The 69,054-nt window shown below is 43.3% G+C and overlaps 9 protein-coding genes, 1 long non-coding RNA gene and 1 pseudogene across 16 annotated transcripts in view; 4 read left to right on the plus strand and 7 right to left on the minus strand.

Annotated features, from left to right (window-relative positions):
• Nucleotides 1-504: 504 nt before the first annotated feature.
• On the minus strand, nt 505-7,012 carry LOC136351232 (uncharacterized). The gene is made up of 5 exons (XM_066303984.1): nt 5,224-7,012; nt 3,907-4,110; nt 2,016-2,200; nt 1,547-1,774; nt 505-510 (listed from the first exon to the last, which is right to left on the minus strand). The coding sequence occupies exons 1-5, from the start codon at nt 6,641-6,643 to the stop codon at nt 505-507; spliced, it is 2,043 nt and encodes a 680-aa protein (XP_066160081.1). The 5' UTR covers nt 6,644-7,012.
• On the minus strand, nt 6,952-7,908 carry LOC4347143 (uncharacterized). Of its 3 annotated transcripts, none has more exons than XM_026020204.2 (3): nt 7,699-7,908; nt 7,380-7,608; nt 6,952-7,260 (listed from the first exon to the last, which is right to left on the minus strand). In XM_026020204.2, the coding sequence occupies exons 1-2, from the start codon at nt 7,727-7,729 to the stop codon at nt 7,409-7,411; spliced, it is 231 nt and encodes a 76-aa protein (XP_025875989.1). In that variant the 5' UTR covers nt 7,730-7,908; the 3' UTR covers nt 6,952-7,260; nt 7,380-7,408. The 3 variants fall into 3 exon arrangements, with proteins under 3 accessions (XP_025875989.1, XP_025875988.1, XP_025875985.2); XM_026020203.2 differs by having other exon boundaries at nt 7,413-7,608; nt 7,699-7,850; XM_026020200.2 differs by having other exon boundaries at nt 7,374-7,608; nt 7,699-7,850.
• Nucleotides 7,909-9,540: 1,632 nt separating this feature from the next.
• Nucleotides 9,541-10,203, minus strand: LOC136351788 (uncharacterized; annotated as a pseudogene).
• Nucleotides 10,204-11,306: 1,103 nt separating this feature from the next.
• LOC4347144 (E3 ubiquitin-protein ligase RSL1) lies at nt 11,307-17,558 on the minus strand. The gene is made up of 2 exons (XM_015795925.3): nt 16,714-17,558; nt 11,307-11,647 (listed from the first exon to the last, which is right to left on the minus strand). Exons 1-2 carry the CDS (start codon nt 17,442-17,444, stop codon nt 11,488-11,490), a joined length of 891 nt encoding a protein of 296 aa, XP_015651411.1. The 5' UTR covers nt 17,445-17,558; the 3' UTR covers nt 11,307-11,487.
• A 491-nt stretch (nt 17,559-18,049) lies between these two features.
• On the minus strand, nt 18,050-25,498 carry LOC107277883 (uncharacterized). The gene is made up of 5 exons (XM_015755716.3): nt 25,263-25,498; nt 21,834-23,791; nt 20,294-20,393; nt 18,877-18,954; nt 18,050-18,670 (listed from the first exon to the last, which is right to left on the minus strand). Exons 2-5 carry the CDS (start codon nt 23,696-23,698, stop codon nt 18,050-18,052), a joined length of 2,664 nt encoding a protein of 887 aa, XP_015611202.2. The 5' UTR covers nt 23,699-23,791; nt 25,263-25,498.
• A 3,405-nt stretch (nt 25,499-28,903) lies between these two features.
• On the plus strand, nt 28,904-30,300 carry LOC107277473 (uncharacterized). The gene is made up of 3 exons (XM_026020536.2): nt 28,904-29,577; nt 29,864-29,944; nt 30,023-30,300. The coding sequence occupies exons 1-3, from the start codon at nt 28,966-28,968 to the stop codon at nt 30,125-30,127; spliced, it is 798 nt and encodes a 265-aa protein (XP_025876321.1). The 5' UTR covers nt 28,904-28,965; the 3' UTR covers nt 30,128-30,300.
• A 6,063-nt stretch (nt 30,301-36,363) lies between these two features.
• LOC107278858 (probable carboxylesterase 12) lies at nt 36,364-37,819 on the plus strand. The gene has a single exon (XM_026020249.2). It carries the CDS (start codon nt 36,415-36,417, stop codon nt 37,660-37,662), a length of 1,248 nt encoding a protein of 415 aa, XP_025876034.1. The 5' UTR covers nt 36,364-36,414; the 3' UTR covers nt 37,663-37,819.
• Nucleotides 37,820-39,529: 1,710 nt separating this feature from the next.
• LOC107275342 (probable carboxylesterase 2) lies at nt 39,530-42,230 on the plus strand. The gene is made up of 2 exons (XM_015755718.3): nt 39,530-39,707; nt 41,006-42,230. Exons 1-2 carry the CDS (start codon nt 39,530-39,532, stop codon nt 42,181-42,183), a joined length of 1,356 nt encoding a protein of 451 aa, XP_015611204.2. The 3' UTR covers nt 42,184-42,230.
• A 13,851-nt stretch (nt 42,231-56,081) lies between these two features.
• Nucleotides 56,082-62,113, minus strand: LOC4347145 (uncharacterized). 5 transcript variants are annotated; one of them, XM_066304132.1, is made up of 8 exons: nt 61,810-62,113; nt 61,325-61,380; nt 61,104-61,209; nt 58,950-59,051; nt 58,295-58,707; nt 57,234-57,462; nt 56,898-57,124; nt 56,082-56,807 (listed from the first exon to the last, which is right to left on the minus strand). In XM_066304132.1, the coding sequence occupies exons 4-7, from the start codon at nt 58,956-58,958 to the stop codon at nt 56,903-56,905; spliced, it is 873 nt and encodes a 290-aa protein (XP_066160229.1). In that variant the 5' UTR covers nt 58,959-59,051; nt 61,104-61,209; nt 61,325-61,380; nt 61,810-62,113; the 3' UTR covers nt 56,082-56,807; nt 56,898-56,902. The 5 variants fall into 5 exon arrangements, with proteins under 5 accessions (XP_066160229.1, XP_066160228.1, XP_066160230.1 ...); XM_066304131.1 differs by having other exon boundaries at nt 61,320-61,380; XM_066304133.1 differs by having other exon boundaries at nt 61,073-61,209; nt 61,320-61,380.
• A 2,886-nt stretch (nt 62,114-64,999) lies between these two features.
• LOC112936446 (uncharacterized) lies at nt 65,000-65,924 on the plus strand. The gene is made up of 2 exons (XR_003238647.2): nt 65,000-65,275; nt 65,560-65,924. It is a non-coding gene; the product is annotated as an uncharacterized lncRNA (long non-coding RNA).
• LOC4347147 (uncharacterized) overlaps nt 65,605-69,054 on the minus strand; it is a 6,634-nt gene continuing 3,184 nt past the window's right edge. The window contains exons 7-11 of the mRNA XM_015757195.3: nt 68,706-68,832; nt 67,123-67,215; nt 66,476-66,541; nt 66,306-66,400; nt 65,605-66,235 (exon numbers count right to left, since the gene is read on the minus strand). Coding sequence (XP_015612681.1) covers nt 66,220-66,235; nt 66,306-66,400; nt 66,476-66,541; nt 67,123-67,215; nt 68,706-68,832 — 397 coding nt within the window. The 3' untranslated portion in view covers nt 65,605-66,219. The remainder of the gene's footprint in view (nt 66,236-66,305; nt 66,401-66,475; nt 66,542-67,122; nt 67,216-68,705; nt 68,833-69,054) is intronic.

Below are 69,054 nucleotides of genomic sequence, written 5' to 3' on the forward strand. Positions count from 1 at the left end.
GTCAAAGTAGTTTAACTTGTAATATGAAACGGAGAGAGTATATACCATAGTTTCAAGTTCTATTTTTATGGCTATAACAGGTTGCATTAAACAAAATATAAATGCAGTGATGTCCAAAACCACAAGCATAGTTTCTAATTCTTAAATAAAAATAAAACATGCAAATATTCTGTTTAGTTCTCTGATTGAAATCACAAGACTACAACCAAGTTTGATCACTGTTTCATAAGATATGCAAAGCAAACGTCTATTTAGCTGCTTAGCTTTGACTTGGGCTTTTGGAAGGCGCAACGAGATGGAGAATCACACCGGAGCTGAATAGATCACGTCGCTTACGCCGTGGTCGTACGACAGTCGGACGCCGTAGTCGTGTGTGTAGCATTTTCCTACTCCTATATATCTCCAACCTAACAGCATGATGTGTGTGTATATATATATATATGTATATATATATATATATATACATATATATATACATATATATATATATACATATATATATATCTATACCTGATAAGGATAACAAAAGCCTTGATATTATCAATCATTCACTGTTATAAACATTCAACCGGTTTAAAATTTTCACATCCTAAAATGACAGGGAGGTGTATATCCCTTCCAATGGGGAGAAAAGCTCTTGAAAATAATGCATTGTCTTATATATGGTTGAAATATAGTGATAAACTATTCAATCTCATCGTGGGATTACCTCAACAATAAAATTTAAAAAAGAGTTATTATGTGGAATCTGTAGATGCCTATTGGTTGAAATATAGTGATAAACTATTCGATCTCCTCGTAGGATTACATCAGAATAAAGTTTAAAGAATATTATTATTGTGTAGAATTTGTAGATGCCGGTCGACTAACCACCGTTCACTCTTTTTTGTCTTATCTCTCTCCTCAATGGTGACATGGCCACAAATACTCCTACATAGTGAGCTATATAAGTCAACTTGGAATAAGTGCACTTGAGGTCCCTTAACTTATCAACGAATCCGATTTTCGTCCTTCAACCGAAAAACCAGATACAATGGTCCCTCAACTATCAAAACCGGTGCAAAACAGGTCCCTCAGTGGTTTTGATGGTGGTTTTGGCTGATGTGGCGCCTACGTGGCCGGTTTGACTTGGTCCTCATCTTACGTGGCGGTGACATGGCATTGGAAGCAAAATATAAAAATAAAAACAAAATGTGGGGCCCACATGTCAGTTAGACCAAAGAAAAAAGAGTGGGACCCACCATCATCTCTATCCACGGACGAGTGGACGATGGGAGAGGGAGCGACCGACGCCTCCTCTCTCCCCACCCAGCATCTTTCCTCGCCGGCCGGCGAGCGTGCGCGGAGAGGGAAAAAGGCGTTGGCCAGCGAGGGGGGCGAAGACGGCCGCTGGCCGCCCGTCCTTTGCGCGCGGATCAGCTCGCCCTGAATGATCCTCCGCTGCAGCATCTTGCCGCCGTGCGGCCAGTCGAAGGAGTTGACGGCGTTCAGCATTGCCGCATCGACGTGGCTGTCCATGTTGAAGCTGATCGGCGTCCGGTGAGACCTTCTCGAAGCACACGTAGCAGGTCACGCTACTTCCGGGGCACGGTGGCGGCGGCGCCATGGCCGTGCCGCCGCTGCTGTTCTTCTCCTCCGCCTGCTGCTGCTGGATCACGATGCCGGCCTCCTTGAGCATGCGGTCTCGGCCCTCCCTGAGCATGTGGTCTAGGATGGATTCCATCTTCCAGCGGTGTTGGATGAGGGCGCGAGCCTTTATGTAGAGCAGTGTTAACTACCCCCAAGAACAGAGGAAGAATCGCCCAAACAGAACAACGATACACACACACAGATGGATTTCACCAACCCGACAGGGTTGATGCCGCCGCCGCCTTCGCCGCCTAGTTCATCCTCAACTCATCCAAATGAATACAGAGTTAGTTTTAAGATGCTCTCTCTCTCACACGCAACTATCGACAGCCTGGACATGGTGCTCATATGGCCCATTCCGGCCCACTCACTCTAGGATTACATACTCGGTGCCTAACAGGTCTTCCTTCCTTAGTCTGCTTAACCTCCTTGGTCTTGACAGTGTTCTGTAGCTCATCCGGTATAGCTGTGCTGCTGACAACCCCCTCTCCTTGAGAAGTGGCTTGACCCCAAGCCAAGGCATTAGGAAAACGCTGACACAACTCAACTTGATCCTCCCAAGTTTCCTGTCCTGCAACATTTCTAGACCACCGAATTAAAACTTGAGCTTTCACAGAGTTACCTTTCCTGATCTGACGAGAAGCCAAGATAACCACTGAAACTTTAAGGTCAGAACATGCAGGCAAACACGGTTGAACAGAATGCCTGAACCCAACAGCATGCTTAAGCTGTGAAACATGAAAAACAGGGTGAATGGAGCTCTCTGCAGGAAGAGACAACTTATAAGCCACCTTGCCCACCCGATGTAAAACTTGAAAAGGACCAAAATAACGGAATGATAGTTTATGATTTGCTCTTTTTGCCACAGAGGACTGAATATAAGGTTGCAATTTCAAGTAGACCCAATCTCCATCAGAAAATTCTCTGAAACTGCGCTTTTTGTCTGCATACAGCTTCATTTGTTGCTGGGCACGATTCAGGTGTTGTTTCAGTAACTGAGTCATCACCTTACGTTCATTTAACCACTCATGCAAATCAGGTACTGAGCAGGCATCATCCCTTATACCAAAATGACCAGGAGGATAGCCATAGAGAGCTTCAAATGGAGACTGAAGAATGGCAGAATGGTAAGAAGTGTTAAACCAAAATTCTGCTAAATACAACCAAGAACTCCATTTATGAGGAACAGCATGAACAAAACATCGCAGATATATTTCCAAACATTGGTTCACACGCTCAGTTTGTCCGTCTGTCTAGGGGTGATAAGCGGTGCTTAGTTGCAATTGTGTGCTGGATCTCAAAAACAACTGCTCCCAAAAGTGGCTAGTAAAAATCTTGTCGCGGTCTGAAATGATGAACTTAGGTAACCCATGTAACTTGTAAACATTGACCATAAAAGATTGAGCCACATCAATAGCAGAAAAAGGATGGGACAATGGAAGGAAATGAGAGTACTTGGAAAACTTGTCAACCACCACTAAAATACAGTTGAATTGACCAGACTTAGGCAAACCTTCAATAAAGTCCATGGTGATAATCTGCCATGCACCATCAGGGACAGGAAGGGGCTGAAGAAGACCAGGGTATTTAGAGCGATCTGGTTTGGCCTGCATGCAAATACCACATGTCTTGACAGTAGTATGAATCTGTTTCTTCATCTTGGGCCAAGCAAAAAGAGACTTGATTTTACTATAAGTAACAGGAAAACCAGAGTGCCCCCCCAAAGGACTACTGTGCAACGCAGAGATAATCTTATCCTGCACAGATGGATTGTTACCTATCCAGACTTTGCCTTTAAAGCGAAGGACACCATTACACAAAGAAAAATTGGGCCGAGACTCAGCATTAAGAGTCAAGTCAGTCAAAAGTTGAGTAGAAAAGGCATCTTGAAGATAACCATCAGAAACCTCCTGAAGCCATACAGGACTGCAACTGGAAACCACATGTAGTTCAGATAACTCTTCAAGAAAGTGCATCAGCTGCAGCATTACTGGATCCCTTCCTGTAGCAAATCTTAAACTGAAGGCCCAACAACTTAGTAAAAGCTTTGTGTTGCCAAGGGGTGTGCAGCCTTTGTTCATTCAAGTGCATTAAACTATGGTGATCAGTTAAAATGACAAACTCTTGCTGCTGCAGGTAAGATCTCCAATGGTCCACAGCTAATAAAATAGCCAAATACTCCTTTTCATAAGTGGAAAGACCCTTAGTTTTAACCCCCCAAGGCCTTACTAAGAAAGGCAATCGGATGACCATGCTGAGATAACACAACACCAATACCTTCATCACTAGCATCAGTCTCAACAGTGAAAGGCAAAGAAAAATCAGGAAGAGATAACACAGGAGCAGATACCAAAGCTTGCTTAAGAGCCTTGAAAGCCTGATCAGCCTCCACAGACCAGACAAAAGGAACATCCTTCTTTAACAGGTTGGTCAAAGGCCTGCAAAGGATCCCAAATTGCTTGACAAACTTCCTATAATAACCTGCCAAACCCAAAAATCCCCTGAGCTTTTTGACAGATTTTGGAACTGCCTAATTAACCACTTCCTCAATCTTAGCAGGATCAGTAGTGACTCCTTGATCACTGATAATATGACCTAAATATGACAATTGATGTTGAGCAAAAGAACATTTAGACAATTTAACTTTCCACTGATGCTTAGTCAACAACTGCAGAACTTGTCGAAGATGGTGGACATGAGAAACTAAATCAGGGCTGCATACAAGTATATCATCAAAAAACACAAGAGCAAACTTCCTTAACACAGGAGCCAAAGTATCATTCATGGCGCCTTGAAATGTTGCAGGAGCTCCAGTAAGGCCAAAAGACATAACACGATATTCATAATGTCCAGAGTGAGTTTGAAAAGCAGTTTTGTGCTCCTCACCCTCCACCAATCTGATCTGGTGATAACTAGCCCTAAGGTCCAGCTTGGAAAAAACTTTGGATCCAGACAATTCATCCAATAGTTCATCTATAACAGGCATAGGAAATTTACCCTTCACAGTGATGGAGTTCAACTGTCTATAATCAATGCACAAGCGCCAGGTACCATCCTTCTTCTTAACTAACAATGCTGGGGAAGAAAATGCACTATTGCTGGGTTGAATGACCCCTGACAACAACATTTCCTTAACCTGCTTCTCTATTTCATCTTTCTGTGCAGGGTTATGACGATAAGGTTTGAGGAAGACAGGTTTAGCATCTGATTTCAGTGGAATGGAATGGTCACAAGCTCTCTTAGGTGGCAGGCCTTGAGGATCATCAAATAGGGCAGAAAATTCAGTAAGAAGAGATTGAATTTCAGGAGGAATGTGACCTAACTTGGCAGTGGAAACTTCCTGAAGATGAAGAACATGCATGATGGATCCCAACTTAAACATGCCTTGCAATTGATCACCACTGATACAAGAACAATGAGTAGTTTGAGACTGAATTCCCTTAATGGTCACCAAGGAATCTGCTCTAGCGAATTCCATGCACTTAGCAGCCCAATCAATGTTCATAGATCCCAAAGTGACTAACCAATCCATCCCTAATATAATATCATAGCAACCCAAAGGCAACACCTTAAAGTCAGTTTTAAAAATTTGACCCTGAGTCCACCAGTCACAACCAGGAATATACTGAGAGCATGATATCACACCACCATCAGCAACTTTAACTGAAACAACATGCTGTAAACATTGGATACCCTGAAGTTTTTGTGCCACAGTAATATCAATGAAGGAATGAGAACTACCAGAATCGACTAACATGAGTAATTCATACCCCTGTACCCAGCCATTTAACCGAAAAGAAGTCAAGGATTCAGTACCAGTAACAGCCTGATAAGAAATAGCCATAAAAACTGGTTCTACAGGTTCAGATACAGTATCGACGGACTCATGGTTTAACTGATCGTCCTGCAACGCAGCTAAAAGTTCCTGAACAACATGTAACTGAACCGAGGAGCCACACTTATGCTCTCTGCTCCAATGCTCACCACACGTGAAACAAAGGCCTTTAGCACGCTTGTAGGATTTCAAGGCAGAAAACTTATCAGAGCGAGACTGTGAGAATTCAGACTGTTTCCTATCCTCCAACACAGAACCTTGAGGATGGTTGGACACAGGAGAAACAGGTGCAGGTTGGCGAGCAAAATTTTTAGACAACAAAATCGGCTCAGGTTTCCTGTACACAGCAGGGTGACTTCCTTCTAGTATTTCCTCTTGCAAAAAAGCCAACGAACACGCTGTATCCAAATCTTGAGGTTTCTGCATCAAAACTCCAGATCTAATGTCTTTCCTCAGTCCTTCCACGAACTTGGTAACAAAATAATTCAGAGGCAAAGAACTATCATAAGCCAACAACTGATGCATAATACCATCGAATTTCTCCACATAATCAGAAACTGAAGAATCCTGAACAATGTGAAACCACTGCCGAATCAAGACCTTCTGCCTATCCTTAGTGAAACGAAGACAAACTTGATCAAAGAACTCTTGCCAAGTAACCCCGACCAGTTTGGAACGCACCGATTGTAACCAAAAAGCAGCGTTGCCAGTAAAATTCAGTCCAGCCACACACACCCAATTCTTAGGATGAACACCATAAACCTCAAAGTACTCCTCGCAATTACTCTTCCAGAGCTGACGACTATCACCATTGAATTGCGGACAAGACATAGGTGGAACATTACCCCCAATTCCCGAAGCACCCAAAAGAGCAGAGGCAAACGCAGACTGTTCCAGAGCAGAGGGGAGCGAAGTAAATTGGGGCGGAGTTTGCATACCATCGGGCGAACCCGGAGAAGAAGGGGAAGGACGAGGTGGCTGCTGCACCAAGGACTGGAGTTTGTCGACTTGATCTTGGAGTCCCACCACCGAAACGTGCAAATCATCCACGCGCTTCTCCACCACCGGCATTCGGGATTCCACCGCCACTTTGAGAGCCAAAAACTCAGATCGGCTCTTCTCTTCCGACAGCTCCCGATGCTTCTCACTCTCCTCCCGTTTCTTCTCCACCTCCTCCATCTTCCTCAACAAGAGATCGAGCTTACTTTCCTAATCCATGATCTTGGCCGCTTGCTTGGTCACGTAGCGAGGCTTGTCGTAGCACGCCGTGATTGACGAACTCGCTCGAGATCTCGCCGACCTAGTTGAGGGAGCCGAAGCTTTTGCGGAATATAGTTGCCGAAGCAACAAATTCCCACCTCACCCAGGAATTACAGCAAAATCAAGAGGAGGAAAAAATTTCGGCAAGGCTCTGATACCAATTTGTTAACTACCCCCAAGGACAGAGGAAGAATCGCCCAAACAGAACAACGATACACACACACAGATGGATTTCACCAACCCGACAGGGTTGATGCCGCCGCCGCCTTCGCCGCCTAGTTCATCCTCAACTCATCCAAATGAATACAGAGTTAGTTTTAAGATGCTTTCTCTCTCACACGCAACTATCGACAGCCTGGACATGGTGCTCATATGGCCCATTCCGGCCCACTCACTCTAGGATTACATACTCGGTGCCTAACAGGTCTTCCTTCCTTAGTCTGCTTAACCTCCTTGGTCTTGACAGTGTTCTGTAGCTCATCCGGTACAACTGTGTTGCTGACAAGCAGGTTCATCACGATGGACAAGTCTTGTTGCTGTGTACATATATACAAGGGGTAGAGCATGTCAAGAAACACAATGTAATTTGTTACCGGTACTAATTGCTGTAGCACAAGCTGCATAGAACAATGTCAGGCAAATTATAAACCTCAACTTTGAGCAATGTCAGTCAGGTGGAGTGAATCACATTAGTACTGGTTCAGCGTCGGAGGAGTTGACGGCGTTCAGCGTCGCCGCGTCGACGCGGCTGTCCATGTTGAAGCTGATCGGCACCACCTCGTCGTCGACGTAGTACGTGTTCCGCAGTGACGCAAGCAGCCGCCGCAGCGACTTGGCGCGGTTCTGCGTGATGGTGTTCACCGAGATCCGCATCCTGTTCCAGTCTGCGTGAAATCCATAGATTGGTTAGAGCTTTGATGTAGTTTTTGGTTGCAACAATGGCGGATGAGAGCTTTGAGGTAGAATAAGCTTACTGGGCAGCGAGGTGGGGCTGAGGGTGGCCATCCAGAGAACCTTGGAGATGGAGTTGCTGACTTCGATGTTGGCTCAGCCCAGGAACACTCTCACACTCACGAACACAAACGCCGGTGAGGGAGACGATGAACAATGGATTTTACAGCGACGAACGCCGCGGAGCCGATCGCTCCTGTATCTTGGCTTTATTCCTCACTGAACCTTGCAAAGAAACAACGAAGGAGTACAGGGGCCTCTTATAGACCGGTGACACACCGGGAGCTAGCCTCCATGCCGGCCATTGCGCCACGTTCCGCAGAACCCGCTCGACGTCGCCGTGAGCCACACGCTCGCCCGGACGACGCGGCTTCCTCCGCAAGAACCGACGCCACGCACACCACGCACTCCCACGACTCGATCAACACTGCAACGGCCATGCAAACAACCATGCAGCAGCCATGCACTCGCGATCACGACTCAATCAAACTAACAGAACGCACACGACGCACACATGCAGCAGCACGACACACACACACACTGACTCAACCACGCCAGGAATACACCATGACGTGTTTATTTCCAACATTCGACACCAAGCTCAAGGCCAACGGCGCCGACCTCCCGGACTACTTCGTCCTCACCCTCCTCACTGTCATCCACGCCATCCTCCCGCAGCCCTCCGACTCCTGCAACCCTAGCTCTGCGTCGCAGCCCGCCGAAGAGTATTGCGCAGCGGCCAGCGGCCAGCGGCAGTCTCCGCCCCCCTCGCCGGCCAACGCCTTTTTCCCTCTCCGTGCGCGCTCGCCGGCCAGCAACGAAGGATGCCGGGAGGGAGAGAGAGGAGGCGCCGGTCGCTCCCTCTCCCGTCGTCCACTCGTCCGTGGATAGAGAGGATGGTGGGTCCCACTCTTTTTTCTTTTGTCTAACTGACTTGTGGGCCCCACATTTTGTTTTTATTTTCTATTTTTATATTTTTCTTCCAATGTCACGTCACCGCCACGTAGGACGAGGACCAAGTCAAACCAGCCACGTAGGCGTCACATCAGCCAAAACCACCATCAAAACCGCTGAGGGACCTTTTTTGCACCGGTTTTGATAGTTGAAGGACCCATTATATCTGGTTTTACGGTTGAAGGACGAAAATCGGATTCGTTGACAAGTTAAGGGACCTTTAGTGAACTTATTCCAGTCAACTTTGTATATGCCATTAGCCCATTATACTCTAACCATGACGGTACGTGGGCTGCTTTTTTGGTAGGCCGTAGGCTTAAGAAAACTTTTTGGTGGGCCTAGCAGAACTGTCTAGGCCGGACAGCCCAACACAATGTCATGGCATGCGCGACCCACAAAAAGTGAAACAGGAAACCCAAACTGTTTCTTTTGCCTTGTAGATACAATTCCCACCTACAAGAACAGTGCTGTCACTCCGTTGAAATGAAAATTTTCACTCTACGTCCCTCGTCTAAGAGCCGAATTTCAATCTGATCATTCAACAGTAAAACTAAGTGCAACACATCATTATGTTGCAAAACCGGTGTAAGTGAGGTTTCAAGCCAATATTGAGTCCAATTTAGACTAACGTGATACCTATATGGCTTATTTGATTTGGTTTTCATCCTACGTGTTATTGACGTGACACCTACCTATATCACTTAAAGCAAAAAAAAAATAAAGTAAATAATTAAAACAATTATATAGGGCCCATTGACAGCAAAAAATTAAAATAAATAATTAAAACAATTATATAGGGCCCACTGACAGCAAAAATTTAAAATAAATAATGAAAACAATTTATATAGGGCCCACATGTCAGTGGGTGCCTATTAAAAATATACAAGTAATAAACCTACATGTCACTCACCTGGATTATAAGTTGTCGATCGAACACTCGAACTCAAGAATTTTTTTTTTCAAGAAAAGCTGTATATAGATGTGTTACATGCGAGTGCAATTTTGCGTTCCAAAGTGCATAAACAAGTTTGGAGGTTTGACTATCAGTCAGGGACTACCGCCGGCGTCGAGCAGCTCGCCGCAGTCCGGGTTGGGACAGCTAGCGCGCGAAGGCGCCTGAGCCGCTGACCGACGGCGAGCTCGCAGAGCGCGACGCCACCACGCGTACGTCGAAGCCGCCGATGTAGAGGTAGAGCAGGTTAATTCTTAAAGTCCTCCGGGGTGCACGACGGCGTCGCAGTCGCAGTGGAAGTCCGGGAAAGGGCAGCGCAGCGCACGGGCACCTCTCCTCCTCCGCCGCGACGCGGGGCCTCGCTCGCGACGTGGCTGACGACGACGCAGGCGATGCAGAGCTCGCGTACGTGCGCGCACCCGTCGGACACGCGGCGGCCGTCGTACAGAAGTACAGCAGCCTCGGCTCGTCGCAGATCTCTCGCAGTGGAGCCACCCGATGTCGTCGTCGCTGATCGAGCGGCGGCACGTGGCGGGACGCCTCCCTGGCCGATCGATTACGCCGACGGCATGCAGGCCTCGAGGAACTCCTGGTTGGGCTCCAGCGCCGCCTCGGCCGCCATGTTTCTGTCGAATGCTTGCTTTTGCTTCTGCGAGGAATGAACACGTTTCAGCTACTTTGTTCATGGGAAACTGTTTGATGCTCACAACTGACAAATTGTTTATGTAACCGTTGGCAGATCCAGCTAGGACCTGAGAAGGTTCCGTGACATCACTAAAGAAATGTGCTGAAATTATTTTGCATGTACATGTACATCTTCAAAAATCCATCTTTCCCAAGATATTAGTATTTTTTGACTTCAATACAGTCTTCGAGATGCTATACATTAACCAATAATATCTATAAAAGTAAGATGTTTTAAATAAAAAAATATTGCATACTATGATAGTTTGTTCAATGAAAATATAGTAACATCAAATTTACGTGATCGATCTTTTTTATTTTTTTCCTATTAGCAGTCAATTTTAAAAATGTTTGACTTAGTACTATTCTAAAAAATACTTATATTTTTATATTTTAGGACGGATGAAGTAACCAATAGCAATATTAGAAATTTAACAAGCTTAGAAATTAATGTACCCTTTAATATAAAAAAGAAATATACTATAGGTATCTAATTAAGACTGCGTTCGTTCTTGAGCTGAACATCTGAGATGGAAATTGGAGCAAGCAATTAACATATGATTAATTAATTAATTATTACTATAAATTTGAAAAATAAATTTATTTGATTTTTAGTAACTTTTATATGATTCTTTTATGAAATATATTGTTTAGCAGTTCGGGAATTATGCTAATTAAGAATGAGATATTACCTTAAGCCTAGATGCCGGAACAAAAACAACCTAAGTGTGTGTTAAAGGCGTGCACTTATATGGATGCGCATGCTAATAATAGTGCACACACATATTTTCCATGTAATAAAATTAGGATTCACCCAAAAAAACACATTATATTCGCAGCCTGCGCTAACCTGCAGGGAGCCATATATAAAATTTCGTTTTTTTTTTATCAAAAGTGGGCAATCTGTAAGAAATCGTTAGCTCAGCCTATCGTGGGCTGAAGTACTAACAGAGAGTAACAGGCTACTGGGCTCATCCCCTTGTCCTTAACCAAGTTTCTACCGGTTCTCTCGCCCAAAAGACAATATCAACGCGCCTCAGCTTTGTCCAATCATACTCACTAGTCGCCATATACAGATGAAAAAAAAATGTTCCAAATATTGGTCGATGAGAAATCGCGACATATCATTATCGTTTCCGTCAAGAACAAGAACTCCGCATATACAAATGGAGTAATGGAAACAGGTTGAATCGAATGATCGCCGACTCGCTACAGAACATTACTAGCAATGATTCCCCAGATTAAGCGGACGGTCTGAGCAAGTAAGGTCGATGAATCCGTCTTCCTCCTCCGATTGTGAAGATTTGCGAGGAGTACACTTGCATGAATACATTCTCGGATTAAAGGATGAACCGCAGTCGTAGCAAAACACAGTGCCACATCTGCAAACAAAATTTATCACATGAATGTAAGAAATTTCATGCCGACTTAGGAAGCACCAGTGATGTGGTGGTAAAGTCGTGGGTGTATGACTCTACCCACCAGAGTTCAAATTAATGCTGGTGCTCACAAATATTACGCATATATATGTGAACTTTCTAAAAAACTTTAGTGAGATCATGTATGTGCTCCTGGTTTCTATTTCTTAGAGCATGTGTTAGGAGACGTATTCGCGGAGATGTGAGTGTTGTGTTGCGTGTGTAGTGTTGTGTGTGCGTGTAAGTTTGCCGTGTAATCGTAAAAAAATCAAAGCATAATTCCATAACTACGGGTCTACGGCTCTATTTGAATAGCTGAAAGTGGTTTGATGGATCATTTATTTTTTTTCTACAGTTATTTCAAAGCATAAACAAATGAATTATAACTACTGCAAAATTGAAAGTAGCTTTATAAAAGCATTCAAGATGTCACACCCCAATCCGGCACCGCCGTACAACAGCACCTGACAGGAGCGTGTCGTAGGAAAAACGGCGTGAACCGCTTCCTACGAAACCGCGATCTCAGTACCAGTCCCAGGACATAGCGCTGGTACCCACGGTGACAAATATGAATCATTGCAATCCTTATAATAAATAGAGGACTTATTTACCTTAACTTAGGTTGCATTTTAGAACAGCCCGAGAATGCAACCGACGACACGAACGAGGAAACACCAACAGCAGCAGCAGCAGCGGAACCAACGGACTAACACCCAACACCACAGGCGACGGCTGGGAACTAGGACGAAACCCTATTCTTCATTTCACTTCATCTTCATTTCAAGGTGTAGGAACTATATATATATTTATATAGAGCAAGGGTGAGTACTTTCGTACTCAGCAAGTCACGAGAATTTAGGTGTTTGATGCAAGCTTGGAAGAGAGGCAAGGTTGTTTTGCAAATCCTTTGTTTTGAAATCATTTTGAAATTACTAAGTGGTTTACTTCTTTCTAAGTTTGGGCCGAAAAGAGACTTGTGTCTTGATTCGACTTTAAGAGATGTTTTTCAATAACTCAATTGGTAATGTACCGACCCCCGGGTCAGATCATTACTTCTCGGCTCCCAGAGCCATTTCACTTGATTAAGCGGCTCCCAGAGCCTTTTCATTTTCTCGGACTCCCAGAGTCCAACTGCCCAGCAGCACAACAATCCGCTTCAACTCGGGAAGCCTAGTCTATGATGCCCGTAGACATCCCGAATCACACAGATTCGTTTCTTGACCACTCAGGTCATCCATCTGCCACATAGGCTGATTCTGGTAACGATTCCCAAACCACAACAACTTTTCACAAAGCACAGGCAAACAAATCTACGCTACAGGAAACACCTCACATCCGCCCATGACCGTGGGTACGGCTGTTCGAACAGTTAGTTAACCTCTGCAGAGGGGGTACACTTTACCCACACGACATTACTAACCCGGATCACCCAGTCCGTGAGATCAGCCATGTCGGGAGACCCTAAGGTTTTCATGACAAGGCATTTCGAAAGCCGACACAGGGTTGCCATATGCCAACGAGAGGGGTCCCAGACCGACAACAGGTTAGGTCCCAGACCATATTGTGCCAGGAAGCCCGAGGGTTCTACCTGACACCAGCCCGTTGAATCCACATGTCTCATGGCATCATGGCTCCTCCGATTAGCTAATTACTCAGCCAGGGGCGTCCCATTGCACCCGTGTGGTCGCACTTATTATATGCTCGGATGAATTTCCCACAGGAATCGGTCCTTATATGCGAATACAGGACAGTACCACATAGGCACAACCCCCGCATCGCGAGTTTTCACAATCTATTTTGTTTTCAAACACACCGATGCCATATGTCGGGTTTTCAAGGCTCTCAAACACACCGATACAAACAATGGTGTATGTGGAATAGTTGGTATATGTGCTCAGAGAGCACGGATACCGAAGTACCACAAAGGTGGAACGACAAGGAATCAGGGTAGTACAACCTACAAAAATTAGTGCGACTACTGGGTAGGTCTGTCGGTTTGGCACGCAAACCGAGGCCAAGCAAGTTAAGTGTGTGATTCTACTAATGCAAGTTGCAAACAAAATAATAATGATTTTCCAATTATAGGAGCAATTGGTCAAAGGGTGATTTGTCTTGCTCAAGGTCTTCACGAAGCTTCACGTATCTTCGAGAAAACCCACGATCGATGAAAATCCGGTGACCGCAACTATACGCAAACAATCAAAAACCTAAACAAAAGACCAAGAAAAAATATCCTATTTAGACTAAATAATAGTACCATTAGATAGATCACAATTTTACAGAATTACTGGAAGTGGAACGGGGTCAATCGGATGAGCGGTTGAGAAGATATGGATTTTCGAAGTTTATTGGATTTTCTAATCAAAGGAAAAACGATTTAATAATTTATTAAACCCTTTTTGGAAAGAAATTAAAGGAGGGATATGATTTAGACTTCCTCGGGTGGCTCGGGTGCGACTCGAGAGGACAGGCACGACTCGGCCGAACTAATGGGCCGGCCGGCCCGGAGAGGCGGCCCAAGGGGGCGCGGGGAGAGTGAGGGAGAGGGAGGGCCGGTGGGCCGAGTCCACCTTGCGGGGTCCCGAGTGGGGCCCGCTTGTCAGTGGCGCGGCTCACCGTGGAAGCGGTGCATGCGGCGCGCGCTAGGGTTCGGGTAGGAGTGGCGCACGGATTGGTGCACCGGGTGGACCGAAGGATGGCAGGCCCACGCGCAGCCGTTAGGCTCTCCGTGGACCGCGCGCACTGAGAGAGAGAGGAGGGAGCGGACCCGCCTTGACTCGGTCTTCACCGAGGTGGCGCTGACGTGGCGCCTCCGTGGCATGCCACGCAGGCCGGCGAGAGGAGGAAGAAAGAGGCCGGCCGAGATGGACGGCGGGCGGCGGGGGTCTCACCGGAGCATGGCGCGACGGTCTTCGGCCAAGGGGGAGCACACCGGAGTGAAGAGGGGCACGAGAGGAGGCGAGCCAGTGGCTCGGATTCGCCGGAGGAAGATCGACGACGGCGGATTGCGGCGACGCACGCCGGCGGTGAGAAAAAAGGGGGAAACGGCGGAGGGGCGACAAGGATTCAACTCAAGGTGGTGGGAGTATCTCTGGGAGTCGGGGATTCTGTTTCCGGCGCCGGATAGGGTGGAGGAGCACCGAGGAGGGCTAGCGTCGACGGCGGCCTCTAGGAGCTGACGGTAATGGCGGCGAGGCCATGCCAGGCGACGGCATTGCTATGGAATGGTTTGGGGAGGCCCTAGGGAGTTCAAGGACGGTGTTGGCTAGGGTGGTCGACGAGCTGGGGCCCGACGACGGCGCGCGACTGTGTGCCGCGGCTGAAAAAGCGCAACGGCGAGGCGCGCGGCGCATTGTGCGGCAGGAGGAGGAATACGGTGGGGAGCTCACCGGTGAGGGAGGAGCGGTGTTGGCGACGCGGAGGGAGTCGCGGCGAGGTGGTCGCGACGGCGGGGCGGCGCGGAACCGAGAGGGCGCGGCCGAGAAAAGGAGGGAGGCAGCGAGGCCGAAAGGATGATGAGTGTGTGCACACGCTCTTGGCCACGGCAGTGCGGCACCGAGCTTGACGAGGCCGACGCCGAGGCTCACGCGGCCATTGGCACAACGCGGCAGCGAGGAGGCAGTCGCGGAGGGGCGGGGGCGAGCAGCTGGCGGCCGGCAACAATGGCGCGGGTGGTTCGAGCGAGGTGAAGACGAAACGAGAGGGGAGGGCGCGGGCTTTATAGGCGAGGAGGAGAGGTCGGTTTGGAGGAGGGAAACCGACATTGGCGGTCAAGGGAGCTCGGTTGGTGTTCACGGGCGGCAGCGGCGGTTTCGTTGGCAGTGCGAAAGCGGCGACGGTGTGGATGTGTTGGGCGGCGAAGGCGGTGGATCGAGCGGCGGAAATTGAACCGCGAGCGCGGGCTGGCGCGGCTTGGCGTGGTCAAAGTGGGGGCGGCGAACTGGCGCGCGGCGTCAGCGGCGTTCTGCCTCCGCGCGCAATGGCATGGGCGTGAGAGAGAGGTCGAGTCTGAGAGGGAAAAAGGGGAAAAGAGGGAGAAAAAGGGGAGGCTTGTCCATGCCGTTCTGGGAGGAAGAGTGAGAGGGGAGCGCGAGCGCTGGCTCCCGTCTTTGGAGGGTAGCGGCAATGGGCATCGGGAGAGAGGAGAGAGAACGAGAGAGAGAAAAGAGAGCTCTCTCTCTCTCGGCCATGGCGCACGCGCGAGCGGCGCTCGAGGGAAGGGGAGAGCGGCTGGGAGAGGGAAGTGGGCTGAGGGGAAAATGGCCCACAACACCCGAGGGAGGCAAAATAAACTTCTGCATAGAGATTTGAGTTGGGAGGATATTGGGATTGGAATTTGGATTGGAGAGAATTTGAGAAGGATTTTGGAATTTAACCTTGATACTTGGCCTCTAGGAACATAAGGTGGAGTCAAGGGAAGGATTCGAGGTGGGATTTGAATAATTTTGGATTCGAAGAAGTATTTGGCGAGGATTCAAGGAAGGATTTGAATTTCGAAGACTTGAATTGGAATAGAAATCTTGAGGTGGACGATTTTGATGGCGATGAGAGGGAACAAGGACGGATTTGAATTGAGATCCATGGCACGACTTAGACTCGCACATAAAGAAAAGAAATTTTTGCAATCAGGATTTTGCCGAATTAGTTTTTAACGTCTTGCTAAAAGCGCGGCGTTACAATATTTTAGTAAGAAAACTTTTACACAAAATGCATTGGTTAGCAGTTTGAGAAACAAGCAAATATTTCTTTAAAAAAGATTTTATTTTCTCCATAAATAATGGTCAGTTACCGCTAAGATATTTCTCTCCCTTTTCAGCGTCCACTTCGCGAGGGAAGTTCAGTACGTGTTCGGTCAAGTCAACAACGGTTAGTCAAAACTAACGAATGGAATACGTGTTTCAGATGAGTGGCGAAAATTTCGCCCCGATTTCGAAGTTTGGAAGCAAAGTTTAGAGATTTGAGTCTAGCGATCGAAATTAAAGATTGAATCGAAGAGGAGGATCGGAGTAGTGGTGAATCGATGAGTTTACCTGCATGTCATGCGCTTGCACCCATCGATCTTGTCGATCATGGCGCGGCAGCTGGGGCAGCGCCGCCACTCGCGCCCCTTGGCGAGCTGGGTCAGCGCGCACCGTGCGCCGCCGTCGCCGCCGCCGCCGCCGCCATGGCGGTCGTCCCACGGCTCCTCGCACTGCAGGCAGAACGCGCGGGAACAGGTCGGGCAGGACGCCTTGGACGCCGCGGCGCGCAGGGGCAGGGCCGCGGCCGCCGCCTCGCCCTCGAGCGCCGCCATCTCGCCGCAGTCGCGGTAGGGGCACCGCGCGCGCGCGGGGCCGACGGCGCGCTCGCAGAGCGCGACGCACCACCGGTCGAACACGTCGATGTCGAGCAGCTTCTTGCAGCGCTCCGGGTGCATGACGCCGCCGCCGGAGCAGCCGCCCCCGCCCGCCAGGAGGCACGGCACGGGCACGCTCCCCGCCGCGACGCGGGCCTCGATGTGGCCGACGACGCAGGCGACGCAGAACGCGTGGGGGCAGCCGTCGGAGACGCGGAACCGGTCGAACACCAGCTTCCACTCCATGCAGACCTCGCAGTAGAACCGCCCGATCTCGTCGTCGGTGAGCGGCCGCACGCGGCCCGCGCGGGACGACGACGACGACGGCGGGTCCAGCATGGAGCCCCGGATCAGCTCCTGCAGGTACTGCTCCCGGTCGAGCTCCTGCGCCGCCGACGCCGACGCCGACGCCGCGGCGCTCGCCATGGGAGGGGGACGACGCGTACTTGGCGCTAATTCTTCGGCGAGAAGGAACTAGGAAGTGGATGGAGTGGACTTGGGCTAGTGCGGGTCGTCGTCGTCGTTGGTCGCGATCCCTTTAGCCTTTAGGTGGGTGTGTGCGCTTTTTAAAGTTGGGCAGGTACAGGGTACGATTGGAACGGTTAGAGATGAGCTAGATACACAACAATATTATGCTTAAAGGCACAATATTTGCTAACATTACGTATCATGCTGTGAGTATATTTAGGATATTTAGGTTGTCTATAACTTCCATATACTTAAATCAATCAAGTGAGATCATTATTTGTAAGAGTTTTGTAAAAAAAAGTACGTGTAGCAGGACTCTTTTTTTTAATTATTATTATTATTATGCATGTGCACACACTACTATACTCGTAATCCCATACTTACGCACCCACCAATTCTCGATATCTTGGCAAATTCATTACAATCCGCATCAACCATAATGCTAAATTTCAACAAATCGTGAAGAAAACAACAAATTTTGGTTGTGATCGTGATGAAAGTCTTGAATTTTCTTTGTAATAGTTTCCTCAGTTAAAGTTATGATAGTAGTCATAACCCATGCTTTACTCAATTACTGAGGAATGACTCGGGCAGTGACCCATGCCACGGTGCCACTCCACTTTCCTCCCTCCCACCTCCTCGCCACCATCAGAGCCATCCGTCGGAAATCTTGCGGTGACAAGGATGTTAGTGGTGTGGGGCCTTTTCTCCCATGAGCTCCCAGAGGTTGCGAGCACAAGGTGATAGATTTGGAGGATGGATCTGGCCATGATAGTGACTGTGATGGCGGCAACGCGGTTGAAGCGACGACAACTATGACCAATGGTGTTGAAGACAGTTCCAGTAGTGGATCTAGCGCTGGTGATGCTAGATCCAGTAGCTTCGAGGCTAGATCTACGTGACCAACGCGTGGTAGAGGAATGCTCGCAAGGCATAGCAATGGCGACACTGGGCAATGGTGAGACCGCCTGCGTGGAGGTACGGGGATGGGTGTGAGCAGTTGCTGTGGCAACCCCCTCGTGCCGACAGGATGCGGTATTGGTAGCAGACACGGCGATAGGAGGAAGGTGGGGGTTGACCACCTTTGTGTAGAGGTGTTGGCGACAACTCTCCTCTTCTCGTGCTTGGTAGTCGGCGACGGGATGGCGTCTGTGTCGTTGGCTACTGCGCAGATGAGAGACCACCTGTAAACATAGTTATACTTAGCTAGAATCAACTTCAAATACACATGCCATATATCCGGTGTGCACTAGTTAAGTTATATATAGGAAAGCCACTATGCATGTGACATGGGTTTTTTTTTGGTAAGTGAACAAAATTTAAAATTTTCACTACTATTTGCATATTTGCATTGCATTTGAGGTGTAACTGTGCAGAGGAATAATATTACCACCCCTTTTATTTGAATGGCTTTTATTGGAGGATAAGATGCAGTTCTCCTTTTAGAAAATCTGCACAGTGCTTTAATCTGTATATTGCATTTATTCATGGTTAGATGCTAAAAACATGATACTTTTATGTACAGAGAAGACAAGTGTCCTCATGTATAGTGATCCATGTGTTCGGTGCTCATGGGTCACCATCCACTAATTAATCTTTCGGTCCGCACAAATTACTACTTCCTCCGTTTCATATTATAAGACTTTCTAACGTTACTCACATTCATATATATGTTAATGAATCTAGACATATATGTGTGCCTAGATTTATAAACATATATATGAATATGGGCAATGTTAGAAAGTCTTATAACCTGAAACGGAGAGAGTACTACTAGTCTCTCCATTTCAAAATAAATGATATGCCCATATTATTAGTAGAGATTAAGATGTAAGAAGAAAATAATATAGCGTTTCTTATTAAATATGATGTACTAATTGTTGGTGAAAGGGTGGTTAAAGATAATATAATGATAAATTTAATAACAAGTAATTGATGGGACCAATACTACTTAAAATAGCACTATTTTTTTAAAAAAATTAAATCCTAAATAAACACCAATTTTGGGGCTGAAAGAGTAGACACAGCATAGAAAAGAAAACGAACTTTTCAATTGCTAATCAATGGTTGAACCGAAGGGGAATTTTTTTTTAAAAAAGTTGTCCGATCTGTTTCGTTGCAACATCCAGAATTTATCAGCTACTAAAGACTAAAGAGTAACCAACATTGTTGGTTTCTTATCGTAACTCATCCTAACTTATTGATTAAATATGGAGAACACACATTTTTTAAATAAAAACTACTAACACTATCAGCCTACACACAAACCCCTATAACACATTTTTTTTCCAAGGGACTCCTAAAATGTTGAGAACATATATACTCCCACCATTCTCTTTTATGTGACCTCCAACTCCAAACTAAAAAAACATAGGTATAAATCAGCAGCTAAGATAGATAAAGCACACACACATAACAGAATCCAACACATCTAATAAATGTCTCAATTCAAAGATGATACAATCCGAAACCATCCAACCATCTATGTCTTTCTTTCCAACTTTTCCCAGCAACCCGCTGGAAGCGAAAAGAAGCAAATTGCACAGATCCACACATCATTCAACCACGATCGATGAATTAAACCGCTAAGAAATCCAGGTAAATTCGATTAAGTAATCTAGTCGACCGACGGATCAAACTTTAAATTAAGGAAATAGTTTGGTTTAGCGACCAGTAAACGCATGCAGAATCTGCTGGGGGCAGCAGCTAATGTTCGACATTGTCCATGCATGCATCAGCCTCCAGCTTAGCTCCTTCTTCCTCGGCGCCGGCGACGGCGAGATCGATTCTGCAGGTGATCAGGGCACCAGAACGACGCCGAGATTGTCGAGGCACTGGCATTTCTCCTTCCCCTCCAGCACCGCTCCTATCTGGAGCCCACAAAGGTAGCAGAAGACCATGCGGCACCTTCAAAATAAACCGCTTGTTAATTAAATAAAAAATGTATGATATGTGTGTTAGCCACACTAATACACACACAAACATATACACAAATCTGAATTATGATAACGCATATACATAAAAGTCTATTGCTCCATGTAATCTGGCAAAATCGTATTCCCATTAAATATATAAACATACACCTCTGTAAAAATCTTCACAGCAAGTTTTTGAATTCAATGTGCTTCCATATCTTGGTTCATATTCAAATCTACGCCATTGAACCCCCACTAAAGCCATTGAACGCCAGTTTACTTACTACAATTACCACTCAAAAGTTCATTTAACCTGGAGAAACATCCTAATGTGTACGCTAAAACCATATCAAACCAAAACTATCAAGTATAATGAAACGGATTGAGAGTTGGAGGGAGTAAATATATATACACCACTGTACAAAGATGTAATTATCATTAAACACGAGTTATACCAAACTTCTACCATGGTAAAAATGTTTCCCAAGCATTTAATGGTGCAAACGGAAAAACAAAGGAACCAAATATGGATTAGACACAAACTAAAGCATGTCCTACCTTGCAATGTAACCCAATATATGTTGTTAACACTTTCTCCCTACGAAAATGTTGGATAACGAATCTACAGACAAGTTCAAACATGAAAAAACAAATGTCCCCCCTATAAAAAGTTAGAGGACGAATCTACAAACACATTCAAAGATGATACAATCAGATGCTTTGTTTTTTAAAAACCAGATGAGTGATGTGCACCAAACCGTATACGCTATATATTACTCCCTCCGTTTTAAAATGTTTGACACCGTTGACTTTTTAGCACATGTTTGACCGTTCGTCTTATATTAAAAAAAATTGTGAAATATGTAAAACTATATGTGTACATGAAAGTATATTTAACAATGAATCAAATTATATGAAAAAAATAAATAATTACTTAAATTTTTTGAATAAGACAAATGGTCAAATACGTACTGAAAAGTCAACGGTGTCAAACATTTTGAAACGGAGGGAGTAACAAAACTTCTGCCAACAACATACTACTTTAAAAAAAGCGCCTTGACAACCAAAGAAAAACTTGACGTCGAATAATTAAGAAGAATAATTAAAACCATATATTTGTGCTCTCTATGCTATCTAGCACATAGTACTAACCACGTATTTTAACTCCCTATGCTATCGAACGCATCTCAAACTATATGTGGGAGATACATTTTCTCCAAATTATGTACTACATTTTCCTCAAAAAAAATTGTGTAACTACATTTGAAATGCTCGTGATGGATTAAATAGAGTAATGAAGCAAATGCAAGAACCTATGAAATGCTCATGATGGATCATAATAAATAGTAGAATAATGAAGCAAATGCAACAACACAAGAAGTGAAATGAAGTAGACAGGGAGGTGAGCACAGTAGTGAAGTGAGTTGAGTACCTGCAACTCATGACCCTGCAGCCGGCTGTCCTCTCAACCAGCATCCTGCATTTGGGGCACGCCTTCCACCGCCGCTCGTCGGCGAGCTTCTTCACCATGGCGGCCTCGGGCCCCTTGGAGCAGTCCCGGTGGTCGGCGTCGTCCGCCGTGCTCCACTCCCCGCCGCACGTCGCGCACAGCAGGTGCTGGCACGCCGGGCACGCCGCCATGGCCGGCTCCGCCTCGCCGCTGGTCTCCAGCAGGATCCCGCACCGGCGGTTGGGGCAGTACGCCCGCCGGTCGTGCGGCACGGCGCCCTCGGCGAGCCGGAGCCCCCAGTCGGTGAACGCGGCGAAGTCGATGGCCTTCTTGCACCCCTCCGGGTGGAGCACGCCGGCGCCGCCGTCGCCGCCGTCGGCGCACTCCGGGTCCGGGCACGCCACCGGCACGGCCCCCTCCCTCACCTTGCCGTCGATGTAGGTGGTCATGCACTCGAGGCAGTACTTGTGGTCGCAGGGGAGGCCGCGGAAGAGGTCGAGCATCGGCAAGGTGTCGAAGCAGATGCCGCAGTCGAACGTCGGGAGGTCGCCGTCGGCGAGGGGGAGCACCCTCGGCCGCCTCGTCGACGGGCCGGCCTCGTCGGGGTCGAGGTCGGATGGGCGGAGGCCCCACTTCTTGTAGAAGTTTGGCATGGAGAATTCACCTTCTTCTTCTTCTTCTTCTCCGGCGATGGCGGCGGCGGTGGCGCGGGGTGGTGGTTGCGCCACGACGGGCGATTTTGTGAGGTATTGCACCGGGAGAGGCCCATGGAGCTCTGGGTCCTCTTGCAGCTCGGCGATCACGGCGTCGCGGATGACGGAGTCGTACCAGTCGTTGTCGTGGCCGTCTTCCATGCCGGCGAAGACGGCCGGCGTGTCCCTGTCGGCGAGTAGGGCCTGCCTCTTCGAGGAAACCGAGTCGTTCTCGTTCGCGACGTTGCGGTGAACCTCTTCTTCTTCTTCCATGCCGCCGGCGGCGCCTCCTTTGCCGGCGGAGATGGCCGGGGTTCTGTGTTGCCCACACTTGCCGGCAGAGACGGCAGGGGCGGCGTGGCTCCCTTCTCCCGTGGTGGCGGTGACGGCCGCCGGGGTGTCGGCGGCGGCGGCGGCGGCGGTGAGCTGGCGGTCGGCGGCGGCAATGCGAGTCCATATCCGGCCGAACTGCGCGACGTTTGGGCGAGGGTTTGCTTGCAATGCTGCCATGAGGTTTTCTGCCCTAGCCCAACGGCCATTGCCGGCGCCACGGGCATGGCCGGTGCCGGGAGCGGCACGAGCCGCCATACGGGCGGCAGGACGTCTCCCGCCGTGGCGGGGAGCGGCGGCGCCGCCAGCGATGAGGCCGCCGGGGCGGAGTGAGAGTTCAGTAGACGGCGCCATGGCAGCAGGTAGGCCCTGTGGTAAGGTGGCGGTAGAGCTCGTGCCGATGTCGGCGGTGGCGGCGCCGCCCGGCGGCCGCGGGAGGAAGGCCGTCGCTGATCTTGCCGGTGCCGGCTGCTGTCTCGTCGCCACGGTGCGGCGCCCACCGGATCGTAACGGAGGCGGCACGTACAGTTGGACGGTCCGCGCCGCCGCCGCCGCCGCCGGCGCGTCATCATCATCATCGATGACGATGGGTTGGGCCCTGCTCCCGGCGGCGCCGGCGGCGAGGGAAGACGTCGATCCTACGCGATCCATCGGCGGCGCGAAGCTGCTCCAGTCGTCGTCGCCCAGCTCCATCAGCTGCGACACGTACAGGTCACGCGCGAACGCCTCGTCGACGGCGACATCGGCGGCGGCGGCGGCGGCGGCGTGGTGGCTGCTCGATGCTCCTCCTCCAGTCGCAGCAGGGTGGGGTTTTCCTCCTTCCATGGCGAATTGGCGCGATCGATCGACTTCGATTCTCTCAGAGATTTTCTAGGGTATTAGGGAGTCGATCGATCGATCGATCTTGAATTTCTTGACCTGCATGAGAAGAAAGAAGATGCGAATTAGGGGGGGATTTCTTGTTTCTACTCAGAAAATTAATGTACAGATCCGAGGCTGACTGTACTATCTGAATTTCTATGTGTTCAGCTCATAAATTGTACTATTGGCGCCTATATATATATGCTGAATAACAGGAGGTAGATCAAAGTTTATTCGGGAGTAGAATTGCATATATTTCCAAAAACACGTGTGCATGCGACTTCATCGGTTAATATTGATGAATATATACTACTCTTGCTTTTTGTTCAAATATTGTTGTATTTTGTTCTCACTTATATTAAGCAAAATCGGCCCTTGTACAAATGGTGTGCACATAAATAATCTGATAAAAATGATAAACCCACAAATACAATGAAATAGATCGGGATGTGGATTTAGAGTGGTTCCTACATATTATACACATAGTTTTGCAAATATGTAAATATGCAAATAGTTGTCTTGCGCAAGCATAAATACGGTGAATGCAAGTACATAATACACATATATTGAATTGAAAGTGTGATTAATCAGCCATGGTAAGAAATGTCGGTTAGGCCAAGAATTCAGTAGAGAATGATGGAGCAGTGGCAATGGATCTAGTCTGATCTACGATGATGAGAAAAACCGAGAAAACATGAAGGTAACTTACTAGTGACTATGAAGAACTAAGGGAGGAGGAAGACACAGTTGCCACCGGTAGACGAGCCACGCCAAAAGTTGTTGAGAGACTAGCGGTCCTCACCGGTGTTTGTGGATGGACCGATGGGCCTCGTCGGCAATCACGGAGAAGCCGATAGGCTTCACCGGTGTTTGGCGGCGATAAAGGGGTAGGGCGGCGGATCGGGATTGGGAGGCGTTAGGGTTTGAGGGAGAAATCTATAAGCTTCAATGGGAGTATATCCGATTGATTGAGATCCGACAGCCACGATTTATTTGGTTTATGCCAAAATCTCTTGGATATATCTATTAGTACCCCATAAATTGTCTCTTCCAACCTCCTATTTTAATATCTCACCCACCTACTTATTTGACTTTTCTCCTACTCATTCACTCCTATTCAACTTTTGATTTCTTTGAAGTTAAAAAGAAATTAAAATCTACTAAAAAAGCTATCAACAATTTTCTACTCATCTACCCGTCTATTTTCACTCAAACATAGAAACCTATGCATCTTGATTCAATAGAAAGAATAATTGTTTGAACAACGACGATCATTTACTAAGAGGTTGTGAGGAAAAGATTTAGAGACAATGAATAATGCTAGGAGGTGGAAGACAAGTTTCCAAAGGGAGAAACTAGCATGAGGTTTGTAGTAGCGGTGAAGGTCATGTACGCCAAGATTTTGGTAGAGAATGATGGGGGGAGTGGAAGTTAGAAGCAACATGGAAGTAAGGGCATAGGAATTCACGATGGATCTAACTTGATCTACGATTATGAGAAAAACCGAGTCGACGTGAGGGGAACTTACCAGTGATTATGTTGAACGCAAGAGGAGGAAGACGGTTGTCGGAGGCTGTCGAGAGATTGGCGGCCTTGCCGGTGGTTGCGAAGGGACCGACGGGTCTTGCCGGTGGTTGTGGAGAGACTGGCACGCCTCGCCGATGTTGGCGGAGATACCGAGGCGGCGGGATGTGGGAAGACGGCGGCGGGTCGGGATTGGGGAGGTGTTAGGGTTTAGGGAGGGAGGAATTTATATGATCTTCGATGGGAGGAGATGCGGTTGATTGAGATCCGACGGCCACGATTTATTTGGTATAAGGAAACTTCTCTAGTGTATATCCATTAATGCCCCATAAATGTTCTCTTCCAACCTCCTATTTTAATTCCTCATCCACCTACTTTTTTAACTTATCCTACTCCTTCAGTCATATTCAACTTCTATTTTTTTTATTTTTTTGAAAATAAAATCAGCTAAAAATTTATCAACAATTGTCTACTTTTTCACGAACACAGAGAGCATTTGCATGTTGATTCAATAGGCAGAATAATTGATTAACAACTACGATCATTGGTCAGGAGGTGGTGAGGAAAATATTTAGAGATAACAATTAACGTTGGGAGGACAAAGACAAGTTGCCAAAGGGAGAAACTAGCATGAGGTTTGTAGTGGTTAGCATCACTTGCTAATGTTTTGGAGGAGGTTAGGGGGCCTCAGCAAGAGTTGGAGGTGATGCCAATTCCTAAGTGAGTTGGAAAGGGAAAACGGCGGGTGGATCGCTATGGTTTTGGCAACTGCCTCTAAACTAGTAGACATCGATTAACACCAACATAATTCCCTTTCCACCTTGTATGTTAATTTCTTCCCAACATACTTGTTTAACTTCTCATAGTCCTTCATTCTTCTACAACTTCTAAAATATTCATTATTCTAAGAAATCAAAATCAACTAAGATGCAAGCTTTGCATGTTTACCATGTTTGGCTACTCTTACATCTTTTTATTTTTTACAAACATGCAAGCTTTGCATGTTTACCTAATTCCTCTATTTCACATTATAAGATGTTTTGGATTTTTAATAAGTTCATATATGGATCCATGTATGTGCTTCATATATGCGTCAAAATTTATATGTATATTAGTGAATCTAGACTAATGATGGAGAAGCCAAAATGTCTTATAATGTGGAACGGAGGGAGTACTATATTAGTAGAGCTTGAAAAAGAGGCTGCACATTAGATCTTGTAAAAACTCCGACTTTAATCGAAGACAAAAAGAAAGATATTGACCATCCGATCATGGTAGACCTAAATTATGATGGTGTAGATCGATTGATATGGTCATATAGAAAATAAGATTTTACCTATGAAGCTAAGTGTTGTATATGAAAGGCTTGTTCACTTTGTTGCCACTTTCAACCCTACCAAATTTGACATGACTAAATTTTGGTAAGACAACAAACCAAACGGATCCTTACCAATGCTACCTTATCAAACTTTGTTAATTCTAGAAGTTTTCACTGTTCAAAATTCTACCAAACTTTAGTATGGCTTTAAACTAAACACAACCAATGCTACCAAAATTTTGGTAGCGTCAAAATGTGTCAAAATATGGTATTACCAAATTTTGGTAGGATTGAAAGTAACAACAAAGTAAACAAGCCCAAAATCCAATTATTCTTTTGAAAACCACACTCCATAGAAAATTAAAATTTATTTATGGAAACATAGGCTAATGAGTGTATATGAAACCCAACTCTTTTAAAATCTTGCTGGTGAAATATCCACTAGTACAATAAATAAAATAAGTGTCGTGGTGCCAACCAAAATGTGGTTAGTGAGATTTCTAGTGCTCCCACACGCCTTTTATTTCAAATCTCCTGACAAATTCTCGGACCTTGAACCTTTCTAGATAATTTTGAAATTTGGTGAGGAAACAACATGGAACCCCCCCCCTCCCCACGTGAAGTTTTTTGAATTGTAGAGTTCTTTCTCTGCTTTAGGGCAGTTGTTATCCCCTCTCTGTATTATGAGCCCAAGCTACATAGTCCTACATGCCATGCAATCTCCATCCATTCTATATCCTAGTTTGATTGTTCGCATCAGACAATACCTTGTGGTGGTTGCACCAATCAAACCAAAGACAACAATATTTGATTATTAAAAATGTGTCGCACGATTTAGGTGCTGTGTAACTAAATTAGCAAAAATCGTATGGTATGGAACCAAAATTTCCTTTTGAAGTTTGGCTAGATGCAAACTCCTTGGACCTGATGGTGTTCATGCACGAACTAATTTCTGTTTCCCTAGTCGCATTGCCTATATATAACTTATTATACCGTTTATCCCCCATTTGTAGCACAGTCTAGCCAGCCTACTACTTATCTTTTTGCCTCTCTCAGTAGATTTATCAGCTTAGCTTATTAACGTAGCCAAAATTGGAATCTTAGAGTTAGTTTAGGTTTTTTTTTTCATAGTTTTCTATTCTTTATTAGCCTTAGCTTTTGGACCACTAAGAATAGAAGTATAAACTTTTTACTGTAAAAGTATCTTTGGTAGCTTCTTTTCTTTTTCTAGACTTTATCACCCGTAGCTCAACACCAGATCGACCTCTACTTCTTACTCCTTTGCTTCCATGCCGCTTCTAACTTCCATTGCTCCATCGCTCTCTACCAAATTCTTGTCATGGTGACCTTCGTTGACATGGCTGACCAACCCTTTTATTCAATATATGTTTGTTATGTCCTTGCATTCACCATATTTATATTTATGATTGCACACAACAACTATTTACATATTTGTAAACACTACAAGTATATGTAGAAACCGCATCCAAATTGTCGATCGAAAGAAGTCACCTCGTAGACGATGTGCCCGTTCATGTAACACTGATGAGTGGAGCCCATTTACTATATGATGCTCAGTGCATATTCGGAAACATAGATTTTGTAAAGTTGAACATTGTAAAAACTACAAATTCATGAGCTTTATGATAACAATGCTAGAATTATGCTTGTTTGATATTTTTCGGCATACTCACCGCCATGGGTGTGTGTGGGTTGAGTATTTGATTATGTGCGCGCGTGTGTCTTTCACATAATTATAACAAAAAAAAGGTGAATTTGTTGTGCAACTTTATGTGTATTGCACATATATTCTGTTTTAGAAATTTTTTTACCCATCAGTACATGCAACATGGTGATCATCAGTTTTTCATTTGACAATGGGGACAGTACATAGGAAGAATTGAATCACTACAAGAATTCGTAATTTTCTTGATGGTCAAAAACCTCCAATTATAACATGAAAACTGCCAAGGTGGTTATTTATTCATCGGCCGACCGCCAAAGAAATCAGTTGGCCGCCAAGAAAATTATGGATTCTTGTAGCGAATAAACTTCATTATTTGTGAAATCTAGTTCTAAAACTAAGCATCCATGCCGGATTAAGTTAGTCACCTGCCTGCTCTTCCAAGTGATCCTCCATCTTCTCCATGAAGGAGAAGCTCAAAATTCATACAAACTTTTCAAGGAAAGAATAAAGGCGACTCGATGGTATTTGCACGAGTCTTGCGACTATGGAGAAGGAGAAGCCCACCACCGCTTTTCCCGCGGTTTTCCTTTCTCTTTGGTGCAATGCAAAGTTGCAAATGGCAACATATATATTCGTCTCACTCTGCTGATTCCATGGCTTCTTCTATGATCTCTCTCTCTCACTAGCTATAGCTAGCTAGCCATGGATTCTACCAGCAGCGGCAGGAGAGGTCGTCAGAGTTGCGAGGAGAGCTGCAACAATGGCGCTCACTGGCCGCCGCCTCAGTCGGCGAGATGTCTCTGCCTCTACCTCGCCCTCTCGGTCGTCTTCTTCGCGCTCGTCGCCGCCGTGCTGCTCGTCGTGTTCGTCGCGAGGCTCAAGAAGCCGACGTTCTTGCTGCAGTCCGTGCAGATGGACAGGTCGTTCAGCCTGATCCAGTCGTCGCTGTCGTCGTCGGCGTCGGCGAACGGCACCGGCGGCGGCGGCGCGAACGCGAACGGGACGGCGTGCTCGGTGGCAACGCTGGTGTTCGCGGCGCAGAACGCCAACGGCATCGGGATCAGGTACGGCGCGGCGGCGCTCGGCGTCGCGTACGCGAACGAGTCGGTCGGCGCCGTGGGCGTGCCGGAGTTCTACCAGCCGCCGCGGAGCGCCAACGTGACGGTGCCCGTGCACGCCGTGTTCTCGCAGCCCGACGTGACCCGGCTCGTCGTCGGCGAGCTCTCGGCGCAGCGCAAGTACTTGGAGATACGGATCGCCGGGAGCATCGATGCGCGCACGCACATCATGAACTTCGCTCTGCCCAAGATTCAGGTTCAACCTCTCATTATCTGCTTATTAGCTTATATCAGTCATAGCTAAAACTTAAATTTTAAATTTTAATGTTAGATTTAATCTTTTTGGTTTTATTTTCATCGTAATATATTTTCTAGCATTAGCTTTTGAAACACTAATATCACACGTAAAAAAGTTTATTCTACTGATAGTTGAAAAAAGATCTTCAGATTTCAGACTTGCTCTAAATCATTTACTTGCTTGCTGTAATTTCAGGAGATTGGATCACTAAATTTGCAAACTTTCAACATGTTTTTGGGTGCAGTTTTCGATTGATTGCAGGATAGGAACTAACTACACCGACATAGTGCACCGGGAAGGGATCGAGTCTGTAATTACACGCAAGGTATTCACTGAAACTTGTATTATGATATTCTTCAGACCTTCAGTCTCTCAGGCTATTGACCACTGATTCTTTCTGCAGGCTCTCCTCGTATCTGAACTGCCTCACGTTTCACAGAAGTGCTCCATCAAGATTGACCTGAGATCAAGGGGAAAGAGGACAAGTCTTGACGAGTTAGGATGCTGATTTAATTTAAGCCGGAGATTCTTTACCTGTGTAGCACGTACATACGGCTATTTTACCTTGGGGAATTTTTTATTCGAAACCCGACTTGTGAAATGTAAATATACTAGGTTTCTTCAGTAGCAACTGTTGATCTGTATATTGTGGGAAATGATTTATTGCACTAGAGATAGATAGATGGATAGATAAAAGATCGATTGATTGTAATTTGACACAATATGTCTTATACTCTTAACATTTTTGCATTTGTTGCTGAAAATGTGAGAAATGTACTTGAGATATAAATTTACAGTCATCACGCATGCATCTGCGAATGCATGGATCCTTTCAATACATGCTTAAGAGATACAAAGCCCCCTTTGCTATTGATCGATGAGACTTCATAATCCTGTTCTTTTCAGCTAGTCTATTGGATTATTTGCTCGATATTTCTAAAAAAATATATATTTTTCTAAGAAAAACTTTCTCCTACTGTTGATGCGAAAAACACACACTGGCCTGGAAGATTTGCTTAACTCCAGTGTAGGTCCAAAGAATTGCTTTTGGTTTCTGAGCATGCCAGTTGGTTTGATCCTTAAACCAACAAGAAAGAAAAGAAACATAGTTAAATCTACAAACGATAGCCGATCGGCTGTATTGCCGATGACATATCGTTCAATATTGGGCCGATGTGAAGTGAACCAGATCAGCAATAAAGAAAGAAGCAAGATAAAATTAAATCTACCCGATCGGCTGTAGATATCAATGATATATAATCTATTTCTAAAAATATGTTTAAACTAAGTGATTGTGATAGATCGGACAGTCTGCCGAGACAATATAAATCACTTATGTTTAAAAGTACTTCAAGATTGAGATTATATATATTCATAGCATAGCCGATGAAGTAAATCTTAGATGTATCGGCTAATACTCCGACACTGCTCTATCCTAAGATGTTAAAACAGACAAAATATACTAAACAACGAGCTTAATATATTTTAATGCAATAAGATCTTAATATAAATGGCAGATTTAGCATATCGAGTAAACATGTAAGGAACAAGATAACTAAACCAGATAAGATCGGCTGAAACCCCGATACTATCTCTATCGATAATCATAAAACAAGCTAGATATTATGGTTCTAGATGTTACTTAATAGATCGAACATGACTGATGCAGCATTAAGTACAAAGAGAAACATAAGATCTAAACAAGTCGATGAAAACCTCTTTGAGATGGTAGATATACTATATAATCTAGATCAACATTGATGTTTAACCCTATCGGCTACCCTCTGATGATAGATGCTAGCCTATTTAAGGTTAGATAACGATATTGAAAAAGATTATATAACATATATGATAACTCGACGATTTACATAAACAAGATTAGAGTATCATAAAGATGTAAGCACTAATCCCGAGAACACAAGCCACCATGACAAGTTTTACCTCTTGCTGGAGATCGAACTCGTTGCAACCCAACTTGAAAGCAAGAACTCGTCGAAAACAATGAAAGTAGAAAAGGTGGCGATTGAACTGTCGTTAATTTGTTTACAAGGTCTTGGGTCATATTTATACCCAAAATATATAATATGTCCTTGCCGGACACGACTCCCAATCTGTTACAACTCTAAGATATAAAAGTCTTTTAGGTAGAATCTTACCGAAAATATCTCTAAAAAAACTACCAGAAAATCCTAATTAATAGATACAATTGCCTTCTTAGGACTCAATCCATATGTGGCAATACTTGTGCAGCACATCAATCGATCCCGAAGATGATTCTAGAACCACCTTACTAGATCGGCTACATTGGTTGTTCTTTGTCCGGTCCAATATCAGCCGATGCAGACATTAACCGATGCTCTCGTAGCCGATACGCACTCTGTTTCTGGGAACGATCTCCCGCCAAATCCGCTTCGACTTTAGCTTCGAATTTGATGCATGATTTACCAAATTTGGTCGTCAACACCTACTATATTGCTTAAATCCTTTGTTCTAAACTATTATTTCACAATATTTGATTTAAATTTATAATCGTGTAGAAAATCAAATACAATAATCCGGTAGATAATCTATTTTAAACTAGAGTGGTACAAACGCAAGCGCTCATAATGTTATCTTGAGATTGACGAAGTCACCACGAAGTCACGAACGTCTTGTTGTATGTCACCTACCACTGAATACAATTAACCATAAATGTGAGTATCCGCGTCGAGTCTAGGACTTAAATTCAGATGGATTAGTTCTATCATAAGGAATCTAACCAGTAGAGTTACACTCACACAGTTGAGTTACACTCTTTTCACTAGCGTGAAACTTTTGCTTACTAGTAATATGCCCCCACGTTGTTGCAGTATTTTTAGTTAAAATCTACTAAAAATTAAACGTTTGGACTGCTTGCTTGAAAAATATAATATATAATATGTAGTGAAAGTTGTATCGGACAACCTGAAATGAAACATCACATGAACCGTTGGATTTTTACTCGTTGCAACGCAAGGGTATTTTTTCTAGTATTGTATAAAATTCCTTTGTATTTGCTCAAAACATAATCTTAAAGAAATTCTAACATAAGCTCTATGTTCAAAGAAAAAAAATCCGTTGTGTCTATATCTCTCATCTAATTAGTGAGTTTTCGCTCTGTGCTTCATCCAAACGGTATTTCCTACAGTTATAGTGCATTTTTTCGGTCCATGGGATTCAAGTTGCTATGGCATTTTAATCCTGCGTAGTTTTTATTTCCGTGTTTTGAGAATCATGGGTTCCAAAGTAACCATAAGAAGAATAGGGGTATGACAAAAATTAAAGGTTGTTGCTTATGGGTTGTGGGATTACTAGGTTGTGGGCTGAAGAGATTGGCTGAAGATTTAGTTTGGCCGATTTAAAACTTCAGTGTGCATAAGTGTCGGAAGACATGTGTGAGTGATGTCATTCTACGTGGTGCATTCTTTTTGACTGGTTTGCACCGAACTCCCATACATCGAATACGTATACTTCCTCCGTTTCATAATATAAATCTTTTTACTATTATCTATATTTATATATAGATATTAACAAATCTAAATATATATATGTGTGTGTAGATTCATTAATATCTACATTAATATAGAAGAACAATAATATAAAGTCTTATATTATAAAATGAAAGGAGTAGTTTTTTCCCATCCGCAAAAGTTTGATAACAGAATGTTGCTTCATCACGCGTAATTGCGTGTATTCAATAATTCAATTCCCGCCAGGTTATCTCCTTTTCACACGGAAGTTCGGAGTTAGCAAAAAAACGATTTTATATTGCACGTGTTAGTTCATGATAAGGCTGTTCCTTCCAGCTAATAATTCCCTTAAGCGTACAGCAATCTTATTTTATTTTATCCATTTATTTGCAACGGTCCATTCCATCGGAACATTCCCGAACAATGTGAAAGGTATCAAATGGAATATATCAGCGCTATGTACGTTTGGCAAAATTTGTTCTGGGAAATTCAAATTTTGCATAATTTATTGATAAATATCATAAAAACGTATCATTGCTAAAAGACATTTAAATTTGATAATTTACTGCAAAACATTTTTGGCTCGAGTAGAGAGAAAAATTCTTCAGGAAAAACAAGAACACATTAAATTCTTCAGAAAAATTTTTGGTCAAAAGCTTTTGGTTCTAAGGATATTATCGTCTTCCTTAAGAATTTATCTATCTAATTGAGCCAGAATTGTCCTCTACCAAATTATCAGTTTTTACGGTATCTTTCAACCGTGACATATTTTTACGATGTCCATCAGCGAATTACATTAAATTTGGGTATCCTACAGCAAAATTTACCCTTTTAAATAGGAGATGTCCAACAAATTTCAAAATTTGTAGCCATTAATATATAAATATATAAATATATTAATGGCTACATATTTTGAACTATATAAAAAATATATTAAAACTCTTTTAATATAGCTTTTAACAGTAAGGATGTCGAATATATATCGCACCACTAATTTTTTTTTCATATGGCCAAAACCTATTTTTGTGTGTATCTGCGAAAATCACTATTTTTTTCATGCGGACAGCGCACCTGCACAGGAAAATCGTGCGCGTGCTTATGTCGTCCGCACGCAAAAACAAAAATACGAAAAAAATAAAAAATCCCAAAAAATCAATCTCAAAACCTTAGCAAGGTCTCATGCCGGCGACAGCGTCCCGCAGTCTGCCATTGCTCGTCGTCATCGCCATTGCCATCACTGAGTCCCGTAGCTCGTCGTCGTCGTCACCGTCACCGAGGCCGTCGTCGCTCCTCCCCGCACTGCATTGCCCCTCTACCGCCGGATCCGCACGGGGGAGCGTGGGGTAGGGCCGCCGCCTGTAGATCCGTGTGGGGAAGCACCGGGGAGGGCCCCACTGCTGCTGCCATCAACACGTGCCTCCTCCGCTGGGCTCCTCACACCACATTCTATCGGAGTCACAGTAGGAAGAGAGGAAAGGAGAGGAGAGGAGAGGAGAGGGGTGAGAGGAGAGGAGAGGATCGCCTAAACACAAGAGATATGCTGCACGGAACGAATCTCAGTGTCAACTCGGGAGCCAACTGTGTACTCCTACTTTGCAACACTTCTATGCCAGAAGACTCCAACCACACGTTTTTCACCTGCTCATTCACAAATCAATGCAGGATTTTTCTTGGTTTTCGTTGGGAAACGAATTAAGATGTCATGAACATGATGATTAAAAAAAAGGAATTTTGGTCACCCATTCTTTATTGAAGTAATTGCTATAGCTCTTTGGAACATTTGGAAACGAAAAAATGACTTAATATTCAACAACATTCAACCTTCTTTCAACCTTAATTTGGAAGCTTCATTTCAGGGAAGATTTTACTCTACTTTTGAATAGGGTAAAAATACATGATCGACCAATCTGGCAAACATGGCTTGATAATTTCTAATAATCCCTCGTGCTTCGCCTTCTAGAGTACATAAACTCTCTGCCCTTTAATATACCGTAGTAGTAGGAGCCTCTCCTACTGTTTTCTCGTCAAAAAGAAAAGGAAGAGAGAAGAGGCTAAGCGAGGAGTGGGGAGAGAGTGAGGAGTGGACGTAGGAAGTTAGATATTTGAAGGTGGGCCTCTTAAATGGGGTTGCTTGTGAAAATATACTTATTTTTATATTTGGGTATATATGTTAAGAGGTCAGTCTCTGAAAATTGATTTTTTTTTCATACGGATCTTTTAAAGGAGCTTATGCGAAAATGTAAGTTGATTTTTACGGGCGCAATCAGTTACAATCCATGTGTAAACTATAGGGGTTCTCGTACCGTTTCGGTAGTAGTGTCAGTTGTTGATTTATTCGGTGATACTTATTAACTGTTACATCGAAGGAGGACTGTCTATATGGGATTCATATGATTTTTTAGGCTTCCATCATGCAGTGTTTCACCAAATAAATCGAAAATGTTTTAATTTTTTAAAAAAGTTGGAACACAATCAAATCACTCCATGAAACATTTTGCTACGATGTATGAAACAACGGTTCAGAATATATATATATTCTGAAATATGAAACAAATCCAAATACATCAAGAAAAAGTCTATATGGGATTCACATTATTTTTTAGGCTTCCATCATGCATATTTTGAAACTAATCGGGCGTTGTTTCACCAAGTGGATCGAAAATATTTCACCAAGTAGATTGAAAATGTTTTAATATTTTAAAAAGCTAAAACACAATCAAATCACCTCATGAAACATTTTTCTACAACGTATAAAACAACGGTTCTGAATATATTGAAACATGAATGATTTAGCTATCAAAAATCATTCGACAGCCATTTAGCCTTCCGATAAAAATATACTTTTGTGCGTGTAGGGTTGATCAGTTGGGTATGCACACGTCTACCAGCATTACATCTCTTGCGATGTTTGAATACGTGAAGCATCTTTTGTTCCGAGTACTAGCAGATGTTTCGTCTCTTTGTTGCAACAATATGTCTGTACTATACTGTATTACTTAATATCATCTACTTTGTTTAATAACAAAAACAAAAAACATGTGCCTCTCGGAGACTATATGGGTGTTCAAAATGTGAAAACAAAACGGAAACAACATGATATATTATTTAAAAAGAGAATGAATGGATTATATGATGCATGAAACGTGTCATTCGTTGTTCTTAATTTATAGCGTTTCGTGATTTCGTCAAGACTCAACAACTTAAGCACTCCTCTAATATATAAGAACCCCCATCAACCACACATGCAAAAAGCATCCTCAGGCAAAATCAATAATTTAGCTTGCAAGCAAATTCATCTCAGTGCAGCATGAGCAGTACAAACAAGAGCTCGCCAGCTCGAAATGAGAGCGGCGGCGACGGCGACGGCGACATCGCCGTCGACCTCTTCCCGTTCCTACGCGTGTACAAGGACGGCCGCATCAAGAAGTTCGTGCGCCACGCCACCGTGCCAGCGTCGCCCGTCGAGAGGAGCCCGAGTGGCGTCGTGACGAAGGACGTCGTCGCCGTCGACGACGAGACCGGCGTGTCCGTCCGCCTCTTCCTCCCCGTCGACGCGGCCGCGGCCGCGGTCGCCGCCGGCAGGAGGCTGCCTCTGGTGGTCTACGTCCATGGTGGCGCCTTCTGCTCCGGGAGCGCCTCCGCCCCGCCGTTCCACCGCTACGCCGAGTCCCTCGCCGCGCGCGCCGCCGCGGTCGTCGTCTCCGTGGACTACCGCCTCGCCCCCGAGCACCCCATGCCGGCGGGTTACGACGACGCGTGGGCGGCGCTCCGGTGGGCGGCGTCTTCCCGCCACTCCGACCCTTGGGTGTCCAACTACGCCGACACCGCGTGCGTGTTCCTCGCCGGCGAGAGCGCCGGCGCCAACATCGTGCACAACGTGGCGTTACGTGCCGCCGCCGCCGCCGCCGCCGGCGAGGACGACGACGACGGCGGCGGCGGCATCGACATCGAGGGGATAATACTCCTGCAGCCATGCTTCTGGGGCACCGAGCGACTACCCTGCGAGAGACCGGCCGCCTGGAGGCGCGCCGCGCCGCCGATGTTCCTGCCGGAGAGGCTCGACGCGCTCTGGCCGTTCGCCACGGCGGGCGCCGCCGGCAACGGCGACCCCCGGATCGATCCCCCCGCCGAGGCGGTGGCGTCGCTGCCGTGCCGCCGGGCGCTGGTGTCCGTGGCCACGGAGGACGTCCTGCGCGGCCGCGGGCGGCGGTACGCGGCGGCGCTGATGCGCGGCGGCGCGTGGGGCGGCGAGGCGACGCTGGTGGAGTCCGGCGGCGAGGACCACTGCTTCCACCTCTCGCCAAGGCCTAACCCCAACGCCGCGGCGCTCATGGACCACGTCGCCGAGTTCATCGCCAAGGGCAACACCTCCACGTCGTCGCCGATGGCGAAGCGGCGGCGTCGCCGTCGCCGGTGCACGTTGCATGGCGCGGGCGCGGAGAAAACGACGTCAATGCATGCGTTGCGAGGCCAAACTGCGCCGAAAGTTCAACATGCCGGATCAGGAATAATGGCCAATAAGGCCGACAAGTATGTGGTCAGGAGTTGTCTCTGAAGAACAAAATGGAAAATGTTGGGCCTTGTGTTTCCTGAACTTCCTTTTGCCCAATCACTATGATAAAGTACAATATACCTATGTTGCAAAATGAAGTATGTCGATGTGGGGGACAGATGTATGCTTAATAAATAGTTTAATGTTTTTGTGCTGCTAATTTTTAAAAAATCCATATCATCCCTTACACTGATTTCTTTGTTACTCCCTCTTGTCATTAATATACGACGTTTATCACCAAAATTAGTGTTAATACATCATATCATATATTAATATTTGGAGGGAGTAAATAGTTATTATTTCTAAAATTTAATAAAAAGTGGAAAATGATATCTGTGATTTATTGAAATAGGAAGAATGCTAGAAACATTCATGCATAGTGTTTCTTAGGGTTTACCTTTTCCTTGTGGAATTGAAAACCACTCCTTATTGGTTAATCGAAAACTGGCCAGAAACCTGAAAGAACGACGACTTCAAGGCAATGCCACAAGTAAACCAGCTCAAACCGATCGGTTTCCGCAAACTGACCACCAGCGATTTGCCGATTATTACATGAAAACCGAACGATTTTGGTGAAAAGCGATGTTCTGTTAACTCGATCTAGTGTCCTTATTTGGCCGACAACAACACCTCACCTTGTGCTAATATCCGCCAATATCAAGGATGCAAATGGGTTGATCTACGAGCCCGTTTATATATCACTTTTCTATGGCTGTCTTGTTTATCGACATGTAAAAGGTAACTTAAAATTTTTAAGCGAGTTTGTTGGGGAAACTCTTTTAATCAACTATATGGATGTCCACTCGTCTATTACATGTCAACCAAATAGTTGTGAAATTTTTTAATTTTTTTTAACAAACATACACGATTAAATTCAACTTCTATAAGTTATAACAAAAATAAAAAAATAGTATACGGATATGCACAACTAAATTTATTTTTTTTACAACATGTAGAAATCAAATTTGATTTTGTATGTTTACCAAGTGATATCATATATTACACCTTAATCTATCTTGTTTAATCTTGTAAAATAATTATAAGTATTTAAATAATATAATAAACGGGTGATCGTTCAACTGATTACAATCCATCTCCGGACTCGTCGGCCGACCCAGACATTTTTTTCCTCTCAACTATAGGATGCAACAGCGTTGACGTTGACCTCTATGCATGTACCCTCGTCTCTCGTTGCAGCTAAGCTAGCTAGGCATTGCCGTATGGCTAACCACACTGACACCCTCATCTAGTCTTCTTCTCCTCTTCCACGTCGAGGCCTAGTGTTGCTAGTTGATAAACACACGCCGAGGCTGGGCATTATTGCCGCATCAGATCATCAGTGTCATTTTAATTGCTTTCTGCAAGTATATCAACTTATTATATTGTATTGGGGTTAATCCTAATGTATGTTTACATATATCAATCCACGCAAGTAACCACCTAGTCTATCCGTTTCAGAATATAGTAACCTAAAATCGGATGAAATGTACCTGTCCAAATTCGTAGTACTACGCTACGTTCTATCCGATTCTAGATTGATATATTCAAGGACGAAGGGAGTAGCTATGATAATCATTGCCATTATGTTGATCTGGTAATGTTAATCACTACCTAAAAAAATAATTTTCTCATGTGACCAAAATGAATTTTTGTATGCGGGCGCAACAACCGCTGCCTCCAACTGTATGTAAAAATCGGATTTTTTTTTTCAAACGGACAACACAACTGTGTGGGAAAATGAGGTTTCTGCAAGCGGACACGTTATGCCACCTGACTGCAAAAAGAAATTTTGCCAACTTTTTTCCCAAAATCCCTAGTTCATAAGAAACCGCTGCCGTCCACTGTCGACACCACATCTATTCCCTGAAAAATGGCTGTCGCTGACCTTGCCTTTGACATCCCCGACCTTCCCACCGCCGAATTCACCCCTCCCGAGGCTGGCACCATCATTGTTATTTCTCCCGAGGCCTCTGTGGTATACGTCATCGCCACTCCTATGCTCGTCATTGGCAGATCCACCCCTCCCAAGGCACACAGCGACAGATTTGGTGCCCCCGAAAGGGTGGGTGTGGGGGGGAGGACGGGGTGTCATCGCCGCTCTAGAGGTTGACGTGGTCATCGTCGCAGCTCCCATGCTTGTCAGCAACAGATCCACTGCTGCTGAGGCCACAACCATCGCCGTTGCTACTCCCGAGGCTGCCGGACTGATAAAAAGAATGAAGAGATTGAGCTGAGAGCAAAGGAGAAAAAGGAACAAATGAGCAGAGGCAGGGGCGTGTCCTTTGATTTTAATATAGCTCTTCGGTCCATGGTGGAATTGTGTGACTGAATCGACTCAAAACCACCAACTGGGAAAATAGGTCTATTTTGACGAGCAGACCTACTAAGACAACCTTAACCGGAGGAGTCTTATGTATTTTTAAAAGCGGGTCTTCCTTTAGCCTATTCGTAAAAATGTTGGGTTATCTAAAAAATGGTTTTATAGTAGTGAATTGGATTTCCCTGTCCACCTATTCTCCTCCTTTTTTGCAGATGCAAAACTTCATAAACAATATCGATCGGCGCCATTGCTTCAGCAAACACGCCTTCCTCCCAGTCCCAGGTTCTCTCTCCTTCTCCCAGAGGGTCCATGGATAATGATTTTATTTTATGTGGCATGTCTTAATTAATTCATGAGATAAGGTTGCTCCAGCAAACTGCCCTTCTACGAAAATGTACCGGCCAGAACAATATTGGTGCATGCATGAGGATGTGAAAGGTATCAGCCTACATGTTTTTTAAGAATGGAAACATGGATCAGTATTGGTTTTTTAATACGTATGGCATCTCTCCTCTTTGTTTTTCCTATGCAAGAACTTCATAACATTTAATGCTTATATATAAATCATATATCTTCCTTTCCCAGATAAGTTCATCAACAACAATTTTGTATTAATTCACGAGAAATTTGTTCCTGGCTTCCTGCGAATCTATATATTCCCTTCTACGGAATGTTTATATGTCTTTTCAAATGGAACGCGTATGCTTGCAAGATCGAGAGAAATGGGAACGCGCATCGATCGATCAGTTAGTTGTGTTCTGAGAATTAATCAATCAATTAAGGTCTCCTAAAAAAACTAATTAAGGGGTTAATTTAGAGAACTTCACCAGCACGGCACCTCTCTACTCCCTATATATAAGAACCCGCTTAATTCCCATTCCATGCAAGCCATCGTGCAAGAGCGAGCTACAGTTGCAGCATGAGAACAAGCAGCAAGAGCTCGCCGTCGCCGGCGCCGGCGCCGGCGCGCGGCAACATCGCCGTCGACCTCCGGCCGTTTCTTGTCGAGTTCAACGACGGCCGCAGGTGGATCTTGGTGCGCCACGAGAGACAAGACGAGGAGCGGGAACGGCGTCGCGACGAAGGACGTCGTCATCGACGACGAGACCGGCGTGTCGGTCCGCGTGTTCCTCCCCGTCGACGCGGCCGCGGCGGCCGCGGCGGCCGGGAGGAGGCTCCCCCTTGTCGTCTACGTCCACGGCGGCGCCTTCTGCACGGGGAGCGCCTCCGCCAGGATGTTCCACGACTACGCCGAGTCGCTCTCCGCTCGCGCCGCGGCGGTCGTCGTGTCCGTGGATTACCGCCTCGCGCCGGCGCACCCCGTGCCCGCGGCTTACAACGACGCGTGGGCGGCGCTCCGGTGGGCGGCTTCCCGCCGCCTCTCCGACGACACCTGGGTCGGCGACTACGCCGACCTCTCGTGCGTGTTCCTCGCCGGCGAGAGCGTCGGCGCCAACATCGTGCACAACGTGGCAGTACGTGCCGGCGCCGCCACCCGCAACGCTGGCGAGGTGTTCGACGACGACGACGACATCGACATCGAGGGCATGATACTGCTGCAGCCATACTTCTGGGGCACCGAGCGGCTGCCGTGCGAGACGCGCACGCGCGAGCCGCCGCCGATGCTGCTGCCGGAGAGGATCGACGCCCTCTGGCCGTACGTGACGGCGGGCAACAACAACAACGGCGGCGACGATCCCCGGATCGACCCTCCCGCCGAGGCGATAGCGTCGCTGCCGTGCCGCCGCGCGCTGGTGAGCGTGGCCACGGAGGACGTCCTTCGCGACCGCGGGCGGCGGTACGCGGCGGCGCTGCGCGGCGGCGCGTGGGGCGGCGAGGCGACGCTGGTGGAGTCCAGGTGCGTGGAACACTGCTTCCACCTCTTGCCGGAGTTCGGCTCCCACGCGGAGACCGGCGTGCTCATGGATCGCGTCGCCATGTTCATCGCCAAGGGCAAGACACCACCACCGATCAGCATGCTGATGGAGGAGGAGCGCGCCACTAAGAAAACGAGGTCAAGTGCGGTGGTGCCAGCTTGTTGGAGAGTTCCCCGCGGGCCGAGGTGTACGGCCCAAGCTGTGGTTGGGCTTCGACGTGCCGGGTTTGGGGTGGGCAACATGATCAGGCTTCCCAGTAAGGCCCAGAAGTATCATCGTGTTCCTGCAATTGCTCTACGGAGTGTGCTCCAGAGTTATTATCTCTGAGACTCTGATGACTAATGGAAACAGTTGTGTTACTGCCTTGGATGTTTCACGGACTAGTTGTTATTATTATGTGTGTATTATTGTGGTACGAAGATAATCTTTTTAATAATGGAATTTATTTGGGCTATTGCTTCGAAATAACTAGCCCCAAGTATTATAGAGTTGGCAGTTCAAAACAACTATATTTTTTAAAAAAACAAAACATACAGTTTGAGAAACGTCCAAGAATATTCCGGCTAGCTCCACAAGGTAATGGGCTAGACGATTTGGGTTCGAAACCCACTCCTTCTCATTATTTGATATCAGATCTTTCCCTAATATTCGCGTATTTTAAAAACATAAAGTTTAAATACAGACGATCTGTAACACAAGTCTAAATACAGAAAGTGAGATGACAACCTACTCCATTCGTTGTTGGCAAAAATATGCATAATCTGCATATAAGTCCTCCTCCTTAGATTAGGGGTGAAAACGGTATGGAAACGGACAGAAGCCATCTTTATTATTTTCGATTTCATTTTTTTTCGGAATCGGAATCGGAATCGGAATTGAAAACCCTGGATACGAAAACGAATCGAATATTATATAAACCAAAAACGGAGCGAAAACGAACTGGCGCAAATACGGTACGAAAATTTATCGGAATAAAAAACCCCTCAAACTGATAAATCCAATGGAATAAATTATCTATGTTTAAGAAAGTAATGTTGTTGATAAATCCTAATGCAGGAAAAATAATATTCTTATGTAATTTTAGATTTGCATAACAATTTTTTAAAAAAAATAGCAGGTAAACACCATGTTATTCACTATTCAGTGCTTAAAAAAAATCTAGGGTATTTCAGTCACAAAATTTCTGGTAATTCCGAGAAAATTTCCGGAAAGTTTCCGACTGATTCCGAGTTCCGACGAAAACTGCCCTTATCATTTTCGATTCCGTTTCCGACAAAATATTTCCGAATTCGTTTCCGTTTTTGAAAAATTCTAACCGATAGATTCTGTTTTAAAAAATAGGTCTGGAATCTGAAAAGTTTTCGTACCGTTTTCACCACTACCTTAAACCTTTGTCGTGGATTCCCAAAGAATTTGAACTCGAATTTGCAAATACTCGTCGTAATCATCGGCTGATCAGATCACCTCACACACATCACCGCTGATTATTACAGTCGAACCAAGCAAAAGATAGGGGAAAGTAACTGAACTGTAAATCCATATGTCTCTATCTTCACCAGTGATGGAGAGTTGAGACCGTCACCAACACGACACGGAGGACGAATATGCAACACACAAAACCGACAACAACAAAGGAGCTAGGTTACGACGGTAAGATAACTGCATCGAAGAAGCTATAAGCCTTCAACCAACTAACAACTCGAGGTGAAGCCGTCTTGGACTGGTGATGTTGCAGAGGAGCTCGAGCACGGACGCGGGAAGGACCAGCATCACATGAACACAAACAAGATCACATCGCCGTCGACCTCTTCCCGTTCCTACGCGCGAACGTACAAGGACGGCCTCGTCAGGAAGTATACGTGCGCCACACCTCCGTGCCAGCATCGTCGTCCGACGAGATCAGAAGCCCAAATGGCGTTGTGACGATCCCCGGCGTGTCCGTTCGCCTCTTCCTCCCTGCCGCCGCCGCATGCAGGAGGCTCCCTTTGGTTTGTCTACGTCCATGGCGGCGCGTTCTGTACCGCGAGCGCCTCCGCGCGCCCCGTTGTTCCACCGCTACGCGGAGTCACTCGCCGCGCGCGCCGCGGCAGTCGCCGTCTCCTTCGACTACCGCGTCGCGCCGGAGCACCCCTGTGCCCGCGGCTTACGACGACGCGTGGGCGGCGCTCCGGTGGGTGGCTTCCCGTCACACCGTCCAGTACCCTTAGGTGGCCAACCACGCCACATGTTCCTCGCCGGCGAGAGCGCCGGCGCCAACATCGTGCACAACTTGAAGGTACGGCTCGGCGCCTCCCGCAGTGGCGCCGGCGGCGGCGAGGACGAAGGCATCGACATCGAAGGTGGGCTGGGGCACCGACCGGTTACCGTCCGAGACACCGGCCGCCTGGCGCGCCACGGCGCTGAAGCTGCGGCGCCCGGAGATGCGCGACGGCGCGTGGGGCGGCGGGGCGACGCTGGTGGAGTCCGACGGCGAGGACCACTGCTTCCACCTCTCGTCGAAGTTTAACAACCCGAACGCCGTGGCGCTCCTGGATCACGTCGTCGCCGAGTTCATCGCCATGAAGGGGTGGATCCAGCCTGAGGGCGGCGAGGTCTCGTGCCCCCACTACTGGCGTGAAGACTATAAGAGCCTCCACGAAAATCCTATTAAAATTTTCTATATGTAAATAGGAGGGGGAACTTTAACTCTATATAGTTTGTTCAGACCCCACTACTATATCTTCCTGATCCGCCACTTATCGCCATGGAGACAACGCGCTCCAGTGAGCATCTTGCATGCATAGCGATGAAGCAGCTACGTTGCATGGCACGGAGTACACTGCAGAAGTGGCGTCAAGTGCGGTGCCAACTTGGAGAGCTTCTGACGGGCCAAATTGGATCACACAGCCAATTGCATTTATCGTTGAGATTTTCCTAAATCTTGGTTGATTCTTTTCTTAAAACCAGGGTTTGAATTTCTGGTACTTGATATCTCGGCTGAAATTTTCGGTTTTTCGCAATTTTTGGTGAATTTGGTTAAATTTTATTCAAATTCAGTTAAATTGTGTCAAAATTTCAGAAAAATTCGGTCCAAAAAATGCTGAAATTTCTGAAATTTTGAAATGGCCAAAATTTTAGCCAAAATCAAAATTTAAAACCCTACTTAAAACTTTGAGTTCTAATGTATAGAAAAAAGTTCTCAAAATATCTATCCTATAATAATTAAGGTTGCAAATGAGTCGATTTTTTTAATCCAATCAGTATTTTTAGTTAAAAATGAGAAAACTTTGGAAAAATTCCTTATAAATACTATTACTATGCAACACAAAAATTTGTTAAACAGAAGTTGTATTTATGTGAACTTAGCACTAAAAGCCAAATCAAATAACTAAAACTAGTAAAAAGAAATATTTTTTTATGTTTTGTTGCCACAGGATACCTTACTTTACAACCATATATGCCATTGATATGGAACGTCATAATAATATTATGTTGCTGATCGATATTATAACTTTATAAGATTGTATAGTTTTTATATGTACTGGCTATGGACTTCAAACTTTTCGATTGTTGCTATAATGTTTTCAGTTGTGTACTACATATTATGTTACATCACTGTCAATCCTTGTAAAAAGAGTCCTATATTTTTCCCTTTATTTCCTGATTTTCTCGATCACTTTTATTATTTTAATACAGAAGCAATCAGTTTTCGACGAAAATTCATGGCTTTCAATTATATCGGTGTTCCTACTCTCAGTATTCAACAAGATTTCTGGGCAGTTTAAAAGGGAATTCACGTTCTCGTTCACTTGAGATATATACCTATAGGCGATCAGGGGCGGATCCAGGAAAGATTACCAGGAGGGTCTGAACAAACCATATAAAATTATAGGCCCCTCTTCTAATAGATGTATGACAGAAAATTTTAGTGGGGTCTTTATGGGGTCATTACAATACGGGTAGCGGGGTCTCGAGACCCCAGAGACCCCATGGTGGATCCGCCACTGTAGGCGATCTAGAGGCGCCTGCACGGAATTCCAATTTTGGTTTGTGAGTTTTGTAGCAAACCAGTGGGTTTTCTCGTGGAAACCATCAATTCAACGGGGTTTGAATTCCGGTGTTGTATTAAATCTGTAAACACTGATGCTAAGTGGCATTCACTTGGTGACTGGTGTACACATTAAGGTAGAAAAAACACAAAAATATTCTTCTTCGTAGGAAAGATTTAATAAAAGAAAACTGGATGAAGCTAGTGTGGTGTTGGAGGTAAAGATATAAGGGAGTAACCCATAACCCATGAATATATTTATAGATTAAAACAAATTGTAATACAGCTTATATTTTAACTTATAATTGAAAGGGTCCTTCGATTGAGCCGGCCTGAGTGCGAATCTATATTTTAACAGGGTCCTTCGATTAAAACAAATTGTAATATAGCTTAGGGTCTATTTTAGTTGGTGAAATAAAAATTTTTAGGTGTCACATCGGACGTTTGACCGGATATCGAAAAGAGTTTCTGGACACGAATGAAAAAACTAATCTCATAACTCGCCTGAAAACTGCGATGTGAATCTTTTGAGTCTAATTAATCCGTCATTAGAATATGTGGGTTAGTGTAGCACTTATGGCTAATCATGGATTAGACTCAAAAGATTCATCTCGCGATTTACATGCAAACTGTGTAATTAATTTTTCTTTTTATTTATATTTAATACTACATACATATATTCCAAGATTTGATCTGATGTTTTTTGAAAAGTTTTAGGCGAACTAAATAGGCCCTTATATATATTTTAACAGATTCAAAGAGTGAGGGATTAATTAATTTGGGGTTCCTTTCTAGCGCTGCGGCTCATGCACTCATGGTGCAGTGTTGCCTTTCCTTTTTACTCTCGCTTCAACAATTAATTTGCGTCAGCTCATCATTGCAGATCGGCGCGTAGCTGCGGCGAATCAGTGATCCGTGTGCACTGAACTCAACCATGAGTTAATGTTTTTTAGTCGTCAGAACTTTTGGCATTCAATGGCGTGAGATCTTTTGCGGCAATTTTGGTCCAAGTGCGACCCGTCAAATCTTTAGTTTCGTGATTTGATCTGAACAGTAGTACGTCACTTCATCCGTAGTAGCACTACCTCCGTATTCAATAGGCTACTACCTCCGTATTCAACGAGGTAATATTCAATATTTGATTGTCCATCTTATTCGAAAAACTTATAAACAAGTTTTTAAAAAGTAGTCACACATAATGTACTTTCACCGTCCTAAAATATACGTATTTTTTTATCCTGACATGGCCTCCGAGATACTACTCTGACCAACAATACCTATAAAAATAAAATATCTTAAATAAAAAGAATTACATATTATAATAGTTTTTTTAATGATAAATCTTGTAATATCAAATTTATATGATTGATCTTTTTTATATTTCTGCTATTAGTGGTCAAACTTAAAAATGTTTAACTTATCACTATGATAAAAATGCTTATATTGGATGGAGGGAGTACTATTCATGTTTATCATTTTATAACAATAAAAATACTATTTATAAAACTTTTTAAAATAAGACGAACGATCAAATGTTGGATATAAATAGTGTAAAATTGCAATCTTTCTAGGATGGAGGTAGTAAAATGGTACTCCCTCCGTCCCAAAATTGTCCTAGGATGTACAGATACATTGTTCTAAGATGAGTCTCATCCCATATTAGGTTGCTATATTTTGGGATGGATGGACTATTTGACACATCCTTAAATAACAAAACTAAAAGAGAGTAAAGCAACATGCAAAGAATTAGTAATAAACCTCAAATCTTATAGTTCTCTGCATACAGAAAAAAACAAGAGATAAGTAGTGTCATATTTTGGCTGAAAGCATTAGCTCTATAAATTCTTCTGAATATCTGATCCCCTCCATCCAAGAATTTAATTTTAGATTCTTGTATCAACTGAACTTGCCTCCTTTCTTTCCCTCAATGTGAAGAGAATTTACATGTTAGTTAGCAAGAAAAACACACAGAAAAATATATAAGAATGAACACAGCGGCTCGGGAAGGCAGCCCCTGAACCTGTAGGGTTTTTTCCACCGTCACCTTCGACCTTCGTCCTTCGGTCCCCCTCCTCCTCCGCTATCCGGTCCAATAAATTTATAGGGTTTCTTCCAAATAAAGTCTTTAGAGAGGTTTAAATCTATATATGTAGAGTCTAGGTTTTATCTTCCATGGTGTTACCGAGTTAGCTAGATTTGTCTAGAGCTAGTTAGCTTTTTCTTGTTCGCGGTTACTACTTTCACGGACTTTTCAATAAAAATTTAGGAGTATATAATATAGTACCTTATATTTTTTATTAACTAGAAAAAGTACCCGTGCGTTGCAACGGATGAAATTTATTTTAATCTTATTATTGTTATATGGTTTAGTTAAGATGAAATTCACTGTGGGAGTTCGCTTGGATATATATTTTTTTAGAAAATCATGAGCTGCAGTTAGAACTCCGATCGTCTCAAGTTAGCATGCGAGTTTTTTTAAACAGAATTCTTATATGATTCCCTCTGTATTACCAAAAGTGAACGATCTTGAAAACCGACTCAAATACGGATATGCATTTCTAGAAGCAAATGAACTTAAAAACCGACTCATACACGGATGACGCACCAAAATACCTACAAAAACATCTTCAATTTTTATAATAGTAGGGATAGAGATATGCTCAGTCTTTTTTAAATAAAAATCTACAGTGTAATTATCCTTTTGGCTGAATTTAATTGATTTGCGTCTTTTTTTTTTTTTTGCCCTTGTAGTCTGATTCCTTTGAAGGGACCTTCTGGTTTTACAAGTATTTACTCCGTATCCTGTAGGAAGATATGCATCCAAGTACGAAGGGGCCATGGAAAGACTCAAAAGAAAGAAGATAATGCTATAGCATATGCATTGATCAAGCATGACGTGCACACCCCATCAGGCAATCACTGGCCGAGCCTCCTTTCGCTACCCCCACAGGCCACAGTAATACAGAGTTACACAAGAACGGAAAGCTACATCTGATCGATCTATATCTCAGTACGTACAGGAGTACACATAAGCTAAGCTAGCTAGGGCAACTTACGTACGTTATGGCGTATATATGTATCCCTGAAGAAGGGGCTTTTCGCGTCGCTTCGCTCGTCAAAGCAAGCTAGCAGTGAAGAATTGAATTCAAGTACAGGCTATCTTGCATGTGTGTTACTCGAAACAAAAAAAAATTTCTCCTCTTTTGACAGGGACATAGAGAGAGAAGTGAGCATAGTTAGGTTCCTTGTGATAGAACTAGTATCATCCAGGTTTAAATTCTAGATTTAACACTGATGCTCATATTTACGGCTTATTATTTTTTTCAATGGTAAGCGACGTACCCCTTGAGAGTGAGGCACCCGTGGTTACTTCGTCAACCTTAAGATATACCAGCCGAGTCTTTCGGAGGTACTAATAGAGATAGAGTGTACATGCGTACATTCATAGAAATAAGTGTACGCGTGTTGTGAGCGTCTATGTTTGCACCGTGTTTCTCAAAAGAGAGTACACAGCTGGACTGTATAGTGTTGTGTGTGTTGTGCAGGTTGTGCATATATGAGAGAATTTATTATTGGCGCATGCATTAATAAGCTAGCTAGCCGATCGATGGATCGATCGAGTTCACTACTGTAGTTTCTACTACTCCATCTATTTATATAGCCGATCGTCGAGCAAAAGAAAGCTCCAGCTAGATAGCCCTCCTCTTGCTCACCGTACCTCGCTCGCAATCGATCGATCTCTCCTGCATATATGCTTGATCTGATCTCTCCTTAATTATAAGCTACACAAGGTATGTACGTACGCCGATCGACTTATTAACGCGCGATTTTAATTTCATTATTATTATTATTATTATTATTATTATTATTATTATTATTATTATTATTATTATTATTATTATTATTATTGTACAGCAGCATTTCAAGCTTTAACTTGTTGCATGCATATGCATGATTTTCTCTGTGCTATAATTAAGTGAGATATATGCTATAGGCTATAGCTTGCTTTTGGTGAAGACTATAGAACGTTAGAAGACTTAGATGTGTGTTTTCGCACAATGATCATGCGCTGCATTGGATATGCTTGCATGCACATCACCAAATACTGAGAAATGCCTTGTACTTTATTCAAATGTGTGTGTACACTTGGATTTCAAAGTCCAGATTAAACTCCTTAGCAAAGGCATCTCTTTCATAATTTGACTCCTCGAGAAAAGGATAGACTTATTTTGTTTCCCTTCCGAATATATATAAACCTGATTGTACACTGGTCTCATTATTAATTGTCTTAGTTTGACCGAGCTAGAAAGCTTGGTGCACTTGTAAAAGACGAATATTAGGGAATAACCTAATATAAAATAATTAGAATGAGTGAGGTTTCGAATCTATATTGTCTAGCCCACCACCTTGTGAAGCTAGCCGAAAGACCCTGACACAGCTATAGCTTAGCTAGGGAAGGCATCATCGAACATACGCTTTACTGTTTATGTGCATGCATCGTTCTCTTCTCCTTCTTAATTTGTTGATTAATTACTTAATTAATTAATACTTGCAGGCAATATTGTACTAATTAAGTAGCCGATCGACCAAGGCAGTACGTGTTGGCGTTTGCTGATAATCCTTGGAAATGGCGGCAGCGGAAGCAGCAGCGCCCATCCACGATGAGTACGTACGCGTCCTTGTGATTTTAGGCCCTGCGCTAATCAATCAACTAATTATAATTAATAATGCATATATGGATTTGACACCGTCGGCGTTGGATGATATATTATGGCATTTGGATTGATTTAGATGGGTGCTCATAATTTTTTATTAAAAAATGTTTAGAGAAACGTCTCTCCCTTTAATTTTTTTTCATTTTTTGAAAATTTGGCTGATTTTGCACGGGTTGGGATTTTCTGCCAAAAAAAACAAGAGTGATGGTTTGGGCCAACTGGGCCTCCCAAGCGGAGGGGCCATCAATCAATTTGTAGGCTGTCCTCGTTTTTATGGCGTGGACTAAACAAATATGGGACAACCATTCATTAGTAGACGTACCGGCCGGCCGTAATGACTGTCGATCGATCGGTAAATTTCAAGATACGTACTTTTAGTTTGAACGCATTAGTATGATATGCGTGTGCAGATTTTTCTTAAAAGTTACTACGTGGAGTACTTTGTTAAATTTTGTAAAAGTATATATGGTACAAAATGTAGAAAAAGTTAAAACATACTTTAATGTATGACCCCGTTAACTTTTTATCCAACGTTTGACCATTCGTCTTATTCAAAAAATTTATACAATTGTTATTTATTTTATTGTGACTAGATTCACCATCAAATATTCTTTAAGCATGATATAGATATTTTCATATTTGCACGAAAATTTTAAATAAAACGAATGGTCAAACATTAGTCGAAAAGTCAACGGTGTTATACATTAAAATACGGAGAGAGTATTATAATAGTACAATATATTTTTTTAAGACTGGCAAGACCATCACACTCTAGGTGGAGTCCTGAACACAATCGATAACGTAAAGGACACATATAACATATTCTCTCTGTCTTATAAAAAATGTTTTTGCAAACACCCATTTTATAAAAAAAATTAAACTAGTACTCGTTAGAATGTGTCTCTATATTCGTTTTTTTAAGCAGGAGGGAGTAATATGGATGCGTGTAGTGGTATTGTATTTAATTTAATTTAATCCGTTTCGTGCATGCAGGGCTGAGGACGACTTACCGTACGAGACAATTGTGACGAGGAAGATAAAGGCCAACCACAGGAAGTCCGTTGTGAAGCTGCTGATCCCAGTTATGAACAAGCTGGGAAAGCCCGGGACGGTGGGTGGCACGGGGTACATCGTGTACAACGCCGGGCGCAAGTTCCTGATACTGACCTGCTCGCACGGGCTGGACACGTGGATCTGCCCGGAGCCTATCAGGGTCTTGTTCGACAACCTGGTCAGTTAAGACCATTCACAATGCGCCACCAAAATATGGTGTTCCTCATTTACCACCGAGAAAGAAAAAACATCTACGAACTATAAGATAGCTACATATTACTCCCTCAATTCTAAAATATAAGGCATAATCACCTCTAACCTAAAGACCAAGAAATAATTATTATCATCTTGTAGTTTGGATCATCCTAATAAATACAATGCATGCATCTAATAGAATTAGAGAACATGAGAATGTAGGATTTTAAAAAGTAATAATTTAATGGAGAATGGATCATGGTTAATTGCCTACATGCATACATGCCTTATATTATGGAACATCTAAAAAAATGGTTGTGCCTTATATTATGGAATAGAGGGAGTACTCCACAATGCATACTGGTGGTACTACTCCAGTGGGTCACACCATTGTTTCTCATCTCTACATACTAGTACTACTCTCTACTTCTTTCCCCCTCAATGACGACGTGTCCCACCATTCTTTCCCATCTATGCATACTAGTACTACTCATCTCTTCTTCTTTCCTCCTCATTGACGACGCGTCACTCCATTGTGGACCCCACCTGCAAAATTGATGAGGAACGGGGAGCTCAAGTTGGCTCCGAGCGCTTGAGCAGGCCACACGGTTTGTCTACGTGGCTAGGAATACTTGTTCTTTTGCTACGAGGCTGAACGCCACGTCCTTGCACTGGGAATACCCTAATACTACCTCCATCCGACGAGATACCGTAGTTTTACATCGTTTATATTCAGCATTTAACCGTTTATTTTATTTTTTAAATTTTCATAATTAGTATTTTTTTATTGATATTATATGATAGAACATGAAAAGTATTTTATGTGTGACTATTTTTTTAAAAAAAATTCTTAAAATTTTCAAATAAGACGGACGGTTAAACGTTATACACAGAAACCTATAATTAATTAGATATAATAATTAGTATGGTACTCTATGTAATTAATAACTTGGGGGTAATTTTTTGTACGTTGTGGGTTAAATTTTGCCACTAATTAAATGAAAATAATCAGGTGGTGGCGCAGGCGCTGGTGAAGGTGTGTGAGCGGAAGAAGGAGGTGGCCATCCTGTCCGTGGATGTGTCCCTGAAGCACCGGGAGCTCACCGACGCGGGCGAGTACCCTCCCGTGGCGTTCGACCACCAGCCAGTCAGGAAAGGGGACCCACTTGTGCTCCTAGGCTACCCTTGGCCTTCCAGCAAGACTGGCTCCACTAACCTGGGAAGTTTCTTCGGCTCTGTCACGTAAGTGTGTTTATAGCTAGCTTCTTCGTTTGTGTTTTTGTGTTTTTTTTTGTTAAATTTAGTTATGCATGCAAGCAGGGTACGTTGGCAAACAATTAATCGCTTTCGCTAATATAACATTTATATATGTGGCACAAATTGAGGGTATAAATCATACTACTAATTAATTAATTAAACTGCTTTCCATCGAGCATGAGGAGTATATAAATAATGTTGCTTAATTAATTACATGCTGCTTCACTTCACATATATTGTAATAGTACTAATTGCTGGTTAAAGTCTTTTGTCCCAACGAAATAAAATAGTACATCCTATATTTTTAAAATGTAGCCTATATATAATAATATATAGCTTAATTATTGGTCAAAATAGTTATCTCTAGCGTTAGCTGTTCATTCTAGTAGTACTAATTAACATAAAATGCATGTAGTATTTGTGCTTAATCAATTATCTCTAGCTAGCTTTTCATTCATTCTAGTACTAATTATTTTGATTTTGATGTTGTGGTCACTTACTACTCCATACTATATATTTATGTACATGTATGTATGTATGTATGTATGTAGCAACGAGGCAGCTCTTGTCGGAAAACTGAAAGACACCCCTCCCGAAGAACACATGATGACTGTCAACGCTGATTACTCCGGTGCAGGCGGGTCATCAGGCGCACCTGTTTTTAGAGGCGAAAATGGCAAGGTTGTGGGCACTAATGTTCACGGTGGCAAAGAGGTCTTGTGCTTTGTCACGGTGAGCTGGATTCAGGATACACTGAGGAATTTACAGGAGGTCAAAAAGTCCGGAGTAAGTACCCGGCCCTCTAATACAGTCGCCGTGTATTAGTTAATTACATAATTAAACAAGCTAGTTTTATTTATATACGTATGTCCCATAATAATTATCACAATAGAGTATTAATGATCCTCATTAATTACTTCTCATCCAAATTTCTTCTCTATTTTAGTCTCAACTACCCTTTTATCTTTATCTATAAACCATTTAATAAATAGTATCACAGTCTTTTTTTTCAAACCTTAGTATATACTCCCTCCATCCCATAATATAAAATGTACACGTATTTCAATATTCAACCTTTAAAACATTTAACAAACATTTAATATAATATGAAATGAATTTTATTTGTTAAAAATTATATCATTAGATTGACATTTAAATTTACTTTCATATAATTATAATTTTGTTGCTGTAAACCTTATAACATATGAGAAATTATAAGTTAAAGATTAGTTTTAGAAACCGTGTAACTTTTACCATGCCTTATATTATGTGATGGTGAGAGGACTAAATAACTTAGAATTATAATCAATTTGGGACGGAGTTACTATTTTTTTACTCTCCATATGCATATGCAAGCAATGTATCTCGCTTAACAATTAATTACTCTCCTAATTATATAATTAACTACACTGTACTGTACTCTGATCCATCTCTGCTTGGATGCTATAGCTTGGACCGAATGCAACCATTGAGGAGATTCTGGAATCATGCTTCGCTTTGCTTAAAAGCGACGAAGCTGGCCCATCATCAAGGATCACCAGGTACTCGATCGATCTCTCCCCGGCCGGTTGTAAACACATTATCGTTGTTTTTTTCCCCTGTAAGTTATAAAATGGTTGATTAATTGTCATTAAATTTTAAAATATTAGTTAGTCAAAAAAACATAAAAAAATTAGTATGGTACGTACAATATTTATGCATGCATATAGAAAAAAAAAACACGTACTTACATATCCTCAAGGATATATATTTTTTTATTAATGAAATAGTGCACCTTTTAGATCATAGCCACATACACGCATTAAATCATGCTGAAATCTCTACACAGTTATATATGTGTTATATGGTTATTAATTAAGGGGCAAGGCTAGAGGGCTATGTATAATTAAGCTACTATACATACGTACATTTAATTCCATAGTTCTTTTTCGTTGTACACAAGGACTGGACTAATTCGATTTTTTCCTTTTTTTTTCTTTTAGTCCGTCGTCCTAGTGTATCTAATGCATGCGACTTCAGGCAAAGTGCAACCTTTAATATTTATGCATGACGAGACGTGCGGTTCTCTATACCTCTCCGGTGATAAGCAGTGAAGGGAATTGGGTTAAATGGATTATGCACTTATGCCATATGTGGCCTGATGATATTTATATTTATATATATGTACCAGGAGATTTTATTTAGAATGTATCAGAGATTCAGAGTACGTAGTTCCCGAACATATATATGAGGGAGCTCAATTAATCAGCGCAGCTCAAGCCTGCCTCTATCTATTTAATTAGACGATTGAGAACTGAGAATATATATGTTTGTTATGCCCTCAATTTATTTAAGAATGCAGGAGACTGTAGCAAGTACCAAAGATACAATTTTTCAATATCGTGCAAATCTAAAGTCCCTCATAACCAAAAAGAAAAAAAAAGATGGATTGGTGTTTCATGAAAAGAAAATGGTCTTAATATTCATTTTGCATTTTGGAAAAAACATGCTCGACTAGTTGAATATATTGGACCCTTCACTGTATATACTCTTTCACCAATCTTGAATCATTGATTTATTATTACTCCCTCCGTTTCGAAATGTTTGACACCGTTGACTTTTTAGCACATGTTTAACCGTTCGTCTTATTCAAAAACTTTTGTGAGATTTGTAAAATTATATGTCTACATAAAAATATATTTAACAATGAATCAAATGATAGGAAAAGAATTAATAATTATTTAAATTTTTTGAATGAGACGAATGGTCAAACATGTGATAAAAAGTCAATGGCGTCAAACATTTCGAAACGGAGGGAGTATTAAGCAATACTAGCTACAAAGGTATCAAATGCATGACATGCCTTGGTTCACTTTGATTGGCTCGGCCGGTATACGCGTATGTATCCTACCATAGAAGTGCATGCAACACGGTACGTATATGATTGGTTCACTTAATTTGTTGGTTTGCTTTGCATGCATAAATGAATGAGAATCATATGCACCTAATTAACATGCATCTCTTGATCAACCTGTATATGTACTGCTAGCCACCAAATATGTTCGTACAACGCTGTATATGTATACAGGTTTTTCACACAGAGATAGCCTACGTACAACACTGGGTGTGTTTAGTTCCAATTTTTTTTCCAAACTTCCAACTTTCCATCACATCAAACCTTTCATACACACACAACTTTTTAGTCACATCGTCTCCAATTTCAACCAAATTCTAAACTTTGGGCCAATCCAAACACAGCCACTGTCTATCACAAAACAACTCCAGCTTTCAGCTAGATCATCTTTCCCTCAAAGTCTTCCTTTATCCCTCCAGACGCGTTCCATCCTTGCTGTCCATCCATGGTCGGCATTGAAGATCTCACTTGCCACTTAGCCGAGCAGCTTGAGACTATTGAGATGCAGGCATTAAAGCAGAGATATGTTGTTGCTTCTCATTAGACAAAAATAGTAGATAAAGGGGGGAAAAAACGCTATGCAAAGATAGACAGGAGAAAGGGCACATGATGAACTGCCTGTAGTCTTCCATGTGTGATGACATCTGAGTTAAAAGGTGTGGCAGACTCCTCTAAAGGCTAACAATATAGCCACAGATATGACAAATATTCTCCAATTTGGATCCGAATATTTGTAACCCAAAAACAAACTAGTTCAAACCTTTTCCGAATCAGCCCAAACCGCCTAAGCCCATCTCCATCAAAACAAAGCCTGTCCAAACATATAACCAATCCATTAAGCCCATTTCAGTCTAACCCATTAGCATACCTATGGTGAACAATAGAAAACTGTGGCACACACCTCTTTTATATCGCTCTTGACGAAGAACTGCCACCCGCCTTTCTCTTCGCTGGTAAACTTGACATTTGCGAACTGGCAACACCCCTCTCCCTTCTTGACGAAGAACTGCCACCCGCCTTTCTCTTCACTGGTGACCTTGACATTTGCGAACTGCTAACACCCCTTCCCTTTCTCTTCTTCGATGCACTCGTTTTTTCAGAATCGTACTTCTCAATAAGAGCTGACATCTATAAAATATTATCATGAAGTTAAAAATCTGTAAATTTCTGAGCCTTTTACGACCTAAAACAGCAAAAGCTATTACTCGGGCTTTAGGTTTTGTACAAAAGGTAGTACCTCATAATCTTCATTCTGTAATAGTTTTGCCAATTCAACCTTTAATTGACTATTGTTCAGGGCAAAATTAATTGATAAACACAGTGCTGTCCGAGCAACATTCATTCCAAAAACTTTTCCGAATCGACTACATATAGGTGCTCCCATCAACCCATCCCCAATCGGACAGGTATGCACAAATGTGCTAACCTGTTGTTCTCCTCTCAGTTCCTTTTCAAATTCGCATACACTGGCATGCATTAAATAACTGTTATTAAGAAGGACATACTTAAAGAATAAATAATTAAGAATAAAATACCAACATTCCATAAAGTGTTGTCCAGATCTCTAAACTTTCAAACTGCAAATTTAAGCCAGCAAACTTATTTAATTTATCATCAAATGTCTAAGAGCTTATGATGCATGTCAACAAGCAAGCAGCTGGTGTGGCATGTGGGAGAATGTGAGAATTGAGATTGACGTGGATGGAAATATATGCAAAATCAACTTGGTGTTCACTATCAATCCCAATTGCTCATAACATAATCACCAAACAACCTGCTGATCATTCATCTCATCGATGACCAGGAATCAATGGCATGCCAGGAGAAGCCAACTCATTGCAATTGAAAATGGCTAGCTTGTCCTACCATTTCGTCGATTATAGACCGATGGTGTTGTGAACGGGAGACGACATAATTTGGGGATTACAGCATGAGTAAAGTGGAACAAGAGTAAAGAGCATATCGATTTTAGGAGGTTCCATGCATATATTCTAATCCATGGCAAGTTCACGTGCTCCCACATACCAAGTTCACTCCATGTTAGCATGCCACATCTATTCCCTAAGGAGTATGTTCACCTTTGAACCTATGATGGTACATTAACCAAGTTTGAAGGCCTAAATTTGCAATTTGAAAGTTCAGTGGCCTGCATTTTCCTCTCAATTATCTTCCGTCAAATCTTATAAGCACTTTAAACATAAACTAAAACAAAATATAATACAAGGGGAATGAAATGCAACAAAAGTAACAGTACAAAACAAAAATATCCATGAATTGTCATCAAGAATAGATGGATACCTGATTATTCCCGCAGTCATTATCTGCTCTTTCACAATGCTAAAACATCCAATACAAAAAACAACATCTGCCTCTGGTAAGTCGCCTTCATGAAACGATGTAGGAATGCAAGGTATGGCCTGAACATTACATCCTCGCACAACCAACGCAGAAAGTAATGAACTTGTTCTGACAACTTCTGTCTCCAAATCTTCTTGATCACCAAATCTCGCAACGACTCTGAAACCATCTTTCGGATCACAACTGATAGATGTGATTACCCCAATATAATTGGGTGTCACACATAATACCAATCCAGTACCAAGATGGCATGGTATTTGGGTACTTTTTGCATTGAAAACTGCCAGTTGCACAATTGAAGGAGCTACACTTTGATGCAGTTGCCTTAAAAAAGCATCATCATAACTTCTCACCTACAGATTTTCAAGTTAACTTGTATTTTGATTTTTTTTGTTTATTCAATTTTTTATAAAGCAATCTATATTATAAAGTGCTATGTAATGCCACACACTAAAAAAAGCACAAACTATACCATACAACATAAACATTTCATAAAATACTACTAAGTCTAGAACAGCAACACAATTTATAGAACATTTTCCAAAGCAATAAGCCCCACAAAACATTTTTGGAGTCTACATAAATGATAACTTACCGCTGACATTATTTGCAAAGCACCAATTACAAATTAGCCAATGTAATGAAGAAGTGCACGTTCATAACTTGCATGCTGCATTCATAGCTAATGAGAGTAGCCCTGGGAGTATAATGAAGGGAATATCATGTCATCTTCTAATAGTAAAAAGGGAAAATCAATGTAGAATAAATGCATCAGATTGATGCATATCCATAAAAAAAATGCTTTATGAAACTCAACTATCAATATGTAAAAGAAACTTTTATTGTGTAAAAGGAACTATCTTTTGTACATATTGGGTCCAGCTAAGTGAATCAAGCAAGCACCTTTACTGTTAAAAGCCCAAAAGGTAAGAACAATAGAAATGGTGTGGATGCAACAAAGAAGAAAGAAATCACAGTTGTGTAAGGACCATTGTTCTCAATATGTTGATTATGTTTCTAGTACCAAATAAATGCCAGATCATAAGCCATACCAAAATTTTGACAGTTTGACCCTTTTAAAAAACTTATTCCACAAATAAACCATGGCAAAAAGCCAAAAACTATAACAAAAAATGGATATTGTGGTCCATTTTTGGTTGTGGCGAAATAGATTAAAATGGTAATAGGGCCATATAGTATTGAACGTGTAGTGTGATGGTAAATATACGCAAACCCAAGATAGAGCCCCGGGTTCGAACCCCACTGCTGCATCCTTTTTATTCCTTTTTTCTCTCAGAAAGTTGTGTGGGTGCGCACGGAGGGGGAAAAAAGAAGGGGGTTGTGGGAGTGGGAATCGAACACAAGATCTTTGGATCTAGAGGGGAGTACATTTACCATTAGGCTACTTGATGTTTATGAGAAAGAGTAGATTTTAATGTTTTTAACAAAGTACAAAACTCAAGGGTGAGAGGTCAGCACCATGGGCCTAAGCGCCAGGGCCCATGGCACCGGGATTCCGGTCCAATTTTGCAATAAGTTTTTGACGTAGTCTATTCTTCAAATAAGTTTTTCTAAAAAGGTCAAATTGTCAAAATTTCGGTAAGCCATAGCCATTTTAAAATGCAAGGAGTGGAGGTATGTTTGTCATTCTCCCTATATGTTTATAGATGGCCATAAGACCCGAGGTCCGGCCCAAGCACGACACGGCATGACTGGTGTCGGGCCCGTGCCGGTCTGGCCCGACAATTGGGCCGTGCCTGGGCTGATGCCTTGGCACGGTAGGCCGGCCCAGCACTGCACGGTCAAAGAAAACTAGTTGAGGGATCCAAAATAGACTTAATTCAGCCTTATAAAGTACTGTCCAAAGAGAAGAGGGATACAAAATAGACTTATTCCAGCCATATAACACACAGCCCAAAGAGATGAGGTAGGAAAAATCAACTTATTCTATGGAGAAGCATGATGGGTTGTCGTGCCTTTGGGCTAGCCCGGCACGGCCTGAGTCTTATTGGGTCGTGTCTGGGCCGTGGGTGCAGCCCGTGGGCAAGCACGGCCCGGCATGTAGGTCGGGCCATGCCGGCTCGACTGACTTTGGCCTAGGCCCGATCATGCCTGGGACGTGCCAGGCCGAGCGGCCCATTCGGGCATCTATATATATATATATATATATATATATATTTGTTCACTGCCAAGAGAAGAAAGCCTTACTAAAATATTGCCTTTGATTTTTTTTTTAAAAAAATCAGCATGCCATGTACATATGTCTTAGAAGAATCAACGCATGTGAGAGCATGTTTATCTGAGTAGACCATTGTTGATTCCCAATTTCCCATGATTGCATCATAATATGCAGCAAGGATTGCTAAAGTGATTATTGCTCTAAAACTGAATTTTATCCTCACCATTACCCCCAAAAGGTGGAAATTGAAGCCATACATTGTTTTTTTAGAGCAGAGACACTAATTGGCTAATACTCCCTCAGTTCCACATTATAAGACGTTTTGATCCCTCCACCTCGTGTCTAGATTCACTAACATTCATATGAATCTAGACATATATATGAAGCATATACATGAATCTATTTAAACCCAAGACGTCTTATAATGTGAAAAGAGGAAGTATACACGAAGCAAGGCAGAACGATTTCACTAAATAGGGGGGAAAAAAGAAGTACAGGCAAACAATTGATTTGAGCACTAATGCTAAGTACATGCGCACCTGAGGAGCAGGAGCAGAACAAAGGCCGTACCTTGCAGCAGTACTGATCGGAGCACCTCAGGACAAAGACTGTGTCATGGAGCGGTAGAGAGAAAGAGAACTGTTACCCGGCTATGTAACATCAGTTGGGAGTAAACCTGAGCCACATTAGATGAACCAAAGAGTATCAAACAACAAACATACACCGACGGAAAAGCAAAGATTAGCCATCGGCGAGGTGGAGAATATGATCTTGTGGAAAACGGACACTGCCTGTGGAGTCTGTGGACTGTGAAAGCCGGACACAGCCTATGGACCGTTCACCAACCCTGCAAGTGAAGCATGGATATTGGATAGCATAAGACAAAAACGCACAACCCCGATGAGAAAATTTGATAAGGCAAAATTAGGCACGTCGGGACCAGGAACAATTAGAGCAATAAAGCTAAAATTAAGCAATCAATAAGGCAACGGCAACGCACGGAGGCAAAAAAAAAAAAAACACTTTTTTTGAATGAAGCCGAGCCAGCAATTGGTGGTGTTTGTATTAAGCTGGAATAAAAATCATGTATACATGTTTCCACCACCAAATGGTGTGCACAGGAAAAGAAAAACAGCTAAGGAGATATTATCGCTATATATCCTTTGCCCCACACATGCTCCAAAGCTTAACTTCGTCTTTTATTTTGGGCTAAAGAACTAACTAGAATTTCTAATCATCAAGAAAGTGCAAAGGAGCAGTTGAAGGATAAGTTCACCGGTGGCGCGGCGGCGTCTTCTCCGGCGATGGCCGATGGCGGCGGCGCGGGCGCCCCGCCGAATGTTAGGTCTTCCGGTTGAGGGTAGGGGTGGGACCGCGTGGAGGAGACGTCGCCTTCAGAGGGAAGTCGCGGGGATCGGAGCGGAAGCCCGGCGGTGGCGCCGCCTCGGCCGCGGGAGAGGAGGAGGGCGTTGGGCCGGAGTCGGTTGCGGGGGAGGCTAGTTGGAGTGGCTACGAGGTGGGTTGGGGCCGGCGCCGGCGGCTCCGGCTGAGTTCCTGAGCTGGCGGCGAGGTGGTCGCGTGAGGAGTTCGGGAGAAGGGAGTGTAGTGATTATAAATTTATAATCATTTAAAATAACTGTGAATTTCAAGGTCACAGGATGATTATCCGATGGCTAGGGACAGAGGTGGTGTACTTTTGCACTTAACCGCCCGCCAATCCCCAGCGCCCTTGCCTGGTTTTTTGCAAATCCACCCCCCTTAAGGCCCTAATCCGCCAGCGCACGCCGCCCACGTCATTTCGTTGGGCCTCATCGTTTGGCTTTTCTCGTAATAAGCCAAAATGTATTATTAGAAAATAAAAATAAATTTGTAGGTAAAACTTTTATATATGTGTTCTCGGTGACTTAAAAGCCAATGCTGAAAAAGAAATTACGTTGAAAATATCTCAAAATTAATGTCAAAATTAAGTTTGAAAATTCAAATTTTGGTTTTTTCTTTGGCTGAATAGGCCATCCGATGGGAGCCGTTTTCTCGCTGCCGCCCGCGCCCGCCGCCCCTTTGCCGCCCCGCCCCATGGAGTGCTCCTCCACCCTCCGCAGGAACGCCTCGTCCTTCCCGGCCAAGAACAGCTCTGGGCACACAGGCCCCGACGCCACCACGTTCGCGGTTGTGCTGCTGTCCAGGGTTTACGATTTCGACGAAATTAGGTCGGATTTCGCGAAATTTCGACATTCCGACGAGGCTCGAAAGTAGAAACCGTTTGAGATTTCGAGGAGTTTCATCTAAATTCAAATTTAAATTGATAAAAAAAGAAATAATGAAATAAAATCTTATAAATATTATGATATTCATAGAACTTATTGGGATATAAATTTCCGAAAAAAATGATATATTGTGTGTATTTACTAAAACTTACATCATGAAAAAAAAGAATTTCAGCAAATTACCTCCATTACAAATTACTGATCGAAATTTCATTAATTTCGATCGGAATTTCGCCAAAACTGACCGGTTTTCGAGAACTTATCGGCAACTTAAGGAATTTGTATTCAAATTTTAGTTTATGAAATTTGTTCGGAATTTACCGGTTTTCCACCGGATTTCGCGAAATTTCGAATTCCGCCAGTGCCCGAAACGGAAGGGCCTATCGGAATCGTAAACCCTGCTGCTGTCTGCTGTTTGTTCTCTGCAGTTATCTTCAGTGCATGTGCATAAAAAAATAGCAGGTTATGTCTAGTGGCAATATAGATGTTGCAGGACCCAGCATCATCTTCAGACACTTCTCAAAGCTGAGAAGAGGTCCAATGATATGGAGTCATTAGTTATTCAACTCACTTTGCTGCTGTAAGGAGGAAAAAAGAGGAGATTTTGTACTGCAGAAAATCTCAATCGTTGAGTGTATTGCCTTGCTCAACTCTTTTTCTTGGGCAATGTATGACGATTCAGTAATGAGGGCAATGTATGCAGTGCAATATACTTGTTCCTCACAACAAATACAAGCTATGATTTTAAATTTACAACCCAGAATATAAATGTGCCTAACAACAGATACATACATATGCACAGGGAAAGGACGTCGCGCGCGGGTGGCGGCGAATCGCGGCGAAGAGCGGGCGCCGGAGGCGAATTGTGGGCGGCAGCGAGAAAACGAAACGATGTGGGCGGCGTGCGCTGCCGGATTAGGGCATTAAGGGGGTGGATTTGCAAAAAACCAGGCAAGGGCGCTGGGATTGGCAGGCGGTTAAGTGCAAAAGTACCCCATCTCTGGCCCTAGCCATCGGATGAGCACATCATGTGATCTTGATTGAGAGTTTCCAAGGTTGCACAGCTTGCCTGGTTTTCACATGATACGCTGCCGAATCTACTACCCCACTTACTTCTATTATAAAATATTTATATTTCATTAACACTCATGATTATTTTTATAAATTGATGTTTGTTGACTCAAAGTATACATCTCTCATCTATTTTAACTTTTTTCTTCAATTCTGCGCGGCACAAAAACTTAACATAATACTAATCGGTAATAACATGATAATCGATTCAATATACATATAAATGGTCAAACCATAATGATTAGCACTTGTTGAAAAGCATCTACATGGATAAATAAATAAATTATTATAGATAAATAAATTATTATAGATAAAAGTATATTAGTTAAATGGATGATATAAACTTGTATTCGGGTTATATGAAACATTTTACCCATAAATATAAGAATTTATAAAACAAATTGAAAAGACAAATTTTGCTCCAGAACATCGTGACTTCGCAGTTGTGACTGTAGGATACCGCACGAAGTGACTTCTGGAGGAAGACATTCAATAAGCATAAGAATTTACCAACGGACACCGCACCCATTAAAATAATAATTTTCAGTTGAAGAGAAGAGAAAAATCGTGTGAAATATCTAAAATACCCTTGGACCCATATGTTAGCTCTCCCACCTCACTTCTCTCTATCCCCTCCGTCGGCGTCGTGGGGGCCATTGCTGCCGACGTGAAGCAGCGCAGATTGGCAAGAGAGGGAGGCATCACGTGCCAACCAGCCATGGCGGCACTTAAAAACAATAAAAACAAATCATAATGATTGAGGAGGTCACTGGCGTGAGGAGAGTAGCACCACCATGGAGAGGGTGTTGCCGCTGAGGGGCAAGCGTCACGTGTTGTAGTCTTCGGAGAAAAATAGCGAGGGGGGAGTGAGCCAAGAGTGGGTGCCGCCGCAGAGAGGTGAGGGAGCGTCATCACACGTCACCGCCAAGGTGCTGAATCATGAGAGTGAGAGCGAGGGGAAGGTGGGGAGAATGTGAGAGATGATAAGGATGGGGACTGGGGAGGAGGATAAGGATGAAGGGATGACCGTGTGAGGCTCAACTCAGCTTGGTGATTTAGGGTGTCGGTTTCACCTATTAGAGCATCTCTAGCAGCCTCTTTAAATCTGACTCTTCAAATATTTATTTGGCCAGCTTGCCAAAACAAATGCATAGTTAAATTTATCTTCACTCCAACACCATCTCCATTACACTATCCAATCTAATTGTAGATCCTACATATCAGCATCTCTACTATTTCACTCCTTCAACCCCCCCCCCCCCCTCTCCTCTCTCTCTTCTCCCCTCTTCTCTGCCGCACCATCAGTGGAATCCACGCGTGGACGGCGGTGGTGGAGGCCGCGCAGGAGCAGGGAGGTGGCGCTAGTCAGCATCGCCACCGCCGTCCTCGTCGTCACGGGCATAGGAGGTGGAGTCCGTGCGCACTTTGTCGCTGAAAACAACTTTATCAAATTTTGGCAACACCAACTTTTGACAAGTTTTAGAGTTACCAAATTTGACAGCGTTTAATGTGTTTAATTTGATGCCATTTTAAAATTTTGTATTGTTTTAGTGAGAGAGAAGTTTCAGAACTACCAAATTTTAGTAGGATAGCATTGATGCCATCATTGTTTGTTGGTATATTACCAAAATTTGATGGCAATAAAATGAACAAGCCCTACGTCACAACTAATGCTACTTTTCACTTTTCAGAACGATGAGAACAGACTCTGAGTATGCCAGCTGGATGCTTAGACCTTTGGTGAAATAAACCAGACAACAGCATTCAATAAATAACGCAGCTGTACAACAATGGTCAGTGGCTCGGTGCATACAATACGAACTTCCGACACACCTCTGCATCTACCCCTCCACCCCTCCGTCAAAAAAAAAAAAACCAATCTTAGCTACGAACATAGACATATGCGTGTTCAAGTTCGTAGCTAGGGTTTGTCTTTTTTTGAGGCGGAGTAGTACATCACAGCATTGACAAAGTTAATGAGATTACAGAGGAGCCCTTGCAGGCTAAGAGGACATAGAGGAAAGGAGTGAAGAGGCCTTTTCATGTCAACACATGCCTGAAATGGATCAAGAATCCCCTTGAAAGTTCTCATCTTCACAGCTGAAAATTAAAACCATAAGCAATCTGTCTGAGGAGGTTTTATCCTACCCATTAATGCCACAGTGCATGTGTGTTGTGTTGGATTGGGATACTTCTGGTTTAAGAAATTCGGAGGAAAGCCGAGGCTTCAAAGACAAATGGCAGATAGGTTTGCATGTTAACCCCCCCCCCCCCCCCCCTCTCTCTCCCCAAAAAAAAAAAAGGGTCAGCCTTCATCAGTTCAAATATTTATCACCAAAATATTGCTTCTTTCACTGCAGTGGCCATCTACAAATAGCAAATCTCCATGAATCATCAATAAGATAAGAACATGATTTAGAGTGTTTCGAATGAAAACCTGTTATTGAAGCAATTGTTGTGTTCACCAGAAGCAATTCCTATATTCAGCTTTGCAACAAACTTAGTGTTATCTCTGGGCCTTCGTATTTCAGCCTATATTCCAAAGAGAAAAGAAAGGTTTTTAATACAGTGACAAAAGGATGATTACTAATATGGTTGCCAACTAACCTGGACAGTCACTTTATCCTGCGTGGGCATTGCAGCCGCCATTTTATCAAGAAATATCGAAGTAAGCTGAGAGTAGGAAATCAAACATGAGTATGAACTCCAAATAGTTGGGTCAAGTAACAGTTATATTAAAGACCACAATGTTTCTCAGACTGAAGGACTTTTTCTGCCTGCAGTGTCTTCCGTTAAAAAGAAAAGAGAAAAAAAGATAGTACAAAATATAGCAATTCACCAACCAGAATGGAGGATAGAAATGAGGTGTGGTTGAGAGAAGATAGGATCATAGAACTTGCAGAAAAAAACAGGTGGGGATACATGGATGGGGATTCCTTTTTACTATGGAAGAGTAATTCTCAGATGAACCAGCAATAGTTGGTGCTAACATATTTTTTTCACATGTTTAGCAATGCAATTGAAAACCAAATAGCTCAGCATCAGGAAATAAAGTTCTTTTTTTTGCCTTTCAACTGGAACTTCTCGGACTCAAAGCACTTTGATATTCTCAATAAAATAACTCATCAAAGCTTTTCAAATTCATATAGGATCTGCATCCAATTCATTTTTCATGATCCTATGATAATCCACCCACAGCTCTAACTGCGCAAATGGCAAACAGAAGTGCTACAGACAAACATCAATAATAATACCTGAGACAGAGAGTAGAGAACAATGTCATCAACACTACAGATGATATCACCAGCCTCAATGCTGCTACAATTTTCTGGTAACACTTCTGATATCTAAAAAAAATGTAGTTAAGTCAATGGAATGCAAGAACAGAGAACATGCTATAAGGGCTTGTTTGGTTTGATGCCAATTTTCGCCTTACCAAAATTTTGGTAACTTTAATAGTGGTAAATGTACATTTGGTTTGGTACCAAATTTTGCCTATAATAGTTCAGAGTCAATACTACAAAATTTGGTAGTGCCAAAAGGCCCAAAACTTGCCAAGGTTTTGGCACTACCAATATTTTGGTAGGACAAAAATTGGCTTCAAACCAAACAAGCCCTAAGTTAATTTCTTGAAGAGGGTACTCTGGCTGGAGCACCGACCATAATGCTGCTCTTGTGAGGGGGAGTCCAGGTCCAATAGAGGAATAGGTGAAGTGCTAATCAGATGGCATTGGTCTGGCTTCACCAAGTTAGCCTGAGGGTCGATAATTAAATGAGGTATAGTTTCCCTCGCCTGAATGCCAAAAGAGGATAGCAGATGCCTACAGAGTGGTATTTTCCCATATGGCACAGGCACACAGCTTTTCACTGGTATTTAGATGAACCATGACCTTTTTTAGTTTTGTTTTCTTCTAAACTGATGATCTTGATGTCATAGAAAAGTTTTATTAAATCTACAGAAGAATGGAAAATTGAGATAAAGTTTCCAGTTGTACTTATTTTGTTTCTCCTAACATGATGTATCAATATGAAACTTGATATTTTAAAGAATGCCGCAAATAACTTTTTTTTTTCACAAATGGAAAAATGGTCCGTCGCTCCAAGTTTGCAAAACGACCTTTGCATATCCATATCAAAAGTTTCCTCCATTTGAGAACTCCCCCTATATGTTGATTTCTGTCAATTCTAACATAATAAAACCCCAATAAAAATCAGTGGAGCAATAGTGTTTGACTTTGGCATATGTCTACCCCGTATAATTTGTTTGTTCAGCTTAGCATGCTCGAGTTTGCAGATAAAAACAATTACGTTTCTATTAAAATAGAGAGAACGAGCGGAATCGCACGAGTTGTAACTGACATATCATAAGTTGTGGGGGTGCTTCCTAGTTCCTAATAGAGTGGTATGTAGAAGGGCCTATGCAATTTCCCCAAAAAGATTTCAGAATTACTCATAATCATGCCTACACTATAGCTTGGAACAAATATATGCTGATCATTCTAGTATTTTTCATCATTATTTGAGCGAACTTATTATGATATTTATGCCTATTCTAATCCAGTTATGACAAAAAAAGTAAACTGATACTGATGCATATTTTAACACATAAAAATGTAGGGCCACAAGAAGCAAACGATACTTTCACATCATCACATGGCAAATTAACACTCAAATAAGTAGATACTCTTCCATGTATATGCAAAAACAAACCTCGCTCTAACTTGTAGTAATCAAACACAGCCCTTTCTGATTATTATTGGCAGTGGTTCATCATGCTCTAGATGATAGTAAGTAACCTTCAAAAGTAGAGAGAGAAGAAAAGGAGGGGATTGGCTACCTTCTCTACCACAATTCCAGAACCAGAAGACAGCTCAGGATACATGTAGCATATTTTTTCCAAATTGCATATTTCCAACTTGTGAATAGCTTGTCCCCTTATGCAAAGAGATGGTTGTTTGAGTGTCCTACATTCATAGCGCATCACATCTCTTGCAAAAGCATTAAAACAAGACTCCACAAATGCGTACAGACATCCATAAATAGCACAAAACTTTATCCTACTTCTGTTCCTACTACTACTAGTTATTAGCTTCAGCAATTTATATAATAAAAGCAGGTAAAATTTACTTTTAAAAGATCCAAGAGTGGGTAAAATATTATGCAAATATGTACTTTTTTCTAATAAC

This window comes from Oryza sativa, chromosome 9 (genome assembly GCF_034140825.1).
Source record: "Oryza sativa Japonica Group chromosome 9, ASM3414082v1".
Classification (NCBI taxonomy): Eukaryota; Viridiplantae; Streptophyta; class Magnoliopsida; order Poales; family Poaceae; genus Oryza; species Oryza sativa.

Excerpts from the sequence above, each read along its gene's own strand:
- LOC107277473 (XM_026020536.2), top strand. The coding sequence starts at position 28,966 with ATGGATTCTACCAGCAGCGGCAGGAGAGGTCGTCAGAGTTGCGAGGAG. Across the intron at positions 29,578-29,863 it reads TCGCTCTGCCCAAGATTCAG|TTTTCGATTGATTGCAGGAT; the intron begins GTTCAACCTCTC and ends TTTTGGGTGCAG. Across the intron at positions 29,945-30,022 it reads AGTCTGTAATTACACGCAAG|GCTCTCCTCGTATCTGAACT; the intron begins GTATTCACTGAA and ends TTCTTTCTGCAG.
- LOC4347143 (XM_026020203.2), bottom strand. The coding sequence starts at position 7,729 with ATGGCCACCCTCAGCCCCACCTCGCTGCCCA. Across the intron at positions 7,609-7,698 it reads CAGCCCCACCTCGCTGCCCA|ACTGGAACAGGATGCGGATC; the intron begins GTAAGCTTATTC and ends GATTTCACGCAG. Across the intron at positions 7,261-7,412 it reads GACGCTGAACCAGTACTAAT|CAACAAGACTTGTCCATCGT; the intron begins GTGATTCACTCC and ends ATATGTACACAG.
- LOC136351232 (XM_066303984.1), bottom strand. The coding sequence starts at position 6,643 with ATGGAGGAGGTGGAGAAGAAACGGGAGGAGAGTGAGAAGCATCGGGAG. Across the intron at positions 4,111-5,223 it reads TTGTGACTGGTGGACTCAGG|GTTATTATAGGAAGTTTGTC; the intron begins GTCAAATTTTTA and ends TGGGTTTGGCAG. Across the intron at positions 1,775-2,015 it reads GAAGACCTGTTAGGCACCGA|TTAACACTGCTCTACATAAA; the intron begins GTATGTAATCCT and ends TCTTGGGGGTAG.
- LOC4347145 (XM_066304132.1), bottom strand. Across the intron at positions 57,463-58,294 it reads ATGACTGCGGGAATAATCAG|TGTATGCGAATTTGAAAAGG; the intron begins GTATCCATCTAT and ends AATGCATGCCAG. Across the intron at positions 57,125-57,233 it reads TACAGAATGAAGATTATGAG|ATGTCAGCTCTTATTGAGAA; the intron begins GTACTACCTTTT and ends AATATTTTATAG.
- LOC107278858 (XM_026020249.2), top strand. The coding sequence starts at position 36,415 with ATGAGCAGTACAAACAAGAGCTCGCCAGCTCGAAATGAGAGCGGCGGC.
- LOC107277883 (XM_015755716.3), bottom strand. The coding sequence starts at position 23,698 with ATGGAAGGAGGAAAACCCCACCCTGCTGCGACTGGAGGAGGAGCATCG. Across the intron at positions 18,955-20,293 it reads ACAATCTCGGCGTCGTTCTG|ATTAAAGCACTGTGCAGATT; the intron begins GTGCCCTGATCA and ends TGCAATATACAG. Across the intron at positions 18,671-18,876 it reads CCATTCAAATAAAAGGGGTG|GTGGTCTCTCATCTGCGCAG; the intron begins GTAATATTATTC and ends CTATGTTTACAG.
- LOC107275342 (XM_015755718.3), top strand. The coding sequence starts at position 39,530 with ATGGCTGTCGCTGACCTTGCCTTTGACATCCCCGACCTTCCCACCGCC. Across the intron at positions 39,708-41,005 it reads GGCACACAGCGACAGATTTG|GTGGATCTTGGTGCGCCACG; the intron begins GTGCCCCCGAAA and ends CGACGGCCGCAG.
- LOC4347144 (XM_015795925.3), bottom strand. The coding sequence starts at position 17,444 with ATGGCGAGCGCCGCGGCGTCGGCGTCGGCGTCGGCGGCGCAGGAGCTC. Across the intron at positions 11,648-16,713 it reads TGCAAGCGCATGACATGCAG|ATGTGGCACTGTGTTTTGCT; the intron begins GTAAACTCATCG and ends TTTTGTTTGCAG.